The 72,089-nt window shown below is 39.2% G+C and overlaps 5 protein-coding genes across 6 annotated transcripts; 3 read left to right on the top strand and 2 right to left on the bottom strand.

Annotated features, from left to right (window-relative positions):
• The first annotated feature begins 3,765 nt into the window (after window positions 1–3,765).
• On the top strand, window positions 3,766–6,205 carry igfals (insulin-like growth factor binding protein, acid labile subunit). The gene is made up of 2 exons (XM_060857070.1): window positions 3,766–3,915; window positions 4,114–6,205. Exon 2 carries the CDS (start codon window positions 4,116–4,118, stop codon window positions 5,907–5,909), a length of 1,794 nt encoding a protein of 597 aa, XP_060713053.1. The 5' UTR covers window positions 3,766–3,915; window positions 4,114–4,115; the 3' UTR covers window positions 5,910–6,205.
• A 1,759-nt stretch (window positions 6,206–7,964) lies between these two features.
• LOC132837634 (dynein axonemal assembly factor 8) lies at window positions 7,965–24,730 on the top strand. Its single transcript, XM_060857403.1, is given in 36 exon segments — window positions 7,965–7,979; window positions 9,447–9,718; window positions 9,720–9,771; window positions 9,859–9,967; window positions 10,071–10,143; window positions 11,079–11,194; window positions 11,197–11,269; window positions 11,453–11,588; window positions 11,754–11,784; window positions 11,787–11,871; window positions 11,873–11,932; window positions 12,034–12,075; window positions 12,077–12,136; window positions 12,168–12,356; window positions 12,358–12,445; window positions 12,539–12,670; window positions 12,747–12,847; window positions 12,849–12,880; window positions 13,892–14,165; window positions 14,263–14,268; window positions 15,217–15,229; window positions 15,580–15,628; window positions 16,574–16,897; window positions 18,168–18,299; window positions 18,392–18,563; window positions 18,945–19,191; window positions 19,193–19,253; window positions 19,338–19,379; window positions 19,472–19,507; window positions 19,590–19,747; window positions 19,864–19,971; window positions 19,974–20,138; window positions 23,972–23,992; window positions 24,107–24,230; window positions 24,325–24,566; window positions 24,665–24,730. Coding segments are annotated over 36 exon segments (3,906 nt in total).
• A 1,384-nt stretch (window positions 24,731–26,114) lies between these two features.
• unkl (unk like zinc finger) lies at window positions 26,115–53,287 on the bottom strand. 2 transcript variants are annotated; one of them, XM_060896838.1, is made up of 16 exons: window positions 53,095–53,287; window positions 50,101–50,310; window positions 44,128–44,304; window positions 41,531–41,664; window positions 41,273–41,408; window positions 41,074–41,191; window positions 39,651–39,735; window positions 39,406–39,569; window positions 38,719–38,907; window positions 36,612–36,674; window positions 36,298–36,475; window positions 35,837–35,929; window positions 35,473–35,706; window positions 33,586–33,758; window positions 33,056–33,313; window positions 26,115–30,565 (listed from the first exon to the last, which is right to left on the bottom strand). In XM_060896838.1, the coding sequence occupies exons 1-16, from the start codon at window positions 53,160–53,162 to the stop codon at window positions 30,410–30,412; spliced, it is 2,436 nt and encodes an 811-aa protein (XP_060752821.1). In that variant the 5' UTR covers window positions 53,163–53,287; the 3' UTR covers window positions 26,115–30,409. The 2 variants fall into 2 exon arrangements, with proteins under 2 accessions (XP_060752821.1, XP_060752822.1); XM_060896839.1 differs by lacking the exon at window positions 38,719–38,907 and having other exon boundaries at window positions 53,095–53,284.
• Window positions 53,288–53,577: 290 nt separating this feature from the next.
• h3f3a (H3 histone, family 3A) lies at window positions 53,578–55,746 on the top strand. Its single transcript, XM_060896840.1, has 4 exons — window positions 53,578–53,735; window positions 54,600–54,738; window positions 54,831–54,984; window positions 55,395–55,746. The coding sequence occupies exons 2-4, from the start codon at window positions 54,611–54,613 to the stop codon at window positions 55,521–55,523; spliced, it is 411 nt and encodes a 136-aa protein (XP_060752823.1). The 5' UTR covers window positions 53,578–53,735; window positions 54,600–54,610; the 3' UTR covers window positions 55,524–55,746.
• A 4,238-nt stretch (window positions 55,747–59,984) lies between these two features.
• gper1 (G protein-coupled estrogen receptor 1) lies at window positions 59,985–63,583 on the bottom strand. Its single transcript, XM_060897585.1, has 2 exons — window positions 63,495–63,583; window positions 59,985–61,962 (listed from the first exon to the last, which is right to left on the bottom strand). Exon 2 carries the CDS (start codon window positions 61,519–61,521, stop codon window positions 60,427–60,429), a length of 1,095 nt encoding a protein of 364 aa, XP_060753568.1. The 5' UTR covers window positions 61,522–61,962; window positions 63,495–63,583; the 3' UTR covers window positions 59,985–60,426.
• Window positions 63,584–72,089: the final 8,506 nt, after the last annotated feature.

Here is a 72,089-nt window from a genome sequence, read left to right on the forward strand (position 1 = left end):
GGGTGTATAAGGGAGATGATATATGGCGTATATAAGGGAGATGATATATGGATATATGGAGTATATAAGGGAGATGATATATGGATATATGGAGTATATAAGGGAGATGATATATGGATATATGGAGTATATAAGGGAGATGATATATGGATATATGGAGTATATAAGGGAGATGATATATGGATATATGGCGTATATAAGGGAGATATATGGATATATGGAATATATAAGGGAGATGATTATATGGATATATGGAGTATATAAGGGAGATGATATATGGATATATGGGGTGTATAAGGGAGATGATATATGGAGTATATAAGGGAGATGATATATGGATATATGGAGTATATAAGGGAGATGATATATGGATATATGGGGTATATAAGGGAGATGTATGGATATATGGGGTATATAAGGGAGATGATATATGGATATATGGGGTGTATAAGGGAGATGATATATGGCGTATATAAGGGAGATATATCGATATATGGAGTATATAATGGAGATGATATATGGATATATGGGGTGTATAAGGGAGATGATATATGGATATATGGGGTGTATAAGGGAGATGATATATGGATATATGGAGTATATAAGGGAGATGATTATATGGATATATGGAGTATATAAGGGAGATGATATATGGATATATGGCGTATATAAGGGAGATGATATATGGATATATGGCGTATATAAGGGAGATATATGGATATATGGAATATATAAGGGAGATGATTATATGGATATATGGAGTATATAAGGGAGATGATATATGGATATATGGGGTGTATAAGGGAGATGATATATGGAGAGTATATAAGGGAGATGATATATGGATATATGGAGTATATAAGGGAGATGATATATGGATATATGGGGTATATAAGGGAGATGTATGGATATATGGGGTATATAAGGGAGATGATATATGGATATATGGGGTGTATAAGGGAGATGATATATGGAGTATATAAGGGAGATGATATATGGATATATGGAGTATATAAGGGAGATGATATATGGATATATGGGGTATATAAGGGAGATGTATGGATATATGGGGTATATAAGGGAGATGATATATGGATATATGGGGTGTATAAGGGAGATGATATATGGCGTATATAAGGGAGATGATATATGGATATATGGAGTATATAAGGGAGATGATATATGGATATATGGAGTATATAAGGGAGATGATATATGGATATATGGGGTATATAAGGGAGATGATATATGGATATATGGAGTATATAAGGGAGATGATATATGGATATATGGAGTATATAAGGGAGATGATATATGGCGTATATAAGGGAGATATATGGATATATGGAGTATATAAGGGAGATGATATATGGCGTATATAAGGGAGATATATGGATATATGGAGTATATAAGGGAGATGATATATGGATATATGGGGTGTATAAGGGAGATGATATATGGATATATGGCGTATATAAGGGAGATATATGGATATATGGAGTATATAAGGGAGATGATATATGGATATATGGGGTGTATAAGGGAGATGATATATGGATATATGGGGTGTATAAGGGAGATGATATATGGCGTATATAAGGGAGATATATGGATATATGGAGTATATAAGGGAGATGATATATGAATATATGGCGTATATAAGGGAGATGATTATATGGATATATGGGGTATATAAGGGAGATATATGGATATATGGAGTATATAAGGGAGATGATATATGGATATATGGGGTGTATAAGGGAGATGATATATGGATATATGCGGTGTATAAGGGAGATGATATATGGCGTATATAAGGGAGATATATGGATATATGGAGTATATAAGGGAGATGATATATGAATATATGCCGTATATAAGGGAGATGATTATATGGATATATGGGGTATATAAGGGAGATATATGGATATATGGAGTATATAAGGGAGATGATATATGGATATATGGGGTGTATAAGGGAGATGATATATGGCGTATATAAGGGAGATGATATATGGATATATGGGGTATATAAGGGAGATGATATATGGCTTATATAAGGGAGATATATGGATATATGGAGTATATAAGGGAGATGATATATGGATATATGGAGTATATAAGGGAGATGATATATGGATTTATGGGGTATATAAGGGAGATGATATATGGATTTATGGGGTATATAAGCGAGATGTAGAGACCTTTCCACAGCACTGTTTTCTGCAGATGGCAATGGCATGGTGGTGAAGACTGCATAAACATCCTCGACAGACCACCATGAAACAATGGCAGTCAGTACTCTTATCAGGTTGTACATGCCACTGAGAAGAACCTATGAGTTCTTGGCAAATTTTAGACAGACAAGAGCCGTAAAGTATTACCCAAAAACAATTTGTCAGCTGAAAAAACATCCAGTATTAGTGAATGAAGGACGTTAAACACTCAAACGCTCGAAATGCTCAACAGCTGAGGAGGCACACAGCTGCAGTCAAGAATTAACAGACATTTCAGGAACAATTAAAGTCCTATTTCTTTGTTCATAATGAAAATGCCACTGGTCCAATGAGAAGATAGAGTCAGAAGTAGATTTGATGCCAGCGGTAATATCAAAAACCATGTGCAGAGCGAGAGATTGTATACAGCTCACACACCCCTATGATTAATTCAGAGCAGGAAGATCCCATACACAACATCCCTGATAAAACAGTCAGGAAGCCTAGAGGCAAGGCAGTTAAACCAAAGTGTACACTGGCCTCTACTGCTGATTTTATCTCAGTGCTCTTAGAGCTTTTTACAGCAAAGTAGTGAAATGTTTATATCGCCCTCTACTGCTGATTGATGTTATTGCATACAGTGACAGTTTGTTACTAAATGTCATTTTCAAATGATATTATAAATTATATCTGCCGTTTATAAATGATTGTTTTCAGGATATACTTACAGTATATATCAGAAATAGTAAATAGTATATTTCCAAATTATGTTTATGTATCAATTAAATTGAGATTTATTTATTTATTTATTTATTTATTTATTTATTATTTATTTTTTATTAGAGTATTTTTATACCAAGCGTTATAAATGTTTCACAAAAGTTCAAATCACTGGACATTAATTGAATATCTGGTCTTTCTTGCTGTTCCAAAGTTCACATCTATTTGCTGAAATGTAAACACCCCTATCCAAATTTTGCTATCTTTTGGAACGTGTCCAAGTGGATGAAAAATGCAGTCAAAGTGAAAGCACAGTTTCACCACATTGTTTGTTTGACTGAAGAGTGTTAGATTTCAGGCTTTATTCAGGCTTTAATAAAGCAATTTAAAAATGAAAAACTACTTCCATTAAAAATACTTCCTGCTTGGTAACATCATCTATGCTGAGGAAAAAAAATTCTATTTTTTTAAGATATACTGCAGATTTTTATGTAGTCCACAAACACTTTGAGTCAGTAAAATGCTCCAGCAAAATTCTGTAAGTGGAAAAGACTTTTACTGTAAAAATAAAAACCACACATCTGTGATACATTAGGATGTACACATTTTGTCAAATTATGGATAATGATCTATATCTATCACTGCTGTTAGAATAAGAACTATTAACCCTGCTTAGCCTTTACACAGGAATATTATTTTAAATTATGTGAATGCTGCAGATTCTGTTATTCACCACAACATCATGAAAACATACAGTACCAAAAACTAACCATTAGTCTGATTTTTCTGGTAATCATTATTCCAGGACAGATGGTAAATATTTACAAGACCTTACAAAAAAAATGCAGCAGTCAGAGAGGACAGGAAGGGGTTAATTTTGTGTCTTTGCTCTAAAGGGGCAGAGACAGCATTTTCTTTTCACACATGCATGTCACCATTCCTGTGAAAGCTTGTTGGACCCAAGAATACTGAACAACAGGTAAAAACAGTATACTAAACATTTAAGAGCCAATTTAGTTTTTAATACATTTTTTCTTCATCATTTAGTTTAGACTGTTGATCAGGACAGAAATTCAACTTTGCTGGACTGAGTCTCTTCTCTAAACTGAACTGATTCTAATTTATGAAATTAAAAACTTTACTGTTAACAGTTATTACTGTTCTTTCCTGTAAAAAGGGATGCAGTTGACTTTGCTGGTGTTATTGGCACTGGGAACATCGCTGGTGTGGGCTGATGCTACCACAGAGGAAGCAAAGCCCATGGAGGACTCCACTGCCTGCTCGAAGAGTTGCTCCTGTCTTATTGATGACTACACTTCAGAACTCATTGTCTACTGCAGTTCACGAAACCTTACACAGGCTCCTGCTGACGTCCCTGCATCTACACGTACTTTATGGCTAGACGGAAACCTGTTTACTTCCCTTTCAGCTGACACGTTTAAAAATCTGAGCAATTTGGACTTTCTGAATCTACAAAGCGGCCATCTGTCAAGCCTCGACTCTCAGGTGTTCAGAGGCCTCCATACACTCGCTCATCTACACCTAGAGCGAAACAATCTCCGCACATTACCTGCTACCATTTTTCAGAACACCCCTGGCCTTGCTTCTCTCAATCTTCACAACAACCAACTGTCTCGCATAGATGAAAGGTTATTTGCAGGTCTCTCTCATATGTGGCTACTGAACCTTGGCTGGAACTCCCTTGCGGTTCTTCCCGAGACGGGATTTCATGACCTGCATGGTTTACGGGAGTTGGTGCTTGCTGGGAATCGCTTGGCTTATCTACAGGCTCAGCTATTCCAGGGTCTTGCAGAGCTAAAGGAGTTGGACCTAAGTGGAAACTATCTAAGAGTTATCAAGGCCAACGTGTTTCTGAAACTTGCAAAGCTGCAAAAGCTTTACCTTACCCAAAATCAGATTGTGACGGTGGCACCTAGAGCATTTGTGGGCTTGAAGTCTTTGAGGTGGTTGGATCTAAGTAGAAATCGTCTTTCTGTCATCCATGATGAAACATTCCTTGGTCTACACAGCTTACATGTACTTCGCCTGTCAAACAACTCAATAAGCAGCCTAAAGCCAGGTACATTTCGAGATCTGCAGTATCTTGAAGAACTCTGTCTATGCCACAACCAGATTAGAGCTCTAGGAGAGAGAGTTTTTGAAGGACTGAACCATCTGGAGGTGCTTAACTTAGAATACAATAGGCTACAAGAGGCACGAGCAGGAAGCTTCATGGGCCTTAGCCACTTGGCGGTGATCAAGCTCACTGGTAGCTGTATCCACAATCTTCCAGACCAAGTATTTAAGGGCCTGTCAAAGTTACACAGCATTCATCTTGACAAAGGCTGTTTGACCAAAATATCCACCCAAGGTTTTGCTGGTCTGACAGGCCTTCGACGACTTTTCCTTCAACACAACAATATCTCTGTGATGGAGCGTCAGAGTTTTTTGGAGCTCCAAGGGCTGCAACAGCTTGACCTGAGATACAACAAACTGTCATCACTCTCGTCCCACACCTTCTACGGATTAAAGAATCTTGATTACCTTCTGCTATCCAACAATTTCCTCCGCCACATTCCTTCAGAAGTACTTATGCCAATGCAGCACCTATCTTGGCTGGACCTTTCTGGAAATAAGCTGGAAATTCTACTTAATTCAACATTACATATGCTGCCACTTTTGCGGTACCTCAACCTGCAGGACAATTTGCTGACCACACTTCCACCTTCCATTCCAGATCGCTTAGACCAGCTCTGGCTATCAGGTAATAAGTGGAAATGTGACTGTAGTGCTAAAGCGTTCAAGGATTTCAGCTTGCAGAAGCCATACGTGATTCCACGGCAGGTGGAGACCTTGGCAGAGGGTGAAGAACCCCATACACTTATTACAATCTATAACAACATCACATGCACCAGCCCACCCAGTCTTGCTGGACTGGACCTGCGAGATGTCAGCAGTGAACAGTTTTGCTGAAGGTTTTCAACCTAGCTTCTACAAGCATGACAAATTATTATTTAATTGTGAACATTCAATATTTCTGTTTGTGCCTTCAGTGTCGTCGTATATATACACCACAAATTCTTGCTGTTTAGCCATATTTTGCTCAGAATGCATTTAATTTAATCAACAACAGCAATCTATCTCAATACCATATCTTACCAGTGACTTGAATGATTAAGGATCCTAATATTTTGATTCCAAACTATCACAATACTTGCTTTCCTATTGGATGTTATTTGTTATAAATGCCACATAAAATAATAAATAATAAACTTTTGATTAAATTTATACTTAATTGAGGAAAGATGAGAAGTTTTTGTTGTTACGTTTATATTTTATGAAACGTCATGAGTTGATTTACTGAATAACTGCTGAAGCATCTTTCAGAATAAACAGGTTGTGTTTGGTTTAGTAGACCTAAATAAATATTAACACAACAGCTAGCGACCATCATACACTTACTGGGTTACAGAATTGTAGACCAAAACAGGAACTTAAAAACACATAGATCTTTATATGGAAGTAAAAAAAAAAAAAAAAAAAACATGTTACACTGGGCTGTATGATATCACAAACCTACATACTTACACGTCATAGAGAAATTTACAAATTCAGAACATAAATTATAAATTTATCAGTTTATTCCTAATGAGGTGACGGTGGTGAGAAATAAACTCCATGAGAGGATGTAAGGTAGAAAACTTGACAGGAACATAATTTTATAAGGGAACCTCATCGGGGTGACACCAGAGAGTGTGATTAGAAATCATTTCCTTCTATAACTTACATTTGGCCGACACGCTTATCCTTATATTATACTTATATTTATCTCTTACAACTTAGGATTAAGGGCCTTTCTCAAGGGCCCCAGCAGTGGCAGCTTGATGGTCCTGGAATTTAAACTCACAACCTTCCTTTCTGTAGTCCAACACCTTAACCACCAAGCTACCACTTCCTATAACCATGTACAGTATGATCAAAACGTGCAATTGAGAAACACGAATTTCATTCTAGTTTTAACAAGAAGTGTGTCTCGTTAAAAGAAGGTGAAGTTATGAAGAACTGATCACTGACAGAGGCTTATGATAATGACAATCAGAATATTTAGACTAAAGCATTCATTTCAATAAATAGAGGCAACAATTTTGATCAACTTCATTTATTTACAAACTCCCAACAAACACAGATGCCTACAAACTTGGACACACTGGACTTCACCCCCTACACACACACACACCCACACACACATCCTTGTCACCAAGCTATTGACTGAATTCATCTGTGTTCAATCAGCCATACACAAACTGCTTAAAGTACTTCATTTCTCTGTGAAGTTTATGCTTTGCTCAGTTTATGTTCCAAGCCTTTATTCATTCCTCTGATCCTCCACAGTTAACAGTAGGTCTACCTCAGATACTGTTCAAGGTTTGTCACATATTGATCGGTGGCTATCTTACTGAATTGTATTGTAGCAGATTCACTGGTATCTTCAAATATTGAATCAGTTCCTTATGAATTAATCATGTGAAAGCCTGAGGTTTACACATGATATATGATACCGAAGCTGCCTGTGGTGCCAACTCCTCAATGTTTTCATATTAGACCAACAATACCTAAATTCACAGCAGGCCTGTGGTGGTGGTGGGGCTGGTGAGGTACGAGGTGGATATACGGTCGGAGTGTGAAGATAAGATACACTGGTGGCTAAACACTTTTTGTGCTTTTCTAAAATTTCTTTTCTGCTCTCACTGTCAGATAATTTAATGTAAAATGTAAATATGTCTATATAATAGTCTATATAAGAAAATATAAAGCAATACATCAGATATCCTGCAAAATAGTAACTAACATGATTTTTTATTGACTTTTTATAAATCTTTTCCTATCTATTTCATATATTCATACTGCAGCCATAATCTGATACTACAAGAGACATCCAGTGTAGTTTCTAAGACAGTCTACTGTATATTCTAAGTAAAATTTTACGTAGTAGTCGACGTCTTGCACTTTTTAGACGTTTTTGTCGCAATGAGACAAAGGCGAGTAAGGATCCAAATGCAGTTCAGTCTTTTATTGATCCAAAACAAGAAACAGGCAAACATACGGTCAGGCAAAACAGGGCAGAACACTGAGCACACAGGAAACAGGAACATAGACACCAACATTCAACAAAGACCAACACCATTGAAGTGAACAAACAGAGTAGATATAACAAACAGGAACCGATCACCAAGAAGAGACAATCAGAGACTTAAGACGATACACCTGGGGGGGCGATAGAGTGCCATTAATGTCCATTGTAACAAATGAGTGGGCGGGGCAAACAATTAACAGCAAGGCAGACAGCAGACAGAAACAGGGCAAAACACAGACAGACTCATTACAGTCTTACTGTCAGTAATTGGCATTTCTGTAAGATTAAGATCGAATTAAATATATTCAATTGTAGTCGGGGGGCACGGTGGCTTAGTGGTTAGCACGTTTGCCTCACACCTCCAGGGTTGGGGGTTCGATTCCCGCCTCCACCTTGTGTGTATGGAGTTTGCATGTTCTCCCCGTGCCTTGGGGGTTTCCTCCGGTTACTCCGGTTTCCTCCCCCGGTCCAAAGACATGCATGGTAGGTTGATTGGCATCTCTGGAAAATTGTCCGTAGTGTGTGATTGCGTGAGTGAATGAGAATGTGTGTGTGCCCTGTGATGGGTTGGCACTCCGTCCAGGGTGTATCCTGCCTTGATGCCCGATGACGCCTGAGATAGGCACAGGCTCCCCGTGACCCGAGGTAATTCGGATAAGCGGTAGAAAATGAGTGAGTGAGTGAGTATTGTAGTCAGTTCTTTGTCCATTCTATGGTGTGTGAGTCAATATGCCCACTATTAATTTAGCATTCTAATTTATTAAGAAATAGAAGAGAGAAACTGGAATATGAATGGAATGGCTAATATTAAACAAACTGGATCTGCACATGCTCAATGACGCTCCTTATCTCCTAAGCCACAGCACAGCAGCATCATGACATAAAACTGGCTAGTCTTACTTACTTAGCTCTTTGGGTAACATAAACTATATAAGAGAAAATGCAGAACAGTTCATTATTTGACAGCTTTAAATCCCAAATACCCGACTCATCATCCAAGCAAAAGGAATTAAACTCAATTGTCTAACTTTAACTATCAACATTAACAATAAACAGAGACAAGTAGCAAGCTAACTGTGATTGTGTTGGACTTGACACCTGACATTTGATTACTATCTATGTACTAAAAGTCATTTAAATACTTTTAAAGATTCCTTATTCATAAAACATAGCACTGTATATTCTCTCTGTTTTTTTTTTTAAATATAACATGATGATATACTGTATCATAAGTACCATTAAATGCTAGTTTGGTGATGTATAATTGTTGCTTCTTAATTTGTAAGTGTACATTACAGCATGTTAATTGTGTAAAAACATGTGCATACTTCATTGTGTTATTACATGACACATTTTGATGTTTTTCCATCAAACAGGATCTCACCGAGCCGGTAACGAAGCCGTTCTCACCTCACCTCTCTGTAGAGCACAGAGACTATTCAGCTGAAGACACTACAGGTCTTGAATCGGAAACACTTACAGTCAACTCTCCGGAAGCACAAAACCTCACCTGTAAATCCAAGGACCATCGAAAATCTTTTACTCTTACGGTGCACCATGAGCAAAAGAACAAGTCAGTCACGAAGGCTGCTGAAGGTCGCTCATTATCAGAGTGTACGAAAAGGAAAAGTGAAAGATTTCTACAGAAAAGAAAAGAAAGAGCAGATAGATACACAATCGTGCCCTGTTTTGTCTTTGGCAGTGAGTCTAACTTTATTGTTAATTTATCAGAATCTTAATAGAACCAGTAAAGCTATAACTCTAGAAATATTCTGTTTCTCTGAACAGCCTCTAGAGAATTGGGATCTGGTTCTGCAGTATATTATACAACATGGACATCACAAACATCTCACTAAACAAAATGAAGTGAACTTTGTTTGATTGTTTAAATATACAGGTTTGATTTCAGGCTGTATTTGTGTGTATTTTCACTGTATCAACCGTGACAAATACAGCAGGTCATAGCAGACAGTAGTCATAGTATTTCTTTTGTCTTATAGATGATGGCAGAAAAAGACAAGAAGTTGACATAATGGAGTGTTTGGCTGCTTTTTTTGGATACAGAGACGATGAGTGACGATCTAGGAAAAGTCCTACAACCACAAGGTACTCTGAATACAGTGAAAAGTTTAATAATCATGGCTCATCAAAACACACTTTGTATTACACACTTTGTCTGTATTAACACATTATTGTGAATCTTTCACTCTACAAATTATTATTATTATTATTATTATTATTATTATTATTATTATTATTATTATTATTATTGTTATTATTATACGTTTAGTTGTAATTTAATTTTGCATTTTCTAGGATTGTTGGACAGGCAGATGATTTTAATGCCATTTTAAGTTGATTAAGTTTGCAAAATAAAGATCCTCCTACTGTACTGTATATATTGAGTAAAAGTGATTATTGTCCATTTTTGTATGGTGTACATATTAGTAACACCTAAATGATCTAACAGGCAATTGCTTATAGAAATGTCCTCTTTATGGCTCTGCCACAAAGTTCATGTTTAACTATATAACATCTATTACAGGATTGAGTTTTATTGTGGGGGGGCACGGTGGCTTAGTGGTTAGCACGTTCGCCTCACACCTCCAGGGTTGGGGGTTCGATTCCCGCCTCCACCTTGTGTGTGTGGAGTTTGCATGTTCTCCCCGTGCCTCGGGGGTTTCCTCCGGGTACTCCGGTTTCCTCCCCCGGTCCAAAGACATGCATGGTAGGTTGATTGGCATCTCTGGAAAATTGTCCCTAGTGTGTGATTGCATGAGTGAATGAGAGTGTGTGTGTGCCCTGTGATGGTTGGCACTTCGTCCAGGGTGCATCCTGCCTTAATGCCCGATGACGCCTGAGATAGGCACAGGCTCCCCGTGACCCGAGGTAGTTCGGATAAGCGGTAGAAAATGAGTGAGTGAGAGAGAGTGAGAGTTAGTGAGTGTTTTACTGTAATTATTTTCAAACTTTTTTGGGTTTTTAGGACGCTTACTGGAAAGAGTTTAAATCCCTAAAGATTCGGCCAAGCCTGAACAGGATATGATCTCTGGAGTAAAGGAAGCTTGGCACAGACGTGTAAACGCACCTGCTAAGAAACAGCTGAGTGAACCAATCCACATTACAGCGCATGTGATGAGTCTGTTACTGTAAGAGATAAAACACTAGACGCTGCAGTTCAGCCACCAAAGCATGAGAGGTGTACAGATATTTCATAAATGACTTTTTACCCTTATGTTATTTTATATTTTTATTTACCTGTTGTTAGCAGTCTAACAACAGGTTAAATACTGTATAAGCGCTTACATCATCAGGTTTATTGAACAGAACGTATGCATTCCTGACTTTTTTTTATTATGACTTCTCTTTGTGATTCCTGCAGTGACCTGCTGTAGGAGCGTCAGAAGAACAGAAGGCAGCGCCAACAGTATCTGAAACATCTACTCACCTTCAGGCCACAGCAATCTACAAACAGAAAGCAGAGTGCTGGTGAGATGACTGACGTTCTGGACGATACGGTGAGCTGAATACAAAATGTGTTTCTTCAATGTCTGGAATTTTTTGTGTTCTTTTTGTGTTTTTAAATTGTTTGTGTGCATTTGTTGAATATATCGTTGATAGGGACAAATGATGTTTCTTTACCACAATAACAAGATACATCTGTCTTTGTGCTTCTTTCTCAGGATGGATCATATCTTCCATCTGTTTGTACTCTGTGTTTCTGTTATTAAAAGCAGAGTGTTTGCTCTTAATGGTGCCCCTCTCGAGCCCTGGTGAGGTGGCAGTACAAGCAGAAGGAAAGACAGTCAGTGGAGTCAACATCACTCGGATCTCATGTTTACAATACACTAATAGCATTTGTGCTATACCATGTCTTTGGTATGTTTGATTGTGATTAAATTAGGAACACTGAGGAACTTTTGGGCAAATAGTCTAATGTGGCATTGGTTTGATGTAAGGCAGGCTAAAGCTAGCTAGCGCAGAGAACAGTGTGACAAACACCACAGTTTCGGGTCACTGGGCTGCAACAGATCTGGAAAAATGATTCCTTAGTACTTTACATCTGAACCTCTTGAAGAAACCCTTTTCTTCACACACAAAATCTCAGATGAGAATTACAGACCCAGTTCTCGATCTTTTCTTGAGTTCTGATTTATTCTCATTCATGCTTTTCATTTGTTTTATTTACAGTGGAAGAACACAAAGTGGGGCTGGACATCATTCCTTCAGCGCGTGTCAAGATTCCCGGCTCAGACCCAGCTGACTGTGGCATCCTGGCTGCCAGATCTTACTGCAGCAACAAGCTCATCCTGCATTCGTCTCTTTGCCCTCTTCAAGGCTTGACTGCTTTGTGTATATCAGCTCTGAGAAAGAGGTCAGTCTAAGTCAACTGAATGAACCAAGCCAAACAAGATTTATTCAAAATCATTTAATCTAATGATCATATGATCTTTTTTCTGGGTTGCAGGCTGTCAGGAAGGTCTTTGGAACAATTCCTGGCTTCTACTGGCAGACACTCGACATTCAAGTACAAATATGTCAGTGGGCAGAGGCCACGACTTCTCAGCAGCCTCACACCCAGTTGAGAATGGAGTCTTAGGTCTATTAGCATTTGTGGTACAAAAATCCTATTTCTTATTTCCAGGAATAAGTGTAAATGTTTTTCTTGGTCTCAGCTAGCGTTGGCTTTGGTCTACCAGACAATGTGTCATAACCCACTGGCAACAAATCAAACTCTTCTGTTTAGCTCAGGCCAGGATGTGTGTGGCCTCCGCTTCACCTACTACAGAACTCTTAGCTAACTGTGCAGGTAAAAGCAGCTAAACAATGTTCATGAGCATATTTTGCAGCATTTAGCTACAGTAAACAGTTATGAGCTTAGACTCACTGTGTAGAGGACTAGTAACACATGAGCAGTTTGCTGTCATCAGCAGCCTTTCTGTTCTGTTCTTTTCTGAAATCTTCTGCTGAAATGATAATGTCTAAAAGTTTGTATCACCCACTGCCAGATGCCATCACAATTACTATTATTGTAACCTATCTCCAATTTCCATTTTATACGGATAAGAAAAGCTTGAGACTTAATTCATTTGAATGATTAATCCTTATTTATACTTTTTCAGTCACAAATGAACAGCCAATAATAATCAAAAAAATTATTTGTTTACTCTCAGAATGTACTTAGAAATTAAGACACGAAGCTGCTCTCTCACTCACTCTCAGTCATTTTCTACCGCTTATCCGAACTACCTCGGGTCACGGGGAGCCTGTGCCTATCTCAGGCGTCATTGGGCATCAAGGCAGGATACACCCTGGACGGAGTGCCAACCCATCGCAGGGCACACACACACACTCTGTCATTCACTCACGCAATCACACAATACGGACAATTTTCCAGAGATGCCAATCAACCTACCATGCATGTCTTTGGACCGGTGGAGGAAACCGGAGTACCCGGAGGAAACCCCCGAGGCACAGGGAGAAAATGCAAACTCCACACACACAAGGTGGAGGCGGGAATCGAACCCTCAACCCTGGAGGTGTGAGGTGAACGTGCTAACCACTAAGCCACCGTGCCCCTACACGAAGCTGCTGTTAATCAAAATAAGGTCCTTTAAGGCTATTATTTCATTTTAGTAATGATGGTAATTAACATTATAAAATGAAAACAATTCAGTTCATTCATTTTTTGAAGACTTTAACAGTTATATGCTGCCCTGTGCACAGAAACAGGGAATTATTTTGGAGCTAAGCAAGCCATCACAATTCATCCCCACAAATGCATTTGTATTCAGTTACATCCCTTATACCTTTTTTTCAGTCCTTGGAATGAGTGGGCAGAGGTGTTTTTCTCAGCAGCCGTTGCTTGCCATGGCTATGCGTGGTCCTTATGTCAGAGCTGTAAGGCAAGAGATCACCGGACCCTCAGACCCCATGCTGGCACGTAAGACTGACCCAACCTCTGTTAATGCCCTTCACTGTCCCTATCCAGTGCGTGCTCTGTTCCAGTCCCTACGTCTGTCCAGTCTGGTTCACTTTGGTTTGTGTGTGTGGTTTGGTGGGAGACCAAATAATAATCCCGGGAAGACTGCCCAGTTTGAATTATTCTCCATTACTCTTACCACTATAATACAGTTCAAAGGTATCACATATAGCTCTGAAAAACTTACTAAGAATGTATCATACCCTCAGGGTTCAGTGTTGTAATGAGAGACATTTACATTTACAGCATTTGGCAGACAGCCTTATCAGGAGGGACGTACATAAGTGCTTAACTCTGTCTCATTGGATACATTAATGCTGGCTCAATAATGCCCCTTTTCCACCGAGGCAGTTTGAGTGCTGGTTCGGAGCCTAATTTAGAACCAGTTCTTTCTTTTCCGACAGCCAAAGCACCGGCTCTGAACCAGGAAAAGTGGTTCTTAAGTAGCGCCAAAACTTTGCTGATCTAGACTTAAGAACCGCTTGTGTCAGGGGCTGTGGGCGGGGCTACTGTTAGCACATTTGATAATGTACCTTAAGTATACTAATGTTTAATACATTTTTACTTTACCGCAATATGATACATTAGCTACATGCTAAGGCTAACTTTTTTCTGTGTTAATGATAAAATAACGTTATGTACTTTCTCGATTACAACCTCCGTTTATACAAATTACATGGAGCTGCACGTACACGTTGGATTCGCCGCATTTGGGTGTTAATGTAGGTTCACAAAGCCATGAGAATTAACAGTAAAGCAACAGCTGCCATTGTTGATGTGTTTGTGTTTGTCGCTGCTGCGCTAACTTTGCTGGGACACGTGACACATATACAGTGACGTCAGACTCGGCTTTTTATGCTCTCTAGCCGGTGGAAAGGCAAAACGGTTCTTAGAAGGTTCGCCAGTGGAACTAACTTTGAACCAGCACCAGTGCTAGCTCTGAACCAGCACCCGATTCTTTTTGGTGGAAAAGGGGCATTTGTTACATACTTAAGATACCATGAGTTTAAAACATTTGTTCAAAGTTACAATAAAAAAGTTTCAATTTTTTTAAATAAGTGCAGAAGAGAGGGAAAAAAGTGCTAGTTGAAGTGTTTCCTGAACAAGTAGGTCTTCAACTGCCGTTTGAAAATAGCCAGAGACTCAGCTGTCCGGACCTCTAGGGGAAGTTCTTTGGTGTCAGAACAGAGAAGAGTCTTGTAGTATACTTGCCTCTTACCCTGAGAGATGGTGGAACCAGTCGAGCAGTGCTGGTAGATCGGAGGGTGTGAGGTGCAGTGCGAGGAGTGATGAGGGCTTTGAGGTAAGAGGGAGCTGGTCCATTTTTGGCTTTGTAGGCCAACATCAGTGTTTTGAATCTGATGCGTGCAGCTACCGGAAGCCAGCGGAGGGATCGCAGCAGCAGGGTGGTATGGAGAACTTTGGCAGGTTAAAAACAAGTCATGCAGCTGCATTTTGGATCATATGCAGAAAACGAATTGTGTTCATAGATAGACCTGCCAGCAGAGAACTGCAGTAATCCAGAGAGAGAAGATACTGTTTCTTCACCTTCAATGCTTTGTGCTACAACAAAAGGTACATAATAAAAGTAACACTGTACAAAACTGTATTTCTGCTTGAGCCACACATGCTTGTGTAGTAACACCACCACATCACATCATCTTTATGACACAGATGTAATATACACATCTTTTATTTTATTAAATAGAAAACACTAAACATGTAGAACCATAGGGTACACTGACGGAATACTACTGAAGTGCACTAGATTTCCTTCGCGTTCTGCTTATGAACATAACAACAGCAACTCAAACCTGGTGCTATATACAGTACATAAGGTGTGAATTCTCCTCCTACATCCTGTGAAGTTAAAGTGCCTTTCTTTCTCTCTGGCCTAGTACAATGAATGCTACGCTGTTTGCAGTCTGTCTTTTACTGTGGGACATACTGGGAAAATTCTGGGAGAGTAGACTGTGAAAAAAATGGCATGATTAGCAAAACGGACAAATTCTGCTCTCTACCAGAAATTCCTGATGGAACAGTCATCATTCTGTAATCTGAAGTTCAACTGCAGCAAGACATGGATCTGAGTGCAGGCCTATCTCTGAATGCTTCAAGAGAAACAAAATGAAAGTTTAAGAGTGGTCAAGTCCTGATTTTAACCCCACCGAGATAGTGTAGCAGGAACCTAAACCTTAACCTGCTTACGACCTTAAGCAGTTTATACTTGAAAGCTTTCAATGCGTACATTAAAAACGTTTAATGTATCAGACCGATCTTCACTTAATGGAAGCATTTGGTGACAGTTGTTGCTAAATGTGGTGACCCTTTAATTTGCTAATAGAGTAAAGTTTTAATGGTGGCCTTAAGTTGTACTCTGCACAGTATAAAGGAGCAAAAGATGTAGTTTTGATGGTACCACCCCAGGAATGGTATAGTTTATAGTATCTTTATTAATGTTTAGTCTTTTTAGTGTGTAGTCTTTAACTGTTGAGCCCTTCCTTTTGTCTGCTTGTGCAGCGGATGTGTTTCTGCTCGTGTCTCCAGTGGTTCCCTCGTGCTGTTACAGCTATGTTCAGATATCCAAGGGCAGCCTCAGCCCTGGGCCTCAACACTGAGCAGGTAATCGGTTCTGAATCCTGCAGAAAACAAACTCATAGATACGTAAATCTCAAAGCCCATGATGGATATTTTGTTTGTCATGAACCTTCTCTGTGGTTGTGATGTTCTGTCATGCGACTATGGTGAGCATAGATGAAGCACTGCTTGAAGCCTTCTCTCACTGTCTGGTGCTGTTACTGAGGAGAGAGAACGCACTGTGCCACTGTGCCAACCTGCCTACAGGTGTAACATCTACACAAGTTCTGCTCTACTTTTAAAAGATGTATTGTTGTGTCACAGATCACTCTCTCACTCATTTTCTGCCGCTTATCCGAACTACCTCGGGTCACGGGGAGCCTGTGCCTATCTCAGGCGTCATCGGGCATCAAGGCAGGATACACCCTGGACGGAGTGCCAACCCATCACAGGGCACACACACACACTCATTCACTCACACAATCACACACTACGGACAATTTTTCCCAGAGATGCCAATCAACCTACCATGCATGTCTTTGGACCGGGGGAGGAAACCGGAGTACCCGGAGGAAACCCCCGAGGCACGGGGAGAATATGCAAACTCCACACACACAAGGCGGAGGCGGGAATCGAACCCCCAACCCTGGAGGTGTGAGGCAAACGTGCTAACCACTAAGCCACCGTGCCCCCTGTCACAGATCAATGAAGCAATAATTATTCACAACACAGAATCCTAAGTGTTGCTTGGTTTGAAACGAATAACAGCTCCTCAAAAACCCCAAGCTGATTATTCACTGTTGTTCCTAAAATTACCCGTCCTGTCTCCTAGGCTCCGCCCACCATTCGCGAACAGCAATCAACCACGCCACACCCCCATCACCACACAAAATACTGGTTAGAATCAATCAATTCATTTCATTTATCATCCAACCTTTAGAACTAGACTGGGGAAAATGGTATGATTAGCATAACTGACAAATTCTGCTCTCTACCAGAAATGTCTTCAGAAAGGTACAGTCATCATGTTCAGGCATCATTCTGTAATCTGAAGCTCAACTGCAGCACAACATGGATCCAGAGCATGAGAGCAGGTCCATCTCTGAATGGCTCAAGAGAAACAAAATGAAAGTTTTAGAGTGGCCAAGTCCTGATTTTAACCCCACTGAGATGTGGCAGGACCTTAAACAGCAGTTTGTAATTAAAAGCCTTCAGTGTCGATGAACTAAAACAAATTCTGCAAAAATTTTGCTGCAGTTGTTGCTGCCAAATGTGGCACAAAATCTTTAGCGGACGGTTACTTTTCCACATAAGTGATAGGTGTTTGCAGCATTATTGTTTTCCTTCAATGATAAATAACTTGATTTAAAAGCTTCTTTATTTGCTCCTGTATTGTGTTACATTTGCAATAAGGATCTGAAACCGTTTAGTGAAAGAAATAGGCAGAAATAGAGGAAATCAGGAGTGCGCATATAGATTAAATTGCTTCAGTGTCTGTTAGGAGGAATTTGACACCCCATACTTCCTCTTTCTGAAGGTTTGATGAATGAGCCGGCTTTGCATGGCTTAGTGGAACTGCTCCGTACCAGACTGCCAGGCAACGTTTGCCTCAAATCACATCTCTGCTTTCATGTGGTACCTTATACAGAATACCTCTTCATCCTTATTGGTACAGAAGTGTACTAGAGCTTTCTTTTTCTTTTGTGTACTTTGGTGCATCTACTGTGAAATCTAATGGAGAACATATTGATATTGCTGTAGGAGACCACATGTGGACAGTACCAGACTTCTGCCCTGTGATCCTTTTAGAGCACAGCTATGCTTCATGCAGTGAGACAGAACAGATTGTGATTCTCACACTGACTGGTCACAACATCATGGAGAAGGGCATGAGTCTACTTCACAAGGTTCTCAGGGGGAATCAAGCAGGTTTGCAGATACTGATTACATCATAGTTTATGGAGCATGGTGGACCTGGAGAGACTGTTGCATCTTGACCAAAATAGCTCTAAATTGTCGTTGTATTTGAAGTACTCCTAAACATTCCTCACACAAAATACGATTAATGGAAGAGAAGATAAGCCTCTTATTTATTTATTTATTTATTTATTAACAAATATCATGTTTCATGGTGCTCTAGTCATAGTTATAGACTCCAGGACTCACTACATTAATATGCAATAGGTTCAGTTGTTTACAGTCATTTTATCGCTGCACGTTTGGTTGATGCTCTGTGCAGTTATTTGACACAGCTTGTTATTCTGGGGCTTTTTCATTTTCGACCTGAACAACTCCAAATGTTATTACACGCAAGAGGAGTGGGTGAGGACGGATTTGAGTTGTTGGCACTGAAATGGCTGCCCAGACTGTCCTGGCAGCAGGCACTGGAGCTGAGCCCTTCTGAGGTCAGTGAGTGCCAGCGGCACAACAGCGTGGTTAGACTGGTATCCCCTCCGGCCCTGGTCTGTGCCATTACAAGGCCGCAGGCATTCAGGATTATGAAAAGAATTTTAGCACAAGACTGTCCTGGAGATCTGAGCGTGCTGATGTCGACCCCCCAATGAAATGGCCTTCAGACAAGACGCCCTTTACTCTACCGAGGCTCAGATGATTGCAGATGAAGGTGCGGCTAGCTGAAGAACAATTCATTGGATGGAGTAACTGAAGTTCATCCAAATAAACAACTTCTTTTTTTTCTAGATCACAGCAGCAGAATTATGTTATAAATACCTGCCACCACCAAGCACAGGTTTGCCTTTTGTGTACAGCAGTAAAATAAAAAGTGTTATTATTTTAGTGGTTCATACATAACACTATCTGACAATATCTCTCTATATCCAGGCTTAAGTCAGTCCATGTTCAGCTACATGACAGAAGGTAAGTAATGTGACTTAAAGCTTTTTCAGAGTGAGAATATTTTCATGGCTTTCTTATTAACTCATGCTGCTGTTCTCTGTAGGACTGCAGCTTCTTCTCACTTTGGCTCTATTTAAGCCTGGTGTCTGGAGTCGTTACTTACTCAAGATTCAACAAAACAGCTTCACCTTAGTGGGCTTACGCATACTTGTACTCAACTCAGAGATAACAAACACACTGATAAACAGATCAGAACATCAGGCCAATGGCTTCCTCCTTGTTCTTATATTTGAATCAATCGTTAATATTCGAATGAAATAAAGTTTACGGAAAACAAGATTTTTTTTTACAAATGATGCGTGACCATTTTTGTGTAGTATTTAATCTTTGGAAAACGTCTGTGTGAGCCTTCGGTGAGAGACTTGGAAGTGATGTACCTGACATCAGGACCTGTACTGGCATTGTGCCCACAGAGGGTGAAGTTAAGACGTACAGTAAGAAGCTTCTGGAGTTCAAGGATCCAGTTCAAGCTTGAAATGTTCAAGATCTCCATTTTTAGAGGGGCATCTATGGCACTGACAGACTGCATAACGACATCTATGGTAGTAGTTTTTACAGAATTGTTTGCTATGTTGACTCTCTGGTAGTGATGGTTTGCATGCTGTTTATTTACATTACTAGGTTTGAATCTCATAACACTTATGTGTGGATGTGTAGAATTGTGTGTCCAATCCAAACCCCTTGTAACTATGTGAATCTATATAAGCAACATAATGTCCATGCAATGAGTGTCAGAAATTTGCTAGGATTGTTCCAGGAGGTTAAACGATTTAGACCTCGGCATATCGAAAGTAAACAACTACTTGTCAGTATATTTATTAGTGAACAATATGCAGTCAGTCATTTGTTATAATGATCTATGCTTTTGGCTTTCAATTAGACACATTGAAATGTTGAGATTATAATGTTATCTGCCTTTCTGGGCAAAAAATAGCATATGTTAAGTGACATGATGACAAAATATGTATTTCTGAACATGCGAAAAAAGCATTAGTTAGATGTTTACTTAGGGCCAAACCTTTAGGGCTAGAAATCACAACATTATCACAAAGAACATTAACATCTCTGTATGTTTATGTGCAGCTATTTTATTCTCAATATACACTAAAGTTCTTGCCCAGAAGAGTCTTGGAGATTTCCACTGAGACATTTAATATTGTTATTTATAAACAATAAACTTGTCTTGGGTAGAACAAGTTTATGTAATGGTTCACTTCTTCTCCTCTGTGGGTTTAGTACAACTTTGTTCTTTACCCTGTGCCATCAGTAGGAGAGACTCCCAAGTGAACCTCACAGACCAGTACAGTGATAATAACCCTGGTGCTGTTCAGGCAATCTGTGTCTGTTTCACAAAGGAAAAAAATAATCCGGATAAAACATATCATTAAGTGTTCATCTGATATCATTAAGTGTTCATCATATGTGTCTGATGAATATCGTCGCTGTCAGACGGAATCCTCGTATCTCAAAAACCATTACTTTTCAGGAAATTAAAAAAACGCCGTACCTTATCTGCAGTACACAGGGTTTAGTCCGCGTTGCAGTGGATTGTCTTGCGCTAAATTCCTGTCCTCAGACGAGCACCAGAACTAGCGGGGGTCAAGATTTTTTTTTCTTTGAGCCCAGTGTTTTGAAGACATTTACCTCAGAAGACTTCGTTGCAACTCTTGATTGGTTGATTCGTTGCAACTCTTCTTGTTTGCCACGGAGTGAGGAAGAGGTGGACAGTTGAAGTGTCCAATGGAGTTTTGAGATTTGCGCTCAAGCTATTTTCAAGACTTTAGATAAATAGCTTGTAAAAATAACAGACCCACGTGGGGACTGACCAATAGCATCGATATGTGAAAAAATATGAAATTGACCAAATTTGGACATACGAGGTTTCCGCCCGACAGCGACGATATCTCATTCCAGTTATAATGAGTTCCTCTCTTCTCTTCTGTTCTGTGACGACTTTCCACTAGATGTTGGAGCGAGTCTGTGTGGATTTGTGTTCATTCAGCTACAAGAGCATTAGTGAGATCAGACACTGATGGTGTAAGAGTGAGGAGGTCTGGGGTTCAGTCGGTGTTCAGTGGGGTTGAGTCAGAGTCAGGGCTCAGTGCAGGACACTCCAGATCTTCTACTCCAACCTTCACACACCATGTCTTCATGGAGCTCTGTGCTTTGTGTACAGGGACATTGTCATGATGGAACAGGGATCGAGTCTCTGAGTTCCTGTAAAGGGAATCTGTACTGCTTCCAACTTTGGGTGTGATGGTCAATCTTTTTACCATATAGTTTGGTTAAACTTATCCATTAAAGGTAAGGTCTCAGTGGTGGATGTCCTCTGCAGATGGTGTCACCTTTCTAAACTTGGCTGTATCTCAATATACTATTCAAAGAAACAGGAGTAGGCATATTCTTGAGTCCAACCCACACCTCAGGATTGCTCTGTGTCTGACCTTTCCATCACATTTGTTCACAAAATCCTTGTGTCCTTGCTGAGAGGACCAAGTGCCTGCTAACATGGCCTTCACTGAAGTACAGAAGCTCCTTTCACAGTGACAAGCTCTTACTGTACATGTCAATTCTTATTTCTATAAAATTCCACCATCAATTAAATGAAAAAAGGGGACATCTCTGACCAGAGGCCAATAACAGATCATTTAAGACTCACCCAGCTCTGTTTCATGTACTGTGATCAGATCTAACCCCAAAAGGAAATATTTCATGAATGTAATTCCTATGTAAGTGTGAGCTCAGTGGTGGAGCTACAAACTTAATGACTTCAGTTTTATTTGTGTAGCACTTTTAACAATGGACATGGTCTCAAAGCAGCTTTACAGAACATAAGAAGATAATACAAAAAGTTTAAGATTTATAATTATACTTATATTTTAAATGTATTTGTATTTATCTCTATTTATCCCAAATGACAATCCTGAGTTGACTGTGTTGAGGAAAAACTGTTGGAAGAGGAAGAAACCTTGAGAGGAACCAGACTCAAAAGGAAACCATCGTCGTTTAAGTGACACTGGAGGCTGTTATTATAAATTATTATAAACACTAGAGAGTGTTATTATAAATGATTATAAACACTGAGTGTTATTATAAATTATTATAAACTTATTATAAATGATTATAAACACTGGAGAGTGTTATTATAAATGATTATAAACACTGGAGAGTGTTATTATAAATGATTATAAACACTGGAGAGTGTTATTATAAATGATTATAAACACAAGAGAGTGTGATTATAAATGATTATAAACACTAGAGAGTGATTATAAATGATTATAAACACCACAAAGTGTGATTATAAATGATTATAAACACCAGAGAGTGTGATTATGAATGATTATAAACACCAGAGAGTGTGATTATAAATGATTATAAACACCAGAGTATGATTATAAACAATTATAAACACAGTGTTATTATAAATGATTATAAACACCAGAGATTGTTATTATAAATTATTATAAACAACAGAGAGTGATTATAAACACTGAGCGTTATTATAAATGATTATAAACACTGAGTGTTATTATAAATGATTATAAACACCAGAGAGGATGATTATAAATTATTATAAACACCAGAGAGTGTTAACACAGAGTGTTATTATAAATAATTTCCTTTCTACAGTCATATACAGTCAGTTGGAGTTGTGCAACCAGGAGCTCCTGAGAAACTCATAAATTTGCTCATCATCTAAGTTCATTATAGATTCAACACCAACTCCTCCATGCTGAAGCCTTCAAATACTCAGTGATGGAGATACGGCATGTGTAGAATGTTATTCTATAGATGATTAACAGGTTGTTTTCCTCAGAGTCCTCATGGACTGCAAAATCTCTTCTCTTGTCTGAAATCTTCATGAAGTGGAAAATAACTGAAGCTGGCGCAATCTCTATATGCCTCGGGATGGAGAGAAAAAGGGAGCAAGTGGAGAGGAATTAGTGTAGCTGCTGTTTATAATATTAGCAAGCACTAGATGATGTCTAGATGTGCATTTGATGAGATTTTTTAATCAGTGCTTCCATTGCTTTTGGTAATATTTGTTTATGAAAATGTATAAATACTGATTTTAGTAAAGAGGAAATGAGTAAAACTGTGTTAGGGAAAGTCTGCCGGATTGGCATTACGATATTAATCACTTGACTGATGATGCTTTAGCAGTGAGAATTCCTAATTTATTATTAAGGCAATCCTTCCAGGTCATTAGAAAGTTATCAGTTTCGTTTTTACACCATTTACTTTGTACCTTTTGAGTGCTCTGTTCTGGTGTAGTAAAGTTTTCTAGTTATTTCTAGTTATTTTCTCATTGTAGCTTATTAACGTGATCCCCAGTGCATGTTGACACCAAATTCTCTTGCTGTTTTTCTGTTTCAGTATCAGTTTCTTATCAGAAGATCTTGAAGCTTCTGATGTTCTCAGAAGGTCTTGAAGCACAAGCAGGTAAAGGAAGCTCATGCGACTGGGGTTTCTGAGAATTCTAATCTGGTGTCCATCAGGTTTCCTCCAAAAACGAGAAACTAAATTCAGTTATTAATCTCTGCTTTATTTCTGCAGATACCTTGTTTGAGATCAGATCCGGTAGCCAGTTTGGAAGGACAACGGCCTCAAACCATTAGTAACTTAAAAGGTAAAAACCAGCTCTTGCAGCCTCTCATGGAGCAGTCAGGACTGATCAGATGTACAGCATGGATTTGTGTTCTTATTCCAGAAATCTTGTGTACTATACAGAATTTTTGCTGACACCACATTAGATCTTTGTTTACCAGAATAAGCCAGTTGTGTTTGTTTGTGTTCGGGTGGAAGCAGGATGCTCAGTGCTCTCTGCCAGACCACGTGCCTCATCATGCCCTCGCATGTACTCCAGCTGAGCCGTCCGCCTCTTCACATGGACCTTCTGCAGCGACTCCTGAGCTCAGGCCGCCACGTGGTGGATGGAAGAATCTGCTCACTTGACCCAACCCAAATAACACACTTATCTGTGTTACTGATTCCCAGCACTGCAAAAGCACTTAAAGTAATCCTCAATCTTCTCAACACTAAGGTTACATTCATTACATCAACATTCCTCATCATAAACTCCTTGTCCTCTTACTAGGAGTCTCTTCTGCCGAGGGACCACATCTTGTTCTTGCTTTGCAAACGGACAACATTGTGACGTGCTTGATTCTTAAAAGGTAGCAACGTATCATTATTTTTAATCTTGTGCATTACCAAAGACTAAAATGTCTGTAAAATGTACTACAGAAAATGTATTTTGTGGTTTGAATTGCAATCTATATAAATACATCTATAATACAAATAAACCAAAATATTTAAAAAATATTTTAGAAATAAATATATATATATATTTTTTTAATATAATGTAAGTTGGCCTGAAAGTTTAGAAACTCTTAAACGGTCATCTTTGACTTCCTGTTTCACTCGGGTATAAATACTGCATGACACAGAGGCCAAGTTCCAGGTCTTACATCAACACAGGGAAGATTAGAGAACACAAATAAAATATGTTGACATAAAACGGTTAAAGGTTACAAAAAGCTGCATGCTGGAAAAAATACTAAAGCTAAATTTGCATCAATTAAAAGCTAATTTTTCTCATACTGACAAGTAAATCCCTTCACTAGGGGTGCCAATAATTCTGGGGCTTTCCTTAAATGACTTTAAGGAAATGAAACTGAGGACAGATTTAAACTGAACTTCAGTCCTTCTGCATTGATGATCAACACACCGAATCTGACCGGCGTCCAGAGGAAAGCTTACCATTTTAGTTCTTTATTATTAGTTTTTGTCGTGTTTTTATGGTCTTTTATTCTGTGTACTTTTTTTTGGTGTACAGTTTTAAACTGAATTGAATTAAATGGAAAGAAGAAATGAATATCTCACCCAACCGCCTAGACGTGGAGGCATTCAAAATAAAGGAAAAAAGAAGAAGAAGAATTCAACACACTTACACAAGGATAAGATCAAAAATTATTTTTAATTCCCAATTATGATAAAAAATAATTCCATGGGTTTTGTAAACCATTGCATAACTGCTGTAGTGTACATAAAGGTCAACAATTTGATATGATACACTATGAATAAAACTTTATGCATTTTAAATAATAATAATAATAATCATCATAATAATCATAATAATAATAGTCTTACCTAATTTTTAGCGAAGAAAATCCATTTTGATCTTTAAATCCATTAATACACTCAACTATTCCATGAAGAAATCTCCATGAATTAAAAGTCCCGATAAACGCGTCTTGGATTTGTACTGATCTCACACACCAAATAATCCAGCAACCTGTATCTGATATATAATTCTTGACTGATTAGAATATAAGCTGTTCTATATTTCAATGCATACGGTACCAAAATAAGAGATATGTTTCTTCATTGTGAAAGGTCACGTTCACGTGTTTGGACCTATTTATCAAATAAATCTGCAGCTGCAGCTGGAAACTGGACACGTCTTTATTCTATAATTACACTGTAAACCCCTGAGAAAATCCATCTCTTATTCCCATACGATCCTTTTACACCGATAAATACACAAACTTGAAAACTGCAGTTGTGTTTAACTTAAAAATTTATTTGTCATGTATCGCAATTCATACAACTAGTGCTACATCATGGATCCACTGCTGTCCAGGGCTCCCTCCAGTCTCCATTTTAAACCTGAACAGGAGTTCGCTTTAGACTCCATTACATTCATTATTCAGGGTTTCCACATTAGATCAATCCCCACATTCCAATCCTGGGTTTAATTTTTTATTTCTAATTTTTTTTTTTTTTTAAATCTGTTTCCTACCAACGTCTATAATAATAATAATAATAATAATAATAATAATAAAGTATTACTTTTTTTGTCCTAGCTAGACTGGTCAATTTAACCAGATTCAGACATATGTATGTATGTATATATACACAAGATTGCATAAATCCTCAGGTTCGATAATCAGATTAATAGAAAATAAAAAAGAAAGGAAAACAATTCACATAAAAAAAAAAAGATTATTCCACTGCAGTGTGTTATGGTACAACTCCATTACAGTTCATTTACATTGTTCGAAAAACAAAACAACCCCAAAAAAAAAAAAAAAAAAGAAAAAAAAAGAGAAACATTTCTACTTGGTGCTTTTCTTTAATAACAGTTGCCTGGCCATTCATTTCCATGTCCTTTATTTTTATTATTATTATTATCCTTATTTGAACACTGATTACTAACCGATGGCTGACACAGACATTGGGCTGTGAAATTAGGGAGTAATTAAAGTGAGTTCTGTGGCTGAAGTCAGCAAAAATATAGTTTTTATTCACTCTATAGCAACCGACACGGTAACCGATTCGGCTCAGGTGAGTCGTACTCGAAGCTTTGACTTGATTACTGTTTGAGTTATACATCATACGTACGACGACGTGCTCTGATGCGCTCGCGCAAGCGACACGTCTACGAAGGAAACTTAGAGCTGCACCTTCCCTAAAGATGAAGGCAAATAGTCATTAATACCATAAAAGAAATGTGTAAAACTACAGCAGGACGCCTGCAACTTCCAGGAATCCATGGAGAAATGTCCCAAGGCACAACAATTTGGCTCATTTTTCTATATGACAAATAGACACTTGATCAATCAAAGAATACTACAAAGAGATTTTTATACAAAGGCACACATTTGTTCAGGAGAAAATTTAGCATTAGTGCAGGACAGAGACTCGTCGTATCTATAATACATTAGTACTTACCGCATGAGGAGGCATTAATTATTAAGCACGTGCAAAAAAAATTAAATAAAAATGTGTTAGGGGAATTGGTCCATTGTAATGCGTTCCAAGGCCGAGGTTTGAAGATGAACACAACCGACTGTCTGCATCAGCCACTAGAGCACACGAGAGCTCACGATCCACAAATTTGGTCAAGCTACAAGAATAAATTTGAAACTTAAATAAGACTTTGCTGTAAAACGTGCATTTCGATTCATCTCTCTCTCTCTTTTTTTTTTTGCTTAGTAAAATTCTTTTTATAAAAGTTTTAAACAACCACCAGTCAAATGGAAACTAAAGAAAGCACCCTACAGTCCAAACACACTCTTTTACAATTAATTCGACAGCATACGAGTAGTGCACAATCACTAATATTTCAAAACTGGCTTAATAATTTTACTATAAAGTACTATTAGCATAATAAAAAAAAGAAATTGTATGTATATACTTCAAATAAGCACTGATCCATATGGCCACGTGAGATTATTAACACGCTTGTTTTTTTTTTGACTGACGTCCGTTTCATTCCTTCACTACAGATTCCAGCCGATTCGGATCCGGATACGTGAACGATAAAGAACTCCGCGGCTCCTTTTACATCGACACCAGAGTCCACTCGCTGTTTATGACGCACACAGCAGTGTTAAAAAAACAAAACAAAATAACATCCGCTTCAGTCGGAATCTGATTTCTCATCTAAATCCATAGACATAAAGAAAAAAAGTGGGGAAAAAAAATACAGTAAAAGGTCTTTGGTTAAAAAAATACACAACAACAAAAAACTACAAAACAAAACTTTAAATCCATTAATGTTGTCAGCAAAAGCAGTCGGCATAGTTTTGTCTAATTAAACACAAAAGGCTGTGATCATCGTAAATTATTAAGCTGTAGGAAAAAAAAAAAAACACAGAAGGAGGGAAAAAAACCCCCAAAAAACTATAATACCACTTTGGTTCGGTTGAATAGACGTCTGATTTTTCTGTACATACTCTGCCACATTCCAGATGCAGCACTTGCATCATTTATTCATTTATTTATTTATTCATTCATTTATTTATTTATTTAAATCTAAAAATCTATGCTGTGGTCCAGGAACCTAATGAGAAAATAAAAAGAAGAAGAAGAAGAAAAAAAAAAAAAAGTTTTTTCACGTTTTGTATAGAAATACCTCGGTGCTGCTGGCTGCCACGCCTACACAATACCTGGCCTTGACAGCCCAAAAAACACACACACACACACACACACACACACACACACACACACACTTATGGCAACATGACCTAGAGTTTCAGCGGTTTACACGACTAACATATGTGACAATTCTTCTTTGTCCTACGGCATCTCAAGCCCATCGATCTGCTCGTGAGTTACAGAAGGGAGGAAAAGAAAAAAAAAAAAAGACAAACTCATACACACGCTTTTTTTCTTTTAAATGGGAAATAACCTGTTCAGGTCCAGGCCGCATTTGTTATAAACCACAATCCCTTAAGAAGTAAACCATTTTTCCCAAGATCAAAGAAACTTGTGCATCTGGCTACTGAATACACCGTTTCATTGCTGTAATATTAAAGGACCACTAAAATAAAAAAGGAAACAAACAAACAAGGAAAAAACTATTTAACACAGTAGTAGGTCATTCAATTAGATTAACCAAAGCACATTACACTCTCAGATTCGGCAAGAAAAAAAAATATCTAGAATAAAGTTTAACACCATGGATTTGTTTATCTGTAAACACTAAAGAGCACTACAATTCCAAACATTAGAAAACAACGTAAAAAGAAAAGCCAGTTTTTAAATTTGTAATCAAAGGAATACGTGTTTATTTCCTGATTCGTATTTTCCTAAAATATTGAAATCAATGAATTGACATTTTATTTAAAGATACTGAAGCTGCACCCAAAAAGCACCATTGCTCATAGAGAAGGAATGGGGACCAAAAATAATGATGATGATGATGATAATAATAATAATAATAATAATAATAATAATAATAACAATAACAATAAGCTAAGTGTCCCGAGCGTAAACAAGGACGACGATTCAATCTGGAAAAGGAAACACTTTGAACTGGGCCGGGATACGGATACGCTCAGAGAGTAATGAGAAATACATACGTCTGCAAAAGCACTGACTAGCTGCGAAGCTAAAACTCCTCACGAATGCTGAAGTATTGGAGCAGTCAAGGCACTTGAGAGTGAGCGGCCTAGCGTCAGATACGTCCCGGTAAACGTATCCGAGAGGCTGAAAGTCCCCCCAAAAAAACCACCAACACATCTTTTGAGGACTTCAGAAAATGTGCTTCTTATTACAACTACATAATGCGGTACTGAATAATCACTAAAAGGGAAAAGAAAACAAACAAAAAAAAGAAGTCTAAACGCTTTAGCATACAGTATGTGCCTTACTGATATTAGAGCTGCTGGTTTATAGCTAGAATGCATTCAAAATTGTCACTTATTGATTGTAAAATTGTAACAAGGAAAAAAAGTAGTAACTACGGTTTCGTATGATCGTACTAACTATATTGTGAGATAAGAAATGTGAAATAATCTACTATATGTTTCACAGTACACACACGAAGCTTCATACATTAGCGAATCTCGGGGGGAAGAGAGAAAAAAATGATCTAAAAATAATAATTAAAAAAAAAAAAATAATAATAATCTACAAAAGCAGCTTGAAGCAATTCTTTTTTTCTAAAATACCATTTGACAATTTCCAGGTTAACAAAGTGCTTTTTTTTCCCCCACACAGTAATGTAGCAGTAATGATGTCTGACTGATGTTCCTGTAATTAACAGTCGAATCGGGGCTAGTGGATTACGAGAGATTTATTATTTTTTTTCCTGGGGGAATTTGTAATGCTTAATAAAAATGAACTAGTATCTAGTATAAAAAACCTGTATTGCATTTAAGTACTCGATTTCTATAGATCAGTCAAACACCATTTATTAGATTCTAAGACCTATCATTTTAAATGACTAAATGAAACACTGAAAACACAAAACAAAAAAAAAAGCTATGTAGAAACTGTAAGCGTTATAAGGTATTAGTAGTTCTTCAAAGGGCTAGATCTTTAAATAGTACCTTAGACAGCTTTACATCACCACTTCAGTATTTTTGTCTGACAGTAAGGACATTCTGCTTTACTAGGTGCACAGTTTTCACAAAGTACATAATGTTGGCAAGGCTGCAGGACGATGCAACGATCATGCTTTTGGCAAACTATACATTTCTTTGACTGAAGCTGATATATGACCTGTGATGGAGAAAAAAAACAAAACAGGAAGAAAAAAAAGAAAGAGAGTCACACATTAGAGCAGTCAGAATGTCTATCGTTATATGTGTACATGTTCATGTGTATCTAATACCAGTAGGCATGTTGTATGTACAACACCTTCATTCATGATAGTGTGATGAAAAGTCTGGGAAAACCCGTCAAATCAAATAGATGGACACCTGACAATCATAGCCATATGTGGATGTGGTAACCTAGTGGTTAAGGTGCTGGACTACTGATCAGAAGCTTGTGAGTTCGAATCCACCAATGTGCCACTGCTGGGCCCATGAGCAAGGCCCTTAACCCCTGCTAAATGCCAGAAATGTAAGTGTAGATGTGGCTCTATCCCAAACTCGCAGAAGCACTCTCTTACTTTACAGTTTCCCTTCACTGGAACTCAGAGACTCGACCCCTGTTCCATCATGACAATGTCCCTGTACACAAAGCACAGAGCTCCATGAAGACATGGTGTGTGAAGGTTGGAGTAGAAGATCTGGAGTGTCCTGCACTGAGCCCTGACTCTGACTCAACCCCACTGAACACCGACTGAACCCCAGACCTCCTCACTCTTACACCATCAGTGTCTGATCTCACTAATGCTCTTGTAGCTGAATGAACACAAATCCACACAGACACTACAACATCTAGTGGAAAGTCTTCACAGAACAGAAGAGAACAGTGGAGCTGATTATAACAGTGAAGAGGAATAAATCTGGAATGAGATGTTTAACAAACACATGCTTGTGATGTTCAGGGTGCACAAATCTCTTTCTACCCACATTTATTCACAGCCTCTGAATATTCAGAAGTAAAGAAGAATCAACATGTTTTTTTTCACCCAGACAAGTGAAGTTTTACGTGATGATCAGAAACGAGTAGCCTACTCCAGCCTATTCTACTACAGATACACAATGTTGAATAACAAGCTGTAGAAACAAAGCTGTGTAGCTTAAATACACTGACAATTGATCATTGTACCCATTTAATTACGAGCTGGAAACGAAGCTGTACTTAGTGGGATGTGTGGGATTTATTTGCAGTTAAAGTCAGAGAAGCCCTGACCTACTTGGTAATGAACCACTCGAGGGCACCATTTTATCAAACAGTGACCATGTAAGTGTACGTGTGTGTCTTAACCTTTACTGTGGAGTGAAGAGGGCTGCAAACTGAAATTGGGTTGTGTTCCATATCAGGAAAGCTCTTAATAAAGGACACTTTGTCATGACAATTTCAGATGTTTTCTCAAGGTGCTATATTTTCTCCTTATATTATCTCTGCACATAAGACTTATACACAGGGTAATATACACAGTGCAGCGCCGTGTGCTGACTTCACACCTCTTGTTGTTGCAGTAGAAGTAAATGAGCATTCTGTGGTTAAAGGAAGGAGCCTTCATAGATGATTAGTTTGTAATTGAAGTAGATTCTCAGTTGGACTGGTCTTAACCCGGTTCGACGTTATATTGCGATGATATAAATCTCCTCTATGCCTCTACGTTTGTAATCCGTCATACACCAGTTCCACATTTACAATTATGACATTAGACTGACACCCTTATACAGAGCGACTTACTTTCTTTATCTCCGTTTATACACCTGAGCATTTGAGGGTTAAGGGCCTTTCTCAGGGGCCCCAGCAGTGGCAGTTTGGCGGACCTGGGATTCGACCTCACAACCTGCCGATCAGTAGTCCGACAGCTTAACTAGTTCTCCTAAGGGTTAAATTTTAGCTACAGGATTTAAGAATGTGTGGTATTTTTACGTGTGCTTTAACTGAGAACTTTAGCTAGCGATAAAAGCACCTTTAGACAGACGGGCTATCAGTTCCCAACAGGTCTGAAATAAATTGTTTACCTAAACTACAGGTAGCACAAAGTAAACAAGTAGAGTTTGTTCAAAAAGCCTGTAACTACACTTCAAATCTGGGATTTTTTTTTAAAGCTAGAAATACAGATTAGAATCTTTAAAAATTCTCTTTAAAAAAAGAAACAAATTTATTATATTGACCATTTATAACTATTTCCAACTTCTTTGTTACAAAAGGTCTGGTTTGCTGTGAGCCTGATTCCCAGTGACATGCGGATGGATTGGTTCCATCTCAAACTTGTGAAGTCATCTTGAGATGCCAAGTTTTAAGATATTTATGAAAACATTTTGAAGATTCTACTTTATTGATTATAAGTTATTGATGGTCGTTTCTAATGAAAACCTTTGTGTTTAGTCGAAAAGGACTGCAAAGGGACACGAGTCCTCTGAACGTCAGCAAAAACCAAACCTGAATTTTTTTTTGTTGTCATTTTGACTTTTGTCCCACAATTCAGCCAGAGCATCGTGTTTTTCAGACTGGTTTTCCACAGACCACCACATGCATTTCCTTTATCTTGTTAAACCGGCCTACTGCGGCTCTCTTACACCCCTAGCATAAACATGACATGATGAGTGTGAGGTGGTGGGAGCGTGATCATCTTACCCCATCGATAAGTTCGAGGTCTGAGCGCAGCTGGCTCTGGATAGAGTGGAGTTTTGGCAGTGGGAGCTGGTCCAGGTCTCCATAGCTGTGCAGCAGAGGCATGCTGGGTGAACGACATAGCGTGTCAAAGTCTCCTTGCAGATCTTTTAGCTTGAGCTCGGAATCCTTGCGCTTCTGCTCGGCCAGCTGCCGCTCTGCCTCGGCTACCTTCGCCTGCTCTTTCGCCTCTTTCGCATCTTTCTGCCATGCTTCACATGCCTTTGATGAAACCGCCAAGAGGGGAAAGATGAATATCATTCTCACAGACATGCTTGTGCTTTTTGGACTTTTATACAAATCAGATTTCTTTATTGTGCCCCAGTACCTCTGGCAAAAATATTGCACAATTTTAGCTTTTTTTTCTGTTTACTTGTATAGTGTAATGTGGAAGGTTTGTGGTGATCTGTTTATTCAGGCTCGGAGGATGTTTAAAAAGGAATCTAAAGTTCAAACACACATTTTCTTGAAACATCAATCCCTTTGTCTCTGACCTGTTTGACCTGGTGCCAGGCATCCTCCCACTGCTTAATCTTCTTCTTGGCCTCGTCCAGATCACGAAGGAGTCGGGCAAGATCTGCACTGCTGGAGCTGAACACTGGAGATGGACTTGGGGAAAGGCTGCCACTCATGAAGTCCCAGATGCCTCCAGCTCCACCATTCAACCCTGTCAGACAACCCAGAACCAAAGAAAAACTCAAAAGCATTAGCTTAAGAATGATTAACAGCTTAGAGACTTTTTTATATAATAGATTTTATTTAATACATCAAATTTTTACATGCGCTTTGGTAGCATTTGGTGGAATTGCTTTGTACTGGCCACTCCAATAAAGCATGCTGAACATCACTGCACTGTCCTGCTAATCCTCCATCCTAAATGATCCCTTCTACGTCCTGAAGAACACCAGTCCCCGTTTCTATTCATACCCACCTGACACATGACACTGCTGTCCACATGCTTCAAAGCTGGGATGGAGTTCTTTAAACAAACACTTACAACTTGACTTCATCTGACCAGAGAACACTCCTTCAAGAACCTAATGATCACCTACAAACTTCAGGCTTTTTTCTGTTGGTGTTGTTTTATGGGTGGATGTGCAAATTTGCTACCTGACATCATCGGTTCCTTTGTTGTTGTCTTGGGGTTCTGATGAACCTCTCAGACTAAAGTATGTTCACAACCTTTTAGGACCAATTTTTGATGCTCAGATCAAGATTTACATTTTGATTTTACTTTTGATTTACAGATGCTCATGTTACCTTTAGTTGGAGAGAAACTGCTCCTAAGGAGAAACTTGTGGAGGTCCACAATTTATTTTATGAGGTCTAGGCTGAGTTACTTGTACCCCTTTTCCACCAAAAAGAACCGAGTGCTGGTTCAGAGCTAGCACTGGTGCTGGTTCAAAGTTGGTTCCACTGGCGAACCTTCTAAGAACCGGTTTGCCTTTCCATCGGTTAGAGAGCATAAAAAGCCGAGTCTGACGTCACTGTATACGTGTCACATTTCCAAGCAACTTTAGCGCAGCAGCAGCAAACACAACATCAACAATGGCGGATGTTGCTTTACTGCTAATGCTCATGGCTTTGTGAACCTACATTGAGTACACTGAAACGTGGAGTATTTTGGCGTGTACGTGCAGCTCCATGTAATCTGTATAAACGGAGGTTGTTATCGAGAAAGTACATAACATTATTATATCATTAACACAGAAAAAAGTTAGCCTTAGCATGTAGCTACTTACTATCATGTGTGCTGATAATGTATCATATTGCGGTAAAGTAAAAGTGTATTAAACATTAGTATACTTAAGGTACATTATCAAATGCGCTAACAGTAGCCCCGCCCACAGCCCCTGACACAAGCGGTTCTTAAGTCTAGACCAGCAACGTTTTGGCGCTACTTAAGAACCACTTTTCCTGGTTCAGAGCCGGTGCTTTGGCTGTCGAAAAAGAAAGAACTGGTTCTAAATTAGGCTCCGAACCAGCACTCAAACTGCCTCGGTGGAAAAGGGGCGTTGGATTATCCCATGGTATCAAGGGCTCTAATTACATCCCCAGGTGCAATCCAAGTTAACTCATTATGACATTTGGGTAATCCGAATGTTCAAAAAGTCGATACATGATTTTCTGGAATCTTCCAGACTGTTTTTAAAGAGATACGTTGGTGTATATAAACCTCTGACCAAGTGGATTTCAGATATAGTGAATTAAAGCTGAAATAAATCTCTCTTTTTTCGACTGCTTTGAAATGACCTCTGACCTTGACAAAGTAGACGCTCTAAATAACTTGCTAAAGAGACTGAGACTGAGCATGTCTAGCCAGGGTGTATGTAAACTTCTGGCCTTGACCGTGTACTTTGCACCAGTTATGTTGTCCTTACCTAAAGAGTTTTGAGTAGATGTAGGCGTCCCTAGGAGGCTGTGTTCGGTTTTGATTGGCAAGCCTTGTGTCTGGCCCTGCTGAGAAGCCATTCCACTGAGCAATGACTGAGACAATGACTGGGACAGAGAGCTGAGAGGGGAGGCGGACAGGGAGGAGGAGGAATGCAGAGACGAACACCGTGCCAGAGAGCCGGGAATGTTGACGGGATCTGAGCCTCCTAATAACCTTTGGCCTACCGACGACAGAAGACAGATTTAATATGATACAATAATCAAGTTAGACATAAGACATCAGCTTAGAGACGCACAGGTTTGATTAAAAAAAAAAAAACAACAGCAGCATAATTTACTGCAGATTCTTACTTGTTATCCCAAAGCCATTATTGTCTTGGTCCTCTAAGTCTTTATCGAGGGAGGCAACGCTGATGTCATTGAAGTTTAGGTCCAGGGCAGATCCTAAGAAAATATATTCAAAAAAGTAATCAATTCAGTTGTACCCTTCAGAATACATTATATAAAGCAGTCAAATATCAGTTTTAATGTTTTAATCGCCTCCTGGCAACAGCACCTCCTATAAAGTGTTGCTTAATGAAACCAGTGGACAGGAAATTTAAATTACCTCATGTAGAGCTTTGTACCAAAATAGAAAGACAGCTCTCTACCTACACTTTGCTACATACACACATGCACTAAAAACCACTTCCCTGCCACCTTTAATACTCACTAAACATCTCTCGGGCATTAGCTGAATATCAAATGCTCTGACATACAGAGACAAAAAAACTTGACAAAGTTTGTATCGTATAAATTTGTTCAACACATACCTATTACTGACTCGACTGTATTGCTTCCTGGATAGAAAGGGGTAGCTTTTGCATTCATAGTTGAGAGTGTAGTGGGAGAGGAGCTGTCTGAGCCGATGCTTGAGGCTAAGCTGGACGTGATGCTCGATGTTATGCTGGATGCCAGTGGGTTCACCACAGAAAATATGTTGCTGTGGATCTGTAGACAGAAACATGCCATCAAGACAACATACTATGCTGGGAAACAAAGGCCCGAGCACAGCTCTAGCTTAGCTTAGGACCAACAGCGACAGTTATGTGTGTGAGATGCAAGGCTCAGAACCGCAGGTATTTACCTGCTTATCTTGGTCGGATATCTTCTGATTATTTTCCCCACACTGTCCTTTCTGGTTCTTTGCCTAAAATGAGGGGACAAAAAAAATGAAGTATTAAAATGAACAATCCCATTAAGAGTCACCATTGTGCAGTGGATCATTCTGAACACAATAAATAAGAAAGAGAAGTAAGAGAAGTTTAAATGATATGTTAAATGTACACTGTTTTGTGATATTGGCTCTGTAAACTAACACAGTGGGTTTAAAACGAAACAATCAAGACGTGATTGAAGTGAAGATTTCCAGATTTATTCATGAGAATTAAAGGCACCTTTACACAGTCCCTCTGCGTAGATATAAATATAATTATTACTTATCACATTAGGAAGCAAATCCTTAGCAATCAGTAACTTCCTGGAACTCGAGGACAACACTATATGCCGGGTTTCCTTCCCTGAGAAGCTTTGCCGGGCCTTACGACAGCCGCTTTCAGTTGCTGTTTGTTTGTGGCTCGTTTTGCCCTCAGTTTTGACTTGTGAAAAGTGAGCCAGGCTGCAAACTTCAGGCTTTTTTTTGGAGTACGGGCTTCTTACTTATGTGACGTAGTTTAAAAAGCAGACCTCCCAGGAGAAACTCTGGCGGATGTACATATATACTAGCTGATGACACCAGTTTTTTGTTGTTGTCTTTAGGTTTTTGATGAACCTTTCAGACCAAAGTCTGTTCACAACTTTTTAGACCAATATTTGTCTGAAGTTTGTTTGTTTGTACAGATGCTTGTGTTAATTTCTGAATTTTCCCATGATATCAAGGGCAAAAAGATTGTAGGCTCTAATTACAGCCACAGGTGAACTCCAGTGACCCAGTTCCACTGTCATTCATACTGTACATGTCTATGTCATAACACACGATGTGGTTCGCATTGGATCACAAGCACTTCCTTTACTTCTGTTCACATCATTTTGATTCAACTTCATCTCAGGGCTTTTTTACACCTGGTCACTTCATGTGTTGTGCGTCCCAGACCACCTCCTGAAGGGGTTTGTACCATCGGATTTATATCCGTCTCTGATACGTTTTCGGAGGGCATTTAGACCTGGTCTTTTTACCGTCGGATAGCTATCTGATCACAGAAAACACATGAAGTGACCAGGTGTAAAAAGCCCCATAGTTTCATCTGTCTAAAGAATCTTGAACCAAACCTTTCTATTCTTGAGTGATACAGTGCTTTCTCTGATACTCCTATCTCCTATAGTGTTTCTGACTTGGCTAGATGTTGTGAATGGGTTTTTCTTCACCAAGGAATGGATTCGGTGATCAGACATTTTAGATGTCTTCCGTGTTCTTCTAGGCCTTTTGGTGTTGCTGAGCTTGCCAGCATGTTCCTTCTTTAGCAGAGTGTTGATTTGGTCACTCCTAAATTTTCTGCTACCTCTCTGATGAACATGAAGCGACACCTCTCTGGACCACATATTCTCATGAACAGCTACTAAATGCAAATTTAACACTTGGACTCAACTTTAAAAGACCTTTTATTATGTGCTAACAGGCCATGTCTGGCTAAGAAACTGCTCATCGGTCGATTGTCCAATTACTTCTGAGCCTATCACAACGAGAGGACGATGTAAAAAATGTCTGTAATTTCAGTTCATGCCATATTTTTGTTCAACCCTTTGAATTAAAGCTGAAAGTCTACACGTCAATCAAATATTGACTGCTTCATTTCAAAGCCGTTGTGACGGTGTACAGAGGCAACATTACATGAATTGTGTCGCTGTCCAAATACTTACGGACCTGACTGTATACTAAGAATGGTGTATATAAATCAATATTTCTGTATTTGGCTAATATCATGTGTGTCACATGTACAGACTGATGGAGGATTACGAGTTTAGAGAATTCGCTGGAGTGCCAGACTGTATGTTGGAACGAATTTTATGGTCAGGGTTTCAGTGAAACAAAATGCAAAAAAAAAAAACCAAACAAACAAACAAACAAACAAAAAAACAAACGATAAACTGAACAATTAAAATGAAACAGAACAGAAGGGCTTGGCAGTGTGGCCACGTCTGCAGTTCTGGAGGAAAGACCCTTTCAGAGAACGAAAGAGAAGCGAGTCGTGGAATACCTGGTCCTCCCGTTCAAAGCCCGGAGCTTTGGGATAGTTAGACGTCGGAGACGAAACAGTGGATGTGGTGGACTCTGAACATAAGCTACCATTAGTAAAGCTTTTGGGCCTGCCGATGGTTCCAATAGGGGACAATGAACTGGCGCTTCCTGAGCTTGACGTTACAGTTGGACTATTAGAGCATGACACCTGAAGGAGAGAAGCACAGAGGAGCTTAATGGAGCTTTTTCAGAGGTGGCCAAATAGCCTGAGTCTGCAGCCTTTGGTTGATTTACTTCACTTGCTAATACTAAGGGTGCATTACTAGTGATTTGGGCTCCTGACCTGGTCACATAGACTGAATAATTTTCAGAGTAAGCCTAATTCTAATTAAACGGCTTTCATATCAATCCGAAGGTGTAACCCTTCCTGCAGACTGCAAGAAAGTAAACAAACAAACAAACAAACAAACAAACAAACAAACAAACAAATAAATAAATAATAAAAAAAAGCAGCAAATAAACCCAACTAAAGCATAACGGAAGAAAATATTACTAAAACAACAAGAAGAGAGCTTTTTCCAATGATTTGTTGGAATCAGTAAGCTGACTGCTACATTGCTAAATACTGTGTATTGACTGTATCGAGTGTTTAAATGCCTCCTCTTTCCCCTCAGCGCTCCAGTGGATATGTGGCACAAACACGTACGCTTGCCGTCTGCCCGTTGTTGCTCGTGCTGCTGGTGTTGGAACTGGTGTTGGTGCTCCAGTCACTGCTGGTACACTCGGGATATTGGGAGCCCAGCTTCGCCTGAGAGCCTGACTGCATTGCTGTCAGCAGGTTGTTCATGGTCTCCTCGGTAGAAGGAATTCCTAAGAAATATACAAACTCCATTAAAAGATTTCTCCCCCACTGTAAACTCCAGACTCACACAAATATGATTTTTAACTTACTTTCGACATGTGCAAAAGCACAGAATGGCCCCCTGGGACAGTATCCAGTTTGCTTCATGTCATTGCATTTTGTAGACTTGTATATCTGCAGAAACAGGTGTGAACCTTTATTATATGGCATCAAATGCATAAAGGAAAGTTCCCAGGTTAAAGGTGAGTGTTTTATATCAGTACATACAAATGAGCAATCACAGTGTGTTTGATATTTTTAGTGTTTTATTTTTTGGGGGATGAATCCCATCTATGAGCAGTTGCAAGAGCAGCACTGAGAAACAGCCCATGAAAGTTGCAGAAATGTCCCAGGAAAATCCCAGGAAATCAAACTCATGTGCTCTCATGCACCACAGATCCCAGAACCCGGTTAATGATTCTTTGATCATTTGTGGTTTTGTGAGAACAGAATGAACAGTTCTGTCAGGACCACTTTGTCAATGAGAATTTATTAGATGATATGCATACAGTCAGTGTTGGTGGTACGGTTCTGTTCTGGGCAGGAATCCACGCGCCCGTCTGTGCGCATGCGTGGACCGAGCGGGGAGAGCAGCGACTGAAAATAGAACAGTCTTTTTTTGTGCTAATAATAAATGGATAAATAAATAATTAGAGAGAGGGGGAGAGAGAGAAAAATATGTGGAGATTTAAGACGTGAACTGGTAAGCGAACACAGGTTCCGGCTTGGTGGAGTCGGGGTTGGAGGATGGAGTTTAAGTCGCAGCAGCAGCGAAGCACTAGAGCGGCTCAATGAATGGGAATTTAAATGGTCGGTAATATGGATGTCGTATCGGTGTGCGTCATGGACAGCTGATTAACAGCTGATGCACGCTTGACGACGTGGCCTGTCAGAACTAACGTGATGCTTGATTATTATTACTTGTAGGTGGTTATTTGGCCGGTATTACTCAAACAGGTGTCAGAAAAAAAAGGAAAACACCTGTAGAGCCTGTCAATGTCCCCAAGTGTTTTAAAAAGATCAACATACAGCTAGTCTACTTTATTTATAGTACTAACTATAGATCATGATCAAACAATTAATGTTGTATCTGTTAATTCTCATACATCTTACTGTTTTAAACAAAACAGAGAAGACAAACAAAACTTTTACCACACACACACACACACACACACACACACACACACACACACACACACGGCTAACATAGCCAGTAAGAGTCAGAGTGAGAAGGAAAGAATACAACTGTAGTTTCTGTGGTTACAGGAAACCTGAAATGAACAGAAGGCTAATTCTGGTAGACTTGACACCGACTCAGACAGCAGGAGGAAACAAACATGGAAACTTAACTAAAGAAAAAAAACCTTCTTGCTCTTCCTTTTGCAGTAAATGATCTTTTTAAATGATAAAAGTCAATAGCGGTTCATAAAACTAATTATGAAAATAGGTTGATTGGAGCTTTAATTCACTGACCTCTGGGTGAAACTGCTGCTCGGTGCGTGAGTGACAATACTGACAGCTGTCTCCGCTCTCACACTTTGATGGCTCTCCCCATTCATCACCATGCTTTACACTCGGGCAGGGAGTCGACCTGTCAGAAACCGCAGGAGTCAGCTGTCCATATTCACACACATTTAATCCAATCTTTCCCTTTTTGACCGTGTTACCGTACCTGTATTTGAACTTGCGCGGATTCCGTCTTCTATCTCGACTGTTATGGTAATGTGGACAGGCGTAGCCTTGTCTGCATAGACGAGGGGGCTTGGTGCATTGCTCGGTTTTATAGTTGGCCAAAACAAAATTGGTGTCTGCAAAATAAGGTAAACGGAACAGCTCTGAATTCAACATCCAAGCCACACTGCTTTGTCTTCATGATTCGGAGTTCACGGTTCACCTCAAGTTCATGTGTGTAGTGTTTAATAAGCCTCACCCTGCCATCGAGGATCTTCAATGAGTGTTTTCTCAATCATGGCTTGGCTGGCCAGAACCCCTGGCTGTAGGTCCGGGATTCCTTCTCCAGAACCTAACTGGCCATTCTGCAAAGCTTCTTGTGCTTGTATCTCTCTGTGAAAGAGATTTGTACAAATTAGACCAGCTCCAAAACATGCATTGAGAGCCAGCGACTCTTGAGCTATAGAAGTGAAATCCTCAAACAAAGATGCAGCAGTGACTCCTGATTTCCACATACCAGTTGCTAGGCAACTGCAATACAGCATATCTAAATCTTCATGTTTCTGTTATTCAACCTGATGAATCACATTCTCTGTTATATTTGAACACATGATTGCAACGACATGTTCATTATTCACATATTTCTCGATAATGTTCGATTCTTTATTGCCCCATTGTACGTCAGTCAAGGGTAAAGACATTTTGTTTCACCTCGAGGGATTCGTATAACAGTTGCAGACGTGATAGCATATCATTCTGCCTGGAGAGCACTGATATTGCGTTAGAGACGCTGCAACAGAAATCCCCTGCTTCAGCAAGAACAGGATTTTCAGTTCACCAAGTGAAAGTAAACGCAAATTAGTTCCTGGTTCTGCCAATGAGTCTGTGTTTAATTTCCACTCTCAGGGCGAGTTCACAATGCCATCTTGGCATCGAGATAAACAATAAATACGCTTTAGGAAACGAGGTCATACCCTGCCGTGTCACGTGCACGTTGCCTTGTCATGTTTTTGTGAAGGTAACAATAACAGAATGGACGACACATATAGGGCACCGATCTACAGTGCGCTGATAAATATCAGCATGTTTCCGGGGTTAAAATGATACTGCATCGAGGAATCTCTACATAACACACCACTTTCATTTTTATACTTGAAGATTACCATCTCCATAACCAAGCTGCACCACTGTACCAATGCTGTGCCCAAAATCTTCCTTCCTGTGTGGCACAATTCCTGCTTCAAATGTGTGTAGTCTGAAAACAATCATTTTTGAATTGATTCTTAGCAGACTGCCCAGAGACCACTGCTATCCATACGACAAGGGCTCTTTGGAGCAGTTGGGGCATTTTAGTGTGGTTCTGCACTTAGAGGGAGGTCTTTTGGTATAAGAGAGAACAGGGATCTGACTCTGGATGCACTAAGAGAGCACACCTGATCCATGCTATCTTACATACAGTGGTAGGTACAACTCGACTGTGAGAGACAGACTGGCTCCGTAAGAAGCATTTCAAGGTCCTGAAGAGGCCTAGCCAGTCTCCAGACCTGAACCCAATAGGAAATCTATGGAGGGAGCTAAAACTTTGCGTTGCCCAGCGACAGCCCCAAAACCTGAAAGATCTGGAGAAGACCTGCATGGAGGAATGGGCCAAAATCCCTGCTGTAGTCTGTGCAAACCTGGTCAAGAACTACAGGAAATGTCTGACCTCTGTAACTGTAAACAAAGGTTTCTGTACCAAATATTAATTCTATTTTTCTATTGTATTAAATCTTTATTTCATGCAATAAAATGGAAATTAATTATTTAAAAATCATGTGATTTTCTTTTTTTTTTTTTTTTTTTAGAGTCTGTCTCTCACAGTTGAGGTGTACCTACCATGAAAATGACAGATCTCTCTATTCTTTGTAAGTCTAAAAACCTGAAAAATCAGCAGTGTACACTATACAAATACTTATTTGCCCCACTGTACATTTATATGACTTTTCTTTCCATCTCTCTCTTTCATGACCTGTCCTCCCCACCTTGAGAACTTCATCAGCCCCCGTCTCCTGACTAAAGAATCTGCCACAGCCTGCAGCACTCTACACACTGGTGTTGTAGGTGGGCCTAAACTCGTTTAGCATCAAGTAGGGGATGTAGGCACGAGAGGCAAGATGGGGTTGACTGACAAGTCCGTCCCAGGATGTCCCAGCCTATGCCCAGAGAGCTGGGTATGTGTTAGTAAACATGATGTATGCATGGCTATGTGCAGGTGTATCCAATCGTGCCACTTGAAATTGAATGTATAAGCTCAAAAGTCATAAAACAAGCTTTAGTTTATGACTTGACTGGCTGAGGTTTGTTCAGCTGGCAGCTTGGATTGTTTCTGCATGAAGTTCTGTTAGACGGATCAGGTCGGCACCATTTTGTAACGACTAGTGGCTAGACTCCTGAGTCCGTGGTGCTTTTGTGCAAATGCTACATCTTATTAAGATGACATAACGGTAACTAGAGACAATGGCATATGCAGCACAGAGGGCAATTCTAAAGTCCTTGAAACAAGCCAGTCTCAGGGGCAGATACGTCCTCCAAAATAATAATGCGGTGTTTGGAGCCTGCATGCAACCCACAACTAAAAGGAGAAGGCAGTTCCTGAGACTTGTCAGTAGGCCAAGGGTGAACTCTTGTGCACTATTACCGAGAGGTTGCCGTTTTGTAAGTTGTATACTATTAAGATACGTTTCATACAGCAATGTACGACCAAAAGAATACAATTTCTTAGGGGTCCGTTTTTTTCACGTCGAGTATAAAGCATGGCTACAACCAACCAGCAACTTGTATCAATACACCTACAGACAGAGAAGTAATTGTCCTTACCTGATGTCATAGACTGGAGGCCGGAGGTCGTGAGGCCCATGAGCAAAGGCACAATGGAGCCCATTTTTTACACAGTGCCCCCGGGCATCTGTTTCATGGATGCAGGTGCCAGTCTTATAATAGCGCAAGTGGTACTTGCGCTCTGTATCACCAGTGGTCCGGTGCAAATATGGGCACCTAACAACAGAGGATATCATTAGAACGATGCCTTTTAACTCCTGGTCATGCAAATATTTAGGTTATACATCATCAATTAACAGCAAAATGCAAACCAGCAGCCACAAGTTAAAATACCACATGCTTTCAAATGCATTCATTTCACGCTGATTTTACCCACTGGGACTTACCAGGCGTCATTTTAGCACACCTGTTATTGTTTGGAAGGACAATGTAATGCAGGAGGATGTAAAACCACAATAAGAACTAGACTAATCACCCATGTTTGACACCAAATCTTGCAGTTGTAGAGGGATACCAGAGGTTTCTAAACAGGGCTGGGATAAATATGCTCAAGAGCATATGATTTGATGAAAATTAGACAAGTAAATATATTAATCATCGCTTCGTCATTTTCCCAGAAATGACAAAACTCTAAATTTATAAGATTAAGAATATCTACCATATCTATTATTTTTTAATCTATACACACACCATTATGTTTGTCAACAGCACCGAGAGACTTGTACAAAAATCTTTAAAATATCTTTTAGTTAAACTTTAGCTTAAGCTACATGTGATGCTAAATACAATAAAAATCGGGAAATAAATAAATAAATAAATACATTTTAGTCTTGGCCAATTCCTACTATTAGACAACGTTCCCCAACACAAGATAACCACCAACATGGGAGGATGTGGGAGGATGTGAACGGTCTGAAGCCATCCACATCCTCCCACTTCCACTTGTATAAACTCACAGATGTCCATGATTTCCTAGTGTTGCCGTGTCACATGGATGCACCTTGTTGTCAGCACTACAGTCATCATTTACTGTCCATCACACAGGCAAGGCCAATTACCCTCTCCTGGTCTTCCAGCCACAGATGGCTGCGGCATCATCAGGATTTGAACTCTCCCGTCATCAGTCTCTGGATGACAGTATGCCACTTTTCTGTTGTCACTTACGAGACCTAAGTGGTGAGGTGTTACCGCTTTGAGGTCCAGGATTCTAATCAGCTGTGCATATGCATAATTCTGCACACTATGTAGTTCACTAAATTCAGGAGCATGTGTCCTGACCCTGTGTATGTAGAAATCCCTATGAATAAAAATGTCACAGGGAAACAGACTAAAAGGTGCTCTCTTCCCACTTGGCCAATCAAGTTAGGATAATGAACTGTAATTACTCACAACACGATGCAGACAGGTGACACAAACAAAACAAAGTGAACTCATAAAAGGTGCAACTAAAGACTAGGATTAAGCCTCGCTGAATGATTAGGCACATGCAGCGGAAACTGTGCATTTAAAGACCTGTGCTGTCTCTTTTCTGAGAGCGATGAGTGGCTAATTTGTTGATTAGTTGACAAAGCAGCAGGTTAGTAATGGAACAGTAGTGCTGCTTGACCAGACTGTCAGAAAAAAAGAGCTAACTGACTGACAGACTGATCAATCACAGGTCAGGAATATTTAGACTGTGTCCGAACCCATGTGATTAAACAGCACTTGTAGATAACTGCACAGTACAAGCCAAAATGCTAGAGCTTTCCCATTATCTATGTTTCTCTAGCACAGAGAGTAAATGTCCAAAATTTTCAGAAAGGATCTGATTCCAAGGCTGTTCTAATATAAATATATATAATATGGGTGGGTTGCGTAAGGAAGGGCGTCCGAGGTAAAACCGGTGCCGAAGGGAGCAGCCGAAGAACGACGACAACTTTATTAATTAGGTTGTTAGCAGCGAATAAAGAGAAGACATGTAACGACAGTAATGTTCTGATGAGCTGATGAGTTAAGTTTAGAAGTTAGGAAATTTACACCTGCTGTTACACACCTGCTGGAGTTGATTTTCTGGGTGTGCCATTCATAATATGCAAAATATTTGCTTGTGGTTGATGCCTTAGAGGTTGCCAGATATTTCTTAAGGGAAGCATCATGGATAGGTTTTTCAACAGCGTCTTTAAACCTCGAGGAATTAAGATTTCAGCCCAAATCAGAGATAGAAAATACTCACTGAAGAAGGGAGTAATGTTTTTCCCCTTTTGCTGTTAAATGTGATACAACTTAACATGATGTAATGTAACACGATGCAATGTAGCACAAAAGAAAGATGATCTATGAACAGCAAGACCTCCAACGTTGACATAATAACAGTTTAATCTACTGCCTATACATATCTGTATGAATTCTACTCGTCACGTTAATAACCGCAAACTTGTTTCATTTTATTATACACATCGAAAGATTATTTAAAAAGAGTGGCATTAATCAAATAATGGAAATGTTTTTGTTTGCTTATTGTGCTCTCTGACGAATAAAAGGTGCCTACAAGCTTCCCAAAGACTCATCACTTACAGCTCACGTCAAATAAGTGATCTTCATAATTTTATCAAAAAAATAAATAAATAAATAAAAATAAACAATAAGCAATGTCTCAGATTAATGTGCTGTCTCCTTCTGATTGGTTCTGTGTGGAAAAATACATTTTTTACGGTCTTTTAAGGGACAGATTTATTATTAATTATTACGCGAACTGTGTCACATTTATGTATTTAATATTGGCCTTGAATAGCGTTCTGTATAATTACAGCTCAAACATATATTTCAGCTCGACATATTGTGATTACATTAAACTGTAATCTGAGAAGTGCTGGATTTCAAACTACTTCAACTTGTCTACACAGAGAAATGACTTTATTTCAATTTCTCTGAAACGCAGTTATGCCAGAATTACAAATGTGCTTCTTCTGTTCACGGTCTACAAAAGGTATAACAAAACACTTTCCTTGAACCTGTCTGGTGGACTTTATGACCGATACAACATTTGGAGCAGAACCACAGTAAATGGAGCAAACAGAAACTAATCACATCATGAACCTATCATTAGCCGTTTATTAGATCTCTACAAGCCAAATGAGCAGCGGAATAAATCGCTCGTGTGGTTTACACACTTATCGGTCGACGGATATTACACTGATTATATACATAAGAACCTAAATGATAAGGAGCTCACACTGTGACCGCTGCAGTGGAATGTTTGCAACCCTTTGGAATAATGTGAATAATGGGAATCTTTCCTATCCAAAGCATAAGTCCATCCTCATCTCTGTACCAGAGAGACTGGGCCGTCTGCATGGAAACAACACACAAGAACACTACACAGAATAGGTTTTTTTAACAAAATATTAGACAGCGAGACATGCGTTCACAGTATGGTGCTAAAAATGAAACAAATCGAGTAATCTCACATTTATAAACTGCGTCTCGTTTAGGTAGCAACAGTTACTATGGTAACAGCATAGCAATGACAGAATGGCTTCAACTGGATGAATGAATGTGTGAGCATAAGCAAGATTACAGTGAAGCTGTGTGGCACTCAGGATCTTCCGGTCATATTCCAAAGCCTTACATCATTCCAGTCATAAGTGGAGGACAAAAGAAATAATGGATTGACATCAGAAACAAGATTTTCATACAGTGTTTCCACTGCCTTGGTGACTAATTCACATCTATGTCAAATTGGTACACTACATGGCCAAAGGTATGTGGACACCAGACCATCTCAGATATGTAGGTATCCAGATTTATTTCCCTTTTGCTGTTCTGCTCTTCTCTGAAGGCTTTCTACTAGCTCAGGGGTGTCCAATTGGCTATTCACAAAGATCCCACCTTCTTAATCAGTAGATTCTGTCTTAAAATAGACTCAGGTGTGGTTTCTGCTTAGTTGGAATGAAAACCTACACCCACACCAGCTCTTGCCAGGTGAGAATTGAAACCTCTCCACTAGATGATGGATTGAGTCTGTGTGGATTTGTGTTCATTCAGCTATAAGAGCATTAGTGAGATCAGACACTGATGGTGTAAGAGTGAGGAGGTCTGGGGTTCAGTCGGTGTTCAGTCAGGGCTCAGTGCAGGACACTTGAGATCTTCCCCTCCAACGTTAACGCTTAATGTTGCTCTATGTACAGGGGCATCGTCATGCTCGAACAGGTCTGAGCCTTTTAGTTCGACTGAAGGGAAATTAAATGCAATATTTGCAATAATACAAGGCAACAGACATTATATACACAATTGTATCGTGGGTGTCCACAAACTTTTGTCTATCTATCCATCTTTCTGAATAAACTCATTTTGTGCTCCATATTAGCAAAACAATGATGTCTCTTGTGTTCATCTGATATCAACCTCAGAATTTCATAAATGCACTAAACTGATCATTAATAATCTAGCCCAAACTATTTATTCCTGTAAATTAATTACAGAAACGTTGCAAAACAAGCGACACAATTAATAATAATAATAATAATAATAATAATAATAATAGTAATAATAATAATAATTATTATTATTAGTAGTAGTAGTAGTAGTATAGTTTATTACTATTTGTATTATTATTATTATTATTATTATTATTATTATTATTATGTTTTCTTATTATTGTTACTATTTATTATTAATAATAATAATAATAATAAAAATAATAAGAATACTACAAATAATAATAATTATAACTATACTAATAATACTACTACTAATAATAATAATAATTTAATTATGTGCCTTCCTTGCACTTACACCATGCAGGTTGTAAGCGTGTCAGTGTGAACCAATCAGAAAAGTCTACGTGCAGGCGGGAGCCAATCAGGAGTCGGAACCCCAGGGGGCGTAACCCCCAGGGGGCGTGTCCTGCATGTTGTGTTTTTGTGAGCTCGGCCATCATACACACAGACACGTATTTAGTAATAACTACATTTCCTGTTTGTATGCATGCCTTTGCTCTAGCGCTCGGATAAATACGTGTGTTTTTACACTTTATGTAGTAAGCACGTGATGATGTCGCCTCGTGCCTCAGAATAACACGGATAGTAGATAGGCTCGAGATAAAGCACATATTCAGACCTGCGTCTGTGTAGCGCGCGCGTCTGTGTCTTTAGACCGGCTCTGTTTACATGCAGCAGGGCTCTTAAGTTTTGAAGACAGGCAAGAGTGACACCCCCCCCCCCCCCCATGTGTTTCACCAGGACCACTGACCACATTTTAACCAAATACAAAGTATTTGTTCAATTTTCCTTTATTAATGTGTGTGTGTGTGTGTGTGTGTGTGCATGTGTGTGTTTGTGAGAGAGAGAGAGAGAGAGAGAGAGAGAGAGAGAGATTATGACTGGTGGTGTTTATTGTAAGCGTTTGTTGCCTTTTTGGACTCCTTTATCATTTGTAATGTTGCTCCCATATAAAACAGTTCGACTCAAGCCCAGACATATTTAGGGTCATGATTGAGGACAATGTCCCGTCCAGAGACAAGCTGTTTCGTGTTGAGGTTTTGTTCAAACCGACCATCAAAAATACCCTCTCTAATGTTTGTTCTTTTTTTTTCATTGGTTGTTGCGTTAAATCTTACCCATATACAACAGTGTTATTTTCTGATTGGCTGTTGTGTAGCTTCTTTATTTTTGATTGGCTGTTAAGTGTCAGGCTCGACTAAGAACTAAGAACTCCAGGGGAGACGCGCTTGATTCCCGCCCGGTTCCATAGAGATATGGACTGATACATTTTGGGTGCTGCGGCTTATTAAATATATGATAAATAGTCAAAAAGTTTTTCTGCGTGAGAAATACAATGTGTGGCGGGAGAACGTGACAAAAGACCGACATGCGTGACTGTCACTCTCAAAGCGTGACACTTGACAACCCTGCATGCAGCGAGCACGTGCACAATAACGTGAAATACGTGCATTCGACTGTATACATTTATAGTGTAATGCCGGTTCTGATTAAAGTTAAAATGGCACGGGATGATGATGTAAACGCCACTTACTCGTCTCCATCTGGACAGATCCCTGTTGTCTCGTCATACTTCGTGCAGTAGACATCAGGGCTGTAATTAAAAGTCCCGTCTCTCCTCCTGATCGGTCGCCGTCTTCTCTGGTTCAGAAAATGCCAGTGAAAGCAGGTAAAGGGTCTGTGTTGTGTGCATTTGTGCTGCAGAAACAGCGGGCACTGCTCGGTCCTGAACTCCTTCAAATATCTGTCAGGGATGAGTTACAGACAAGTCACTGAACTGAACATGCACTAACACCACATATCTGTCAGGGATGAGTTACAGACACAAACTGTACACGCACTAACACCACATAACTCTCAGGGATGAGTTACAGACACAAACTGTACACGCACTAACACCACATATCTGTCAGGGATGAGTTACAGACACAAACTGTACACGCACTAACACCACATAACTCTCAGGGATGAGTTACAGACACAAACTGTACACGCACTAACACCACATATCTGTCAGGGATGAGTTACAGACACAAACTGTACACGCACTAACACCACATATCTGTCAGGGATGAGTTACAGACACAAACTGTACACGCACTAACACCACATAACTCTCAGGGATGAGTTACAGACACAAACTGTACACGCACTAACACCACATATCTGTCAGGGATGAGTTACAGACACAAACTGTACACGCACTAACACCACATATCTGTCAGAGATGAGTTACAGACACAAACTGTACACGCACTAACACCACATATCTGTCAGAGATGAGTTACAGACACAAACTGTACACGCACTAACACCACATATCTGTCAGGGATGAGTTACAGACACAAACTGTACACGCACTAACACCACATAACTCTCAGGGATGAGTTACAGACACAAACTGTACACGCACTAACACCACATATCTGTCAGGGATGAGTTACAGACACAAACTGTACACGCACTAACACCACATATCTGTCAGGGATGAGTTACAGACACAAACTGTACACGCACTAACACCACATATCTGTCAGGGATGAGTTACAGACACAAACTGTACATGCACTAACACCACATAACTCTCAGGGATGAGTTACAGACACAAACTGTACACGCACTAACACCACATATCGGTCAGGGATGAGTTACAGACACAAACTGTACACGCACTAACACCACATATCTGTCAGAGATGAGTTACAGACACAAACTGTACACGCACTAACACCACATATCTGTCAGGGATGAGTTACAGACACAAACTGTACACGCACTAACACCACATAACTCTCAGGGATGAGTTACAGACACAAACTGTACACGCACTAACACCACATATCTGTCAGGGATGAGTTACAGACACAAACTGTACACGCACTAACACCACATAACTCTCAGGGATGAGTTACAGACACAAACTGTACACGCACTAACACCACATATCGGTCAGGGATGAGTTACAGACACAAACTGTACACGCACTAACACCACATATCTGTCAGAGATGAGTTACAGACACAAACTGTACACGCACTAACACCACATATCTGTCAGGGATGAGTTACAGACACAAACTGTACACGCACTAACACCACATAACTCTCAGGGATGAGTTACAGACACAAACTGTACACGCACTAACACCACATATCGGTCAGGGATGAGTTACAGACAGGTCACTGAGCTGAACTGTACACGCACTAACACCACACATCTGTCAGGGATGAATTATAGACACAAACTGTACACACACTAACACCACATATCTGTCAGGGATGAGTTACAGACACAAACTGTACACGCACTAACACCACATATCTGTCAGGGATGAGTTACAGACACAAACTGTACACGCACTAACACCACATATCTGTCAGGGATGAGTTACAGACACAAACTGTACACGCACTAACACCACATATCTGTCAGGGATGAGTTACAGACACAAACTGTACACGCACTAACACCACACATCTGTCAGGGATGAGTTACAGACACTTCACTGAGCTAAACTGTACACGCACTAACACCACACATCTGTCAGGGATGAGTTACAGACACAAACTGTACACGCACTAACACCACATAACTCTCAGGGATGAGTTACAGACACAAACTGTACACGCACTAACACCAACAATCTGTCAGGATGAGTTACAGACACAAACTGTACACGCACTAACACCACACATCTGTCAGGGATGAGTTACAGACACAAACTGTACACGCACTAACACCACACATCTGTCAGGGATGAGTTACAGACACAAACTGTACACGCACTAACACCACATATCTGTCAGGGATGAGTTACAGACACAAACTGTACACGCACTAACACCACACATCTGTCAGGGATGAGTTACAGACACAAACTGTACACGCACTAACACCACATAGTGTGTTAACACCACAATAACACACACCACACGCCCCCACACATAAGGAATAATGGACGTTAGAATCTTTACCACGTGTAACTTCAGTAAACAAACATAAAGTATCCGGTTAGACCAGGCAGTAATAGACAGTTATAGATGATCACAAACACCACCTTAGACTTCACGTTGTATATTTAACACGAACAGAAGACGCAGATCTGTAGGCGCAGTGAGGGCCGTGTATCCGCGCAGCAGCGTAATGGCGTTACGCTAATAACGTAGCGTCGGGCCGAGGCGCAGGGACACACATCACATCATCTGCCCCGTTTGTGTCGTCGCTCCTTCACACCGTGTTTACACAAAGCTTTCTTTTACACACTCACTTTTACACGTTTTTACACGTGACCAGTTTTATCCCAGAATAACGACACTACGGTGCCGGGCAGTTATGTAAGTGTTTTTTTGTCTCGAACAGAGCGAGAGACTTTAGAGAAGCACCATATTTAATAAACACACACACACACACACACACACACACACACACTCACACACACACTCACTCACTCACACGTCTGTGTCACAAACAAGCGTCTGTTCGCCTTCACGAAACGCCTTTATGTTCTTTAAGCATGCACTTTACTCACGTATAGTGGGTTGGTTTCTCGGTTTGAGGAGAAGAAGCGCTCGCCGCCGTTTTCGAAACCGACGGCATTTTCAGTCAAAACAATAACGGCGCATGCGCGACGGCGGCCCCTGTCCTCGCGCTCTGATCTGCTCCGCTCTGCTCTGTCGTCCTCGCGCGCGTTCCTGAGCCAATGACACGCCGCGTACAAAAAGTCTCAAATATTAAAATACAGCGTGTTTTTTGAAACCACAGCCGCTTTAACGTGCACCTTAAACACGTGTGTTACTTTAAATATTTTATAAAAACGACGGGTTTATGACGGAATTCCTTTACATCGTTATAACCAGGCTACAAAGTGTTTTTTATTTCTCTCCGAACCGCACTAACCGCCTTTTACACCCGTGTCTTCACGTGACTGAGAGGAAAAACGTGATTTATTTTAGCTGCAGATTCGTTTATTTTGTGTGTAACGTAACATCAGGGAAGAGAACAGTGTGTGTGTGTGTGTGTGGGCGGAGCTTCGCAGGTCACGTGTCGTTGGTGCTTCTGCTACTATAAATACCACGCGCACTAGCGCCTTGTTTTCATTCGCTTCAGGACGTCCAGAGCGGAGGGTCGGAGACGCGGAGAGAGAAAAATATATATAAATAAAACACGTCAGTAAGTAAACGTAGCCTCATGTGTTTAACCTCCCGTAACGTTAAATATCTCTGTTTAAATCGGAATAACATGTGTATTCGGTTGTGATCCGTTATTCTAGCTAGTTAGTTAGCTAATGAGGAGACTTTTAATTTGTTCTAATTATTTCAATGTATAAATGTTTAATGTTAATAAATTTAGTCCGTAGTGTTACCAGTTATTTCCTATTCGATAGCTGTGGGTCTGTTTGAGACTTAATAGATTTCCGCCGGTGCTGTTTTTATTTGCCCGCCATTTTGGACAATGAGCGTTTGAATGGTTAACGCTTATAGTGTGTGTTTATGGCTGGCTTGGCAAAATAAAACCTTTTTTTACTTAACTAGCTTATGATGAATTGCGATGATATCACTCTGGTCGTTAGTAGGGTTGGTAACGTTACACATAAAACTGTTGTTGAATTGTTAGCTTTGCTATGCTAATTTGTAGCTAGACTCCTAGTTAATAAGAGTAACTATTCTCTATTAAGGTCGATTTGCCTTAACACAAGACCTCGACTTGTTGTTTAGGGGGAAAACGTAAAGTACAAGGGGTTTTTTTTTTATGCGGTTCAGTGCTTTCAGTAGGTGTCTGTCGTCGAATATAACGTTGTCTAGCTGGTTATAGACATCGAAAGGGAGCCATAAAGTGACCCGCCGCCATTTTGTCTGCGACACAATTTCCAAAGTAAGTGCCTAGTTAGGATGGATAATGGTACGTCTGCTCTCGTAAGGTTAACAGACGTGGAGTTTAGACTACACGAGAAGTGCTTGGCTGCTGATGTAGCTTATCGTTTGTGCTTTCGTTTGCGCTTGTGGTTGTTTTAAGCGTTTTCTTTACATTTCCCAGCGTGAGAGACCATGGCTCGTACCAAGCAGACTGCTCGTAAGTCCACTGGTGGGAAAGCGCCCAGGAAGCAACTGGCTACAAAAGCAGCGAGGAAGAGTGCGCCCTCCACTGGCGGAGTCAAGAAACCTCACAGATACAGGTGAGCAACACTGTCTTGATGGAAGATTTACACAGTCCAGATAGTTATTGTGCAAGATCATTTCCCTTTTTTTTTTTGTTTGTTCTTCAAAGGCCTGGAACTGTCGCGCTGAGAGAGATCCGTCGTTACCAGAAGTCGACGGAGTTGCTCATTCGCAAGCTGCCGTTTCAGCGCCTGGTCAGAGAAATTGCACAGGATTTCAAGACTGACCTGAGGTTCCAGAGTGCAGCCATTGGTGCTCTTCAGGTATATTCCTCCCATCATGCTCCCTTGTGTATGGGGTTTTGTTTTGACTATACATTTTAATCATGGGCTTCCAAGTTCCCTCTCAGGGATGAGTTTAAATCCTAACAATGCTCTGTGGCTGGAAGTCCAACATCCCCCCCCCAATCACTTACAGTGGCACCATATAATCGTGTACGTCAAAGCCAATCATGATGTAGTGACTGGATCGTGCCTTCTGACTGTTGTTGCACCACTCTGATGTGACATGAGCAGACATTTTGACTGTCACATGTTTTGCAGGAAGCATGTGGTTGCCTCGACAGTCCTGGTTTTGTAGCCACATGATGGAGACCTGACTGCTAGTCAGTTGCTAGTTTCTGGTTTTGTTTTGTTTTTTTTTTTTTAACCGGTGGTTACTGTCACTTTCACAGGAAGCAAGTGAGGCTTACCTTGTCGGCCTGTTTGAAGACACTAACTTGTGTGCCATTCACGCCAAGAGGGTCACGATCATGCCCAAGGACATCCAGCTGGCGAGGCGAATCCGAGGGGAGCGAGCATAATGAAATTTGTCATGTTTTAATCTTTGTTAACCATACATCCTAAAGCAGTGGATTTTAACTGATTGCATAATTTTGTAAAACATTCCCTACAGACTCAGGTTTCTGGTGAATAATGTGTATTTACTATTGGCAGTGCTCATTGTAGAGTAGCATTAGTTTGCATGCTGCACTATTTATCTTTTTACATTGATTATTGGGTTGTTAATAAAATTTTACTACCTCAGTTTTGCCTACTTGGGTTTTTTTCCCCCTGTCTTGTTTGCTTTGTGGCAAATTTGAGGCTTTTTTTTTTTTTTTTTTTTTGTAAAACTTTAAACTTGATGTGCATTGCAATTGTATAGTTCTCAAATTGTTGTCCTGTAGCTGTCTCTTCTAACTCGCCCACTAGAGGTCAGGATTACATTACCATGTGCTCATGAATATGCTGTGTCCAGTTTTATCTTTAAAGTGCTGCCAGTTTAATGGAGCTGTCACTGATTTCCTTGTTTCTTCAAATTATCTTCTAGCCTTTTACAACATTTATAACCAGCCCCAGTCAGTAGATGCTGCTGCTTTGCCTTGCGGGTTTTTTTTTTTTTTTTTTTTTTTTCCCTCTTTTCTTTGCTCTGCCTGCTGCAATTCAATTTTTTCCTTTTTTTTTTTCCAATGAAAAATTTAATATGCAGATGTAATTGCCAGGTTTGTTCCATTATTCACACTTTAATTTCCCTTGTATGCACAACTCCAGGATTATGCATGAACACGCACTCTATTAATTAGCTTTGCTTTGCTAGCGTGCACTCATTGGTGCAGGGCTCTTGTTGATGCAGTAATGGAACAGAGATCCTTAGGCAGTTTGTTCATAATGATCTCAGCCTCCATTACGAGATTCGTTGCTGCACAAATGCCAAGAAAGCCGAAGTAGAACGGCAGCTTTCAATTTCGGGTTCGTTTTAAAAATCTTATTTTATGTGAAAGTGTTTACCCCAAGTTTAAATATTGCAATATGACTTTAGAGCTGGTTGAACCACATCAAAAGGGAAGCCATTCGTATGAAAAATTTGCAGACGACATACGTGCCAGCAGCCGTGACGTCAGAGTCCTTCAACTTTGAGCCTTTCTCAAGTCTCAGCTGCATCTGCAGGTCTCCTGTCACACACTTCTCACAGTCTGCACTGGACCTCTGTCCCTCTGCTCTTGCTCTTTGTAACTACAAGTTCATGTGTTATCCTGTCTCTTTATTCACACATACACATAATGAACATGCCCCACTTGCTAGTTCTCTTGGGAAGGACCGAAGGGCTCCGAGCTCAGTCTTGGCGCCGCTTGTTTTAAGTAACGACGCTCACCAGCTCTCCATTAAATTATCGCTTGTGTGTCTTCCCATCATGGTCCCCATGTCACTGCCTCTTGTCCATCCCCAGGCGGTTCTCAGCATGTTCCTGATTGCATCTGTGGGCCTGAACATAGACAAATCTCATAAGGAACTCTAATGAGAGGAACTCCCTGGGGTCTGTCTGTGATTTTATGTTTATTAAGCTGCATCAGTAAGTTAATTGAAATAACCGTACATAGCTCCTTACATTAAAATCACAATGTAGTACATGCCTCTTATTTCCCAGGCCATTCTCATTGTCACAGCTGAAAAAACAACTGCTGGATGGCTGCTGTTTGTGTTCTTGGTTTGTTTGTAATCAACGTTTTCCCAGACCAGACTAAACCTGCAGGTGGGAGGGGGGATACTCCAGGAACATCCAGGCTTCTACAAATCGTATCAGGATCCAGAGATTATCCTGGTAACGTTGGCAGAATTAACTCTGGTTTGGATACCAATACCAGTATACACCACATACACACACCTAGCAGAAACTTAGTGAAGCCAATCCACCTACCTGACTGCTTTGGAACAGGAGAAGAAGCAAGAGAACCTGGAGGAACTCCTCATAGACACAGAGAAAATGCACACAGAGCTCAAAGCAACCTAGGAATATAAATAATCATAAAAAAGGGAAAGTAGATGAGTATGCTGAAGCTGTTACAACCCTGCGGTCATGAGTCCCTAATACAGGTCAACATTGTGTAAAAATAACGACACTGGCAACCCCAAGTGGTCTGTTTTTTTTTCCAGTATGATTGATCTTTTCATTACTTTTGACATTTACATTACAATTACTTTTTCTGGAATGGCCCATGGATTTTAACTTAGATACCAAAACAACAAGAAGAAAAAGAAGAATCATAATCATAGTTATAAATAGTTAAAAAGCACCATTAAAAAGGTCCAAAAGTCACATCTGTACTAACAAATGTATTTTTGCTTGTTGCATCTTTATGAACAATCTTTATTGCATGTTCATCTGTCGCATTGCATGCGATTGCACATTTTTTTCTATCTCAGTGCTGCCACCTTTTGACATTTGTAACGCCTCTAAAGGTGTTTTCACATATAGTTCGTTTTAAAAGAACCAAAACCAGTTCACTTAAAGTGAACCACAAAAGGAACTAGCCGAATGTGACCTCAGTCCGTTTGGTGTTCACAATATAGTGGACTCAAAAGAGAACCCAGTTCTCTTTTTGGTCCTCTTTAGTATTGAAGTGATCTCAGACCCTTTCGTGTTCACACCTCAACTTCATAAGAACTCAGAACCCAGAATTCTGTGCAGCAATGGATTTTGGGTATTCAAAATGGCCTCTTTACAAGTTGTCATCACATCCTCTTTCGAAATATCAATAAGTGCACAGCTTTCTTCATAAGACCACATGACTCCGCGACCTGCCATGGCGAAAAGTTTTGTGTTTTGAGCTTTCACAGTGACGGAACACGGCTGCAGGTATGGCAAGCCTCCAGGGACATTTGGCGAAACGAAACTAAGGAAGAAGACGAAGCACATTACAGCACAGTGAATATATTTCTACACATACCCCATTGTTGGAAGTTGGGGTCAGAGCACATGGTCAGAAATGATACAGCACCACTGGTGCAGAGAGGGTTAAGGGCCTTGCTCAAGGGCCCAACAGTGGCAGCTTGGCAGTGCTGGGGATTGAACCCTGATCCTCTGATCAACAAACCAAAACCTTAACAACTTGAGCCACCATTGCCCATAGATTCAGTTTACATGATAGTGATGCTTTAATGAAGCTCATGCTCAAGTTCTTTAGCACAAGATGAGGATGAGGTTCCCTTATGTCTCTTGTTCCTCTCAAGGTTTCTTCCTCATGTTACAAATGCTATACATGCAAAATTAAACCGTAAAAAAAAAAAAAAACTTACTCTGAGAAGCTTTACACAAATCATTACATAGTCTCCAGTCCAGGAGTGGTCAGTGTAGTGTTAGTACACCACGCCAAATCCCAACCTCATACACTCACTGTCCAGATTATCTGTACATCAATGGATTTATTAGCCAATCATTTAGCAGTGCATAAAATCATACAGATCTCACTTACCTCACGTTCTCATTAAACTCCGGAATGGGGAAATGGCATGGATGCTGGTATCAGACAGAATTTCAGAAATTGCTCAAATTTGGGGATTTCCACTCACAATAGTGTTTACACAGAATGGTACAATAAACATTCAGTTCTGAGATCAGAAAAACCTTGATTAAACATGTGATAAATGAGACAAATAACCACTCTTTCCACCCATGCTGAACAGAAAAGCATCTTGAGGTTGATGAGATACAAAAGCAGAAAACCCACATCAGGGCTCTATAGAGGGCCTGTTTAACAAAACAGTGAATCATTTCATCCATAGCTATTTCAGTATTACTGAATTATGAGAAGACGTGTACACAAGATGATTATTTTACTTCTACCGTCTTTAACGAATTCTTCACCTAATCTACAGATCACCCTCACATGCTATGTCATGCCTAATGCCCAATAATTACCAGTTTCTGGGACAAAGAATAACATTTTCCTTGAGAAACTGATCCATTTTATCAATAATAACAGTTCTAGTGAAAATAACAGATCCTGTGGAATGACTCAGAGATATGACCAGGGCTAGAAATGTGACTGAAAGCACTGTACTGAATAAACATTGCTGATGGAGCGCTGCTGGATGGGTTACTGAAAGCTCAAGTAATGTGTTTACATTACCTTTTGCCTTCCGCAAGCCACCTGCCCCCTGTCTCCTACCCCTGGTAAACAGGAGCCAACACCTGGGGTTAGAATTGATAACACCTCCGTCTGAGCACACAGTAAATCTCGTAAGTAAGTCTTGTAGATATTCACTGAACTTGGGCAGTGAACTTGAATCTTTCATAGATAGATAGATAGATAGATAGATAGATAGATAGATGATATATAGATAAATAGATAGATAGATAGATAGATAGATAGATAGATAGATAGATAGATAGATAGATAGATAGATAGAGGCATTTGTGTAAGCTTTTACCCCCATGAAAATAAAGAACCACACTGATGCAGTGAAGAAACAGGTCAAGAGTTTTTTTTTTTTAATTTGTTCCCTTACCATGGACTCATTGAGCACAATCCCCCTGAAGTACAAATGTCATCACCTTGATACATTATATGTTTTTTTTTATCTTTAAAGTTTACTTGAAAAAAAAAAAACAGATCAGTTATTTCATCTCTGCTTTGCGTTTACTTTTCATTCCATTAATATCGTTGCGAGAAATAATCCCTTGTTTTCCGTATAGATTACACTCTGCAGGAAATAAAGCAAACACGGTGCTTCTTCTTCAACTGCTTTTCTAAGATAATCTGTATACCGCTGTGAGCTGGTGGCTACACCTACATTCTCTGCCCTACTCCTACCCTACTGCTCTATGGTTTCAGAGCAACTTCATTCTCAGAGGCATTTCAATAGAAAAAAAAAAATTCCGATTGTTCTTCTTAGAAATGCAACAAATCTCATGAGGCGTTCCCAGTAGCTGTGGAACTACATTCGGTCCTAGACTTCAGACTCACTCCGAACTGGGATGTTGAGGTCCAGAGTGTGGTGGCAGAAGCGATAGACCACTGACCAGCTGGCCTTCTGCTTCACGAAGAGCCTCAGCTTGTCTCTGAAGGTCTCTCCTAGGAAGCTGTAGATGATAGGGTTCAGGCAGCTGTTGGAGAAAGCCGCCAGGTTGACAATATGTCCAGTCAGAGGGTAGTCGTGCCACAGGGTGGTTGCGCTGCGCTTTGAAGGATCAGGACCCTGGAGTAGCTGGATGCTAATGAAGACGTTCTCAGGTAGCCAGCAGATGAAGAACACCAGCACCACCACGACAATCATGCGCAGGGCTTTCTGTCGGCGTGGCCACAGGCCCCTGTGCTTCTGAGCCCGCATAAGGATGCGCACAATCAGAGAGTAGCACAAACCGATGATAGAGAAAGGCACGAGGAACCCGATTGTCACCTCCAGCCACTGGATCTCAAAGACGTTGGCGAAGCAGAAGTGGATCTCGCCTGTATGCTGTGTCTGCACAATGGTGAAGGGCAGCAGGGTGGCCAGGATGGAGGCCATCCAGATGAGGCTGCAACTCAGCTTGGCATGCTGCATGGTGCGCAGCGGTCTGCTGCTCATGGAGTTGGCTAGAGCCACGTAGCGGTCGAAACTCATCCATGTCAGGAAGAAGATGCTGCTGTACATGTTGACTTGCAGGAAAAGAGACATGAAGGTGCAGAGAACAGCGTAGTCATAGTACTTCTCGTTCAGGTTAAAGACCTCGATGAGAGAATCAGCCACTAAAATGAGATCAGCCACTGCCAGGTTGATGAAATAAAGGTCAGGGATGGTCATCTTCTCTCTGTGGTTCAAGTTAACCACCAGGATGAGGATGTTCCCAATAATTCCAATGGGGAACAGTAGGATTGTGTACAGGCAGGAGAGGAAAAGCCCAATGACATAAAACTCATAGGTGCCTGAATTCTCGTTCAGACCCGTGGAGTTAAAGTCAAACGAAGTGTTGAAGTGCTCGGTGCTGTTCTGATAAATGTGAATCAGAGTGGATGTCTGCTCCTCCATGCTGACAGAGTCTCTGTACTGCATGTCCCGAATCATAGGTCAAACGCTTCACACACACTACATACTGCATGTGAGTGTGTGCCCAGCTCGCAGTATTGAGCGGACATGTCATTTAGGCTGTAATTTCCATTCTTTACAGTCTGATCTTACACAACAGACAGTTCAGCGGCAGTTAATAGCATCCTGAGGAGTTCGCCTCTTGAGACAGGACGGTCATGGGAATAGATGCCGATAAGCACCTCCATGTTGTTAATCATCTCATCTGTAGGGGCTGTCTGGACTTGTGTGATCCATGACACTGACACGAGGGGTCTCTCTCTTTCTCTCTCTCTCTTTTTTCTCTCTCTCTCTAGAGGCCTTGCTTCTTTTGTACAGTTTGTTCTTTACACATTTTAATTCCAATGCTGCTTTGCCTCCTCCGGTCCAAAAGCATGATTATTCATCAGGCAGCAGTCGATGACGCTATTACTGTGACACCTAATCTAGTGAGAAACAGGAAGGGAGAAAAGAAGAGAGAGAGAGAGAGAGAGAGAGAAGGAAAAGAAAAAAAAATTACAAGAGAAGAAAAATACCAGGCACCCTGCTCCTGTGCTGTGCCTAGCATCAATTCCTTTATCGCTCCATGTCAGTATTTAATATTTATTACAGTCTCACTATCCCAATTTACCCACAATATTAGAGTACATAAGAAGCACTAGGAAGTGATTTAAATGCAAAACACAATATATAGATGAGCTCCAAAGAACAATAAAACAACTTGATAGATATGCAGAATGTCTATCAGAAGATTTTCCACCAAAGCCGGAAGAAGGTATGAAGCGATCTACAGCTACATGATTATTTTCTTGTGATTAATGACGAGGGAAAGACATAATGAAATCATTTTCATCTTCACACGGAGGAAACAGAGATGAGTAGAATACAAGACCAAACCCAGTTGAAATGTATCTACACACATAGAGAATATACATACTATTCAATTAGCAAATTCTAGACAGTTCTAATTCTTTCTGCTCTTCGCTTCATTAAAGATGCAAAGGTATTGCCATAATGAGAATGATCATCTTGTGCAGCAGAGAAAATCTTGACCTTTAACGGATGACCAGAGCCCCTCAGCACGCTCCTCAGCTGCTGCTGATTCCTGTGAAATATTAATTCCTTTCCAGTAAAAAACACACCTTCACGGCTACATTCAACCACCGCAAAGTACGCGCTCCATATCCAGAGCATAATAAAGCCTTAAAGTGCAGAGATGAACAGATTTTACTGTAGTTATATCATATAATCTGTCCATCTGTTACAGATGTAAATTACATGCCCTTTCACAGCAAAGCCCTGGGCTTAGGGATCAGGTTCCCAGTCAAATTGACTGAATTGAGGAAGAAAAAAACTCATTTGTGCTGCCAGGTTACTAAAATTAGCAAAGGTTTATTTTTAGCCAGCTTCAGAATTTTAGAGAATATAGGCAAAGTGTAACAAGCGCTTTAACTATGAATTATTATTAAACTCACACAGCTGAGGAATAAACTGAGGTATAAAAAAATGTCATTAATCAGCTTCATCTCAAATGATGAGAGAAAACATACAGCTTAGATGTAAAGATATAAAGTATGAGCTTAGATGAGCTTTATTTGACCTAGCTAGTTATTTTAAGCCTACAAAACTCTACTTAGATTTTTCCAAATCTATTCTCGATGATAATCATACAGATGTTATAAACACGCGTTATAGTGCACAGTATGAACCTTGCTCGATCGTTACAACTTTTTCTTGTGCTTTAAATTCACAGAAAAAAATATAGAAATGGATTTGAATTCATTTCTGTTTCTGTTTAATCTGCAGACTTTAGTGATGAACTTTTCATTTCCAGAGACATTGCTCACGCTCAGTTAAGCTGCTATAGTTGTTTTTGTACCCAAACGCATTATCCATCAGGTTATAAGATTTTCTCTCTCTATGAACAAGCAACCTTTTATGACCTAGCTGTAAAGGAAAGGTTCTTACTGTACCTTCCAGGAGTGTGGCTGTGGCTGTGGCTGTCACGCAGGCAATGTGGTGCTCGGTTGCAGAATTCAGACAAGGCACTGAGGTTTGTAATCCCACATACGGTTCCTCTCCCAGCGCCCCCTACATGCAAAGCCCTGCCTGAGAAGAGGGATCGAGCCAGGGACGATCAAAGCAGCCTCCCACCATTCTAGCTCACTCCTGAGATTTGCTGTGTGTATTTGTGTGTGTGTGTGTGTGTGTGTACACTGTCTGCCCAAGCTCCTCCACCTCCTCATTTGCTTTCTCCTCCTTCCTCAGCTCTGTCTTCAGTTCTGCTCTTGTCCCCCTCACCATATACCCCCCCGTTCCCCACAACCCCCCTCCCTTCCTTTTCCCCCAGCAGCATCACAGATGAGAAGAACCCACTGACCTGAGTGACTTTGTAACAGGTGAACACAGACACGCCTCCTGATTCTCCTAACACTCTCAGCTACACGTTCCAAAGCCTGAATTATTGCTTTCAGGAACCTGACTTTTAAAAGTCAAACCTTGTGACTGCTGCAAATCTCTACTGAGAAACCTGCAGATCAGAAGCACGAGGCCTTCGTTCCTATAAACACTGCAACGTTAAGCCTGAAGACAACAACGCTCTATCATTTTATTCTAATGTTCAAATTTAGGAGCCTTTAGTGATATAGAAATTAGCATTTTAGTTTAATTCTTTATTTAAAAGTAACCTACATGGTGCTTTCCAGAGGTGGGAGTAAGTCACACATGTGTAAGTCACAAGTAAGTCTCAAATCTTAACCTTCAAGTCTCAAGCAAGTCCGAGTCATTTTTTGTGAGAGTCAAGTCAAGTCAATCAAGTCACTGCTTTATGTCAAGCAATTCAAGTCAAGTCGTATCTTGAGTCAAGCAAGTCACTGGCAAGTCATACAGATGTTTGATGATTTAACTAAATGTATATATTAAACAAAGTTAAATCTACAGTATTTATGGTGTTTACAGTATTTAAAACTCTATGAGACAAACTCTTGCAACAAAAAAGTTGCAAGAGTTGTGAATAGAATAAAAATCTAAAAATGAATAAAAATCAAAACTACAAAACCTAAGATGTAAATGTAACTGAAATAAGGCCAACATAAAAGCATGAAAAGTTTCAATATGCCTCAAACATGGCAGAAGACCATGGAAAAGTATATATATAAAAAAGTACAATGTTTTCTATGCAACCAAATGGCATTTTTTGAACAGACATTCCTTTTTAATGGGACATGAACACATCCTTAAATTAGATCCTTCCTTTTTAACAACAGAATAACAACAACAATCAGTGACGTCAATCAAAAAAACAAATTAATGAATCACACAAACCTTGAAGTGAATTAACTATTGGAGAGAGAGAGAGAGAGAGAGAGAGAGAGAGAGAGAGAGAGAGAGAGAGAGATGATTGGGGTGAGTGTAATGTATTAATTATTAATATTAAAGGGATAGTTCACCTAAAAATTTTAATTCTGTCATCATTTCTCGCCCTCGTGATGTTAGAAACCTGTATATATTTCTTTGTGTTGATGAACACACATGTAGATATTTTGAGGACTGTTTGTAACCAAACCCTTCATGAGCCCCATTCACTTCCATAGTATTCTTTTTCCCACTATGGAAGTGAATGGGGTTCATGAATGGTTTGGTTACAAACATTCCTTAAAATATCTTCCTCCATGTTCATCAAAACAAAGAAATAGAAACAGGTTTGTAACATGAGGGTGAGAAAATTATGATTTTTTTTTTATTTTTCTAAAGGAACTATCCCTTTAAATTGAATGTGTGTGTGCGTGTGTGTGTGTGTGCGAGACAAGAATATGGCTGTGCTTGTAACTCTAAGGTTTTTTTATTTTGTATATTTATATTTAGGGTTTATATATATATATATATATGTGTGTGTGTGTGTGTGTGTGTGTGTGTGTGTGTGTGTGTGTGTGTGCATCCCCATAAACGATCCATACGCTTTTCACTCAAAGCCTAACACTGAAGACCAATTATAAGTGCTATTGCAAAAAAAGCTGACATTCATTTTGATACAACTTTGTCACTCAATTGTGATCGATGTGGTCGCATTATCAGCCCACCATGGCTGAGTACACGTTCAACAGGTGCACTTGATGCAGGGATGAGGGGAGGGTGTGTCTGTTCATAGCCCAAAACTGCAGGGAGTCCTGTCCATCACAAATGTGCAAATAGTGGTTAAACTGAATAAGGGGACTGGATCCCCAAAATCCCGGTACCCGAACTTAATTATTTTTGGTGTAGCGCCTTCCATGTTTCGTCACGACTGTTAATGTTTATTAGTTAGTGCGCGCGCTCCCTCTGCTTGTCTGCTGCGTCACGTGATTAGATTACACTCTTGCGTGCGTTCAAAAACAAAAACATTTACAAAAGGCTCATGTCGAGACATTTCATCCTTTCTATTTTTTATATATATATTTTTTAATTATTTAAAATTTTTTTGGACTTTGTTCATTTTATGTCCGCCGTTCACTTAATGAGTTGACTGATTCAGACACTGTGGACCTGTACTTATTTATTTATCATAAAAAAGTTATAGAATTTAAACACAACCTTTCATTAGAGCGATATACATGTACGTTTGCTTAAGATTTTAAACACGGACTAACATTTACTAATACTAAACTTCTGAAGGCACGACATACGGACGTCGTATTTGAGGACAGAATAAAGACTGGATCGAACGGTGGAAGTGGACGGAGCGCTCAAGTCCATGTTTGGGTCAGAAACAGCTACAGTATTAAACCCTTCACTAAAGGTAAGAGAGCTACTGATATCGATTATATTGATAAGAAAAAAAAAACAGTAACACAGTATCTTAATGCTAATTCTATATAAAGTGCATAAAACCTGTAATGTCATGCTGCACAAATTAAGATAAGCCTTTCCTAAATTTTCCTAATATATTTATTGTGTTATAAGTGTTATAAGGGTTTTTTTTATGTCCCCTAATAAACAATAACTCAACAAAGTAATGTATATTTGTGAACTCCGAGCAGAAAAATTCTCTTTCAGCGAGAGAAAAAAAATCCTTCAGCGAGTTCATTATAAATAGCTGGTGAAACTCACTTGGGGATTCATTCTTTAGAACAGAGCACACACAGGAACAAGAGACTACTAAACGAGATGTAAATGTCACTGATGTCTTTTACAAGACCGCTTTGCTGAGAGCTGATTGGTGTACAACAAGGAACCTTTGACCGTGTCCGAGTTAAATAAACAGATCTACTTTTACAGTGTAATATTTAACTTTACGGGCAGCTGGGATATTAGTTCAGTCCAACAAACCTGGGAAAGTGAATTTGTCTCAAAGACCTAATCCAAATCAGAATCAGAATCAGATTTATTGGCCAAGGAATTTGGTTCCAGCAGTTTGTGACTCTCAAAAGTACAGACATAAATAACACTATACTATACAAACTATACAAGAAAACAATGCAGACGATGAGATACAATATAGACAGAATGAGTATAAAATATGAATATAGAATGAATAAAATATATAAAATATGAGTATAGAATATGAACGATCGGTAATGTACATAAAGTGTGGGAGTGCAAATAACAATATTGTGCAATATTATACTTTTTGTGCAATATACAGCAGCAGTAGTGTGTAATATACAGATGATGTGATGACTGACAGTCCTGATAATGCAGTACTTATGATAAGAAGCAGTGAATATAATTATGGTGAGTTGTTGATCAGGGTGATTGCTTCTCAACTTTGGAAAAAGTTGTTCACTCCACTAAAATTACGGAGTAAAGTCAAAGGTCTCTTTTTGTTCAGCTAACTCAGTTTTGTTAGTTAAATAGACTTAATTCCTTTTTGACACAAATCAATTAATTATGTTATGTGATTTTTTTTCTGTGAGTTCATTAGACAAAGATGTTATGTTCTAGTTTGCATTTACACAGTGTTATACAATAAAAACTAAATGCATGCTTCAAGTTGCGTTTATTTTTCTGAACTTTCAAAGAAATACAAACAAGGTCAAATAATAGTCATACTATCTAACAGAAAAAAAATAAATAAATAAAAAAATTACAAATATAAATGACAGTCAATATAATAAAAATTAAGAAACCCTGGAAAAATGGCAAAATCAATAATAATAATTAAAAACATAAAAACTAAAGATAAATGTATCACCTTTACCTTTTAACATGTCTTTAACAGTTCTCAGCAATAGTACCATTGCGGAGCAAAAAAAGTGTGCATAACGTGCATAACACCAAAAAACTGTAAAATAATTATGACATTAAACAGTCTTAAAACATAAAAACATCGAACAGATTAACAAATTCACAGTTCAACAATCTTTCTCATTTTAACATTAAGATCAACTTCAAATATTTTCAAAGACTCTGACACGATTTTAACTTTCACAGCGAGTTTTGTTTTAAAAGACTCTACTCTCGCATAGCAGTGAGTGCCCATTTCCAGAAACACCTTCTCAATCACCTCAAAAGTATATTTGAGTTCTTTGGGGTATTCAAAATCCAAGGCAAAGACAAGGCCAAACAGGTATGACACAGCAGATGGAAGGTCTGAAATGTCCTTCAGAACAATTGCCTCCTCCAAAACAACAGCAAAGTTTGAAAAGATCAGCAATGCCATTTTTATCCCTCTGGTCTGTCTGTCTGTCTGTCTGTTGGAGATGTGTCCTAAAGAAACAACAAATATATCATTAATCAGCTGATCTCAGTTTTGTACCTTTTTTCTGAAAAACAACTAATTATATGAAACAACCAGATATAATAGTTTTAGTGTGGATGGTTTATGAGATTCTTGTTGACATTTTGTTTATCCTGCATGTGGATAAGAGGTGGAGGCAAATGCAATGTACATACTCAACTATCCTATTGTATGTTAAAGGTTTTGGTTCCAATTGACCTACATTGTAGGACCAAAACACCTAACATACTTCATTTATTTGTGGTCTATAGTGGTTGGACTGTAACATGAGTTTGAAATAATATATATATACAATAAAAGTTTGCATATTCTTTAAATAATGCTAATTTACATTTAATTGCATAATTTATCATTTACAGAATGCAAGTGAATGATGACCGTCAGTGAGCCTGTCATTAATCATAATAATTATAAAGAACTGTGTATTGAATTATACTGATTAATGCTACATTCAATCATCCTAAAATCAAAAATCAAATAGAAATCAATTTGCTAACAATGCAAAGTAACTTCAGTTTCAAAACACACAGAAAAAAAGATACTTTAAGCGATGTAGTTTTTCGTGATCTCTGAAAACTGACCATCAAAATGGCGCTATCATTTCACCTGAGCTCAACCGTCCACATATACAGCGCGCATGCGCCAACCACCAAACCAACTTGTGTGCTTGTAAACTTGCATGTGTATATCCAATCAACAGTTAAAATTAAGTTGGTTAAACAATCTTTGAACCAACTTATTCCCACTTGTTAGGTCAACTTTGTTTTAGTTTTTTTGTCCAGTTAACTAATAAAAAATAGTTATTTAAACTTTTTGCGAGTTGGATTTTTTACAGTGTGGAGAAAGAAACTGTTCCTGTGTCTGGCAGTTTTAATAAGCAAAGTTCTGTAGCGCTGCCAGAAGGGAGGAGCTGAAAGAGGTTATGTCCAGGGTGCGAAGGGTCAGTAGTGATTTTCCCTGCCCGGTTTCTGGTTCTTGTGTCGTACAAGTCCTGGAGAGTGAGCAGGGGGGCGCCAATTATTTTTTCTGCTGTTCTAACCGTGCGTTGCAGATGGATGTGCACAGGACAGATTCTATGACTGCAGTGTAGAACAGCATCAACAGCTCCTGTGGCAGACCATACTTCCAAATAATAATAATAATAATAATAGTCTTATTATTATCAATAGAATCATCCATTAAGGGGTAATTTGGCTGAGGATTGGGCTGATTATAGGGGGATTTAAAAAAAAAAAAACAGACTGGAAAACATATTAGAAGTAACGGTAGAAGATGGATGGATGGATGGATGGAAAACATATTCTCTTGTTTTTAACATATTGTATATTACTGTATTGTTTCCAGTAACATATTATACATTTTGAATTGTAAATAGAATTTGAGTATAAAATCTGATCCAGCACATTTGTCTAATTCAGAGGACCATTAGAAGTGAACAGAGAGTTTCAGGTTTTGTTCAATGACACACTCATGACTGCTTGACCAACCACATCTAGCTCATGTAATAACATATAAATGTATAAATATCTTGGGGTGTTAGATATTAAACTGCAAGTAAACAGACAGTTCTCTAAGTCGATGTGTTTTAATGGTGTTAATGGTTTTAATATTATGGCTGATTGGTGTATACTTCTGTTGTAATGAACGATTCAGAAATGTATAGTTGTGTAAACAAAATTCAGAATCTTGAAAGAAAACAAAATTTAAATATTTAAAAAACAAACAAAACAAAAATAATAATTAAGTATAAATAATATATATAATATATGATATATATATATTTATATATATAAATAATTAATTAATAATAAATAATAATTCTGAAGGATATTTCAGTAGATCTTATTTATGTTAAACTCCTTAATAAAGTGAGGAAAAATAAGACAAAATATAAAGGAAATATGAAATTATCAGTATCACATTTCCAAATGATGATGGCAGTGGATGAAGAATATTTTAATAGTTAAAGTAATTTATTTAAAACTTAAAAAGTTTTTTCGTGACTACATGTTGAGATCATCACAAAGTATCATGATGGCAAACAATTAAAAAAGGTAATATTTTATAAAAATAGATTAAAGCTTATAGTAAAGGTCAGATAAAATATATACTAGCTTTATTTCATATTTAAAAACAAATGGAAAAACAAAAGTTTTTCTAAAGTTTATGAGGGAGTATTACCTTCAGGTGGCTCTGCACGTCTGTAGAACTTTGTTTGAGAAGATTTCAACAAAGTTTAGACAAACAATCTACACACATCTATACAAACTATTAAATTGATTTTGTTAAATTTTTTTTATGAGTGAAAACATTGTCCTAATGAAGGAGTGAAGGTATAATAAAGGAAAACATATCTAATATTTCTAACTGGGAGATTATTATTCTTATTCTTATTATTATTATTATTATTATATTAAATATAAGACCATTAAGCCTAATTCTAGACAAACAATAGATATTACAAACAAAATCTACACACTCCTGTTAAAACAACAGGTTTTTGTGATGTAAAAAATAAGCCAAGAAAAATCATGTCAGAACTTTTACTGTCATTGATGTGAAATTACACTGAAATTATTCAAATTTGAAAAAGTGGAAAAACAACCAGAAAACAAAATAAAAAACGTATTATGGTCATTTTTTTATTTGCAATTTGACCAAAAATCTCAGAGGGATTGCTGTAAGAAAAAAAATGGAAAAATAAGGGAAATTGTCCATTTTCCTAGTTGACTGGTGCAGCTCAGGTGTCCTCTATATTTATATTGGGTAGAATTGTACACACTGTACAGCTACATGAAATGTCGTGTTTGGATGATGTCTCAGTGGAGATATGTTCCTGCTTTCTCACCTTGTTTTAGGAAGAAACTTATTTACATTATAGTGCTTTTCTATATTGTGAACTTTTTTGTTTCACATTATAGCTGCTGTAACTTATTTTCATGTAACGTTTCGAAAATACATAGTACATTTAAAGTGTTTAAGAACAATGTGAATAAACGTCTTGTGTTGTAAAATTCATCGTCTCAGGGAGTTTCACCTTGACACCTTTGCCTCTGGCTTGCTCATTAGGGATAAATGTAAATTGAAACTGTAAACTTTGTCACTTTAATTCAGAATTTTGATATTCTTTAATATGCTTTGAGACAATGAACATTGTTAAAAGTGCCACACAAATGAAATGGAAATGAAGATGAATTGAAATTGGTATTTGTCTACAGACAATTTGGTTAAAGTGATTATTTATTATTGATTTCTTAGTTACTGTGTTTGTCCTGATGATGTTTTTCTCACAGTGTAAAAGGTTGTGCATCTTATATTTTGATAGCTTTGAGAGCTTTGACATTTCACCTTAGAGATCTGGGGAAATACAACACAAAACCAACACAACTGAGAAAAGCTGTACAAAGCATAGAATAGTAGATACTTTTACTTATTAATTATTACATAGCCATCAACAAATTTTAATTTTTGTGAGTTAGACATGATAATACACTGTAACACAGTGTAACAGACTGTAACACATTAATAACAGACTGTAACACAGTGTAACAGACTGTAACACATTAATAACAGACTGTAACACAGTGTAACAGACTGTAACACATTAATAACAGACTGTAACACAGTGTAACAGACTGTAACACATTAATAACAGACTGTAACACAGTGTAACAGACTGTAACACATTAATAACAGACTGTAACACACTGATAACAGACTGTAACCCACTGTAACAAACTGGATTAGGGTTAGGGTCACAAACTGATGATGGACTGTAAATCACTGTAACACACTGATAACACACTGTAACACACTGATAACACACTGTAACCCTTGTAACACAGTGTAACCC

Source organism: Tachysurus vachellii, chromosome 21 (genome assembly GCF_030014155.1).
Source record: "Tachysurus vachellii isolate PV-2020 chromosome 21, HZAU_Pvac_v1, whole genome shotgun sequence".
NCBI lineage: Eukaryota > Metazoa > Chordata > Actinopteri > Siluriformes > Bagridae > Tachysurus > Tachysurus vachellii.

Bases quoted from the DNA above. Each gene is read 5' to 3' on its own strand.
- igfals (XM_060857070.1), top strand. From the start codon at position 4,116: ATGCAGTTGACTTTGCTGGTGTTATTGGCACTGGGAACATCGCTGGTG.
- unkl (XM_060896838.1), bottom strand. From the start codon at position 53,162: ATGCCGTCGGTTTCGAAAACGGCGGCGAGCGCTTCTTCTCCTCAAACC. The intron at 38,908-39,405 runs GTACGTGTTTGT...TCTCTCCTTCAG, and splicing joins ACAACGGGCAGACGGCAAGC to GTGTCATGCTCTAATAGTCC. The intron at 33,759-35,472 runs GTAAGGACAACA...GTTGTCTGACAG, and splicing joins ATCTACTCAAAACTCTTTAG to GGTTGAATGGTGGAGCTGGA.
- h3f3a (XM_060896840.1), top strand. From the start codon at position 54,611: ATGGCTCGTACCAAGCAGACTGCTCGTAAGTCCACTGGTGGGAAAGCG. The intron at 54,739-54,830 runs GTGAGCAACACT...TGTTCTTCAAAG, and splicing joins AAGAAACCTCACAGATACAG to GCCTGGAACTGTCGCGCTGA. The intron at 54,985-55,394 runs GTATATTCCTCC...TCACTTTCACAG, and splicing joins CAGCCATTGGTGCTCTTCAG to GAAGCAAGTGAGGCTTACCT.
- gper1 (XM_060897585.1), bottom strand. From the start codon at position 61,521: ATGATTCGGGACATGCAGTACAGAGACTCTGTCAGCATGGAGGAGCAG.